Below are 72,089 nucleotides of genomic sequence, written 5' to 3'. Positions count from 1 at the left end.
TCACTAAAACTATTTTATTTATAACATATATTTTTTAATTTACAAAAACTTAATTTATCGTAATGCGATTGGATGTACAATATTTTTGGTTAAGCCTTGAGGTGTATAAATAAACAAATTCGATGGTTTTCCAACTCTAGAACACGTAACATATAATTGGCCGTGAGAAAACACGGATTTTCTAAATCTAAGCCACAAATTGTCATTGTTTGGCCTTGTGACTTATTTATAGTCATAGCATATGCCAAGCAGATTGGAAATTGTAAACGTTTGAATGGTATAGGTGAATCTGAAGGAATCATTGGGATCCGTGGTAGAAGTACAACTTCATCTTGGAATTTTCCACTTAAAATAGTGGCTTCGAGAATGTTGCCCATGATTTTTTTTACAACTAATCGCGTGCCATTACACAATTTTGGGGCATTTAAATTTCGAAGCAAAATTATAGGTGAGCCAATTTTCAGCCGCAAATTATGCGGTGGCATTCCGGATAAATCTAGTGAATTTAGAAACTCTACAGGATAGTTGACAACTTCGTCAGGATCAACAACCGTGTCAATCGATTTAAATATAATTTCATCACCAGGCAATGACTGTTGTATTTTAAAGTTGATGGCGTCAACATCTAAATTTTTTGCGGCTAAAATAGCTCGCTCTCGCAGCCATACATGATTAGTATAATTATGTTTCAAATCTGGAAAGATACTTTCTATTAACTCATCTTTGGTAGCCACCATGTTGCAAAAATTCTCTGGTAGTCGAATATATTGTGTATCTTCATACAATGGAATTTTACCGTTGCCAATGTTTAACAATTGTTCAGCGAATCCTGATGCTAATGGATCATTCTGAAGTTGAACGCGCATATTAAGAGTAAGGCATAATTTAGTGACACTTCGCCATAAATAAGATTCTTTCAAACATGCGTTTATTTGGTCTGCATATGTCGCACGTGGAATGACTGGTAGTGTTTGTCTGAAATCACCAGACAGCAGAAGTAGAGCACCACCGAAAAGCCGAGCATTATTTCTGATATCTTTCAGAGACCTGTCGAGAGCTTCGAGCGAATGCTTGTGGGCCATTGTACATTCATCCCAGATAATAATTTTGCATTTTCTCAAAACTTCAGCCATGCCTGAATGCTTCTTTATGTTACATATTGCTTCAGGATTTGTATGAACATTCAAAGGTAATTTTAGTGCTGAATGGGCAGTCCGTCCACCATGAAGTAACGTTGCTGCAATACCTGATGAAGCAACGGCCAACGCAATATGATTTTGTGATCGAATGCGCGCAAGTATCAGTGAGATGAGAAATGTTTTACCAGTGCCACCTGGTGCGTCCAAAAAAAAGAAACCACCTTGTTGTGCTGTAATTGATACGTCAATTTCATCATATACATTTCGTTGTTCAGCAGTAAGCAATTGTTCATTATTAGCAACAAAAGTAGCCAAAGAAGTTTTATCGAACTGGTGTTCACGTTGAACATCGCTATTGATGATATCTACCGCTGGGCGGTTCGGCGCTGGCATTCCGAAATGGATGAGCGGCATGTTCGAAATAAGAATACAAATATCCTCAATCATTATTAATGATTCGTTGTATATTTCAGCGGAGAATTCAATATTAAGATTTTGATTAGCAATTCTAGTCCGATGCAAAATATCTTCACTCATTGAATCTTTATATTTGTTCCACAGAGCAGATGCGTCAGACGGAAAACACGTTGTTAATATTATTGAAAATAATTGCCGGATTTGTTGTGGAGATGAGCTCAGTGCTGCATCTGCAAGTGTGAGGTCCCAATGGTTATCATCCTCCAATAAATGTAACTCTCTACACGCATCGAAGAAAGTGTCGTACAAAATACCATTGACTTTTCGCAAATATTGGAAGGACGTTGGTCCAGGAATGTTAACCAGTAATAAACGCAAAAAAAAACATTCGCGTTGCTTCGGATGAACTGTATATAATCGACCTAACGTATTTGTCATAAATAAGTCAGCGAATCCTGAGACTGGAGTGCCTCGTTTCCGCGGTTCCCAATTTTTTGATTGTTTATTCCATATAAAAAATTTAGGAACATCAGCGTATATTAATGTCCTTGCGAATTGACCAACAACATCTTGTCGACTACAAAGTTTAAAAAATTCAGTAAGAGTTGTTTTTGGAGCCGTTAAAGCCTGTTGTAGTGCAGTCTCTTCTGTGAAGTAAACACGTTGTCCGTTTTCAAGATGCACAGACAAATGTATCACAGCAGGATCCCTTTCATGGATAGGAAACGTAAAAATGCGCCAAATAGCTTCGTTGCTACTTATGTATCGACCCATTTGATAACGTGTTATTTCGTCATTGTCGTTTATATTTTGAACAGCAAATATAGTTTTATCACTACCTTTGTGAACATACTTACAAATGTATTTGATCGACTTCACTGAACTGCATAGTTCGACGTTAATGTGCGCTTTGTAGGTTTTGCACAGCAATGGTGAATATGGGACTACCCAGCGATTATCAATATCTACTATTACACCATTTGACAGACGTAATTCATATGATTGACCACCATTGTCTACGTCTCTACGTCGGTAAGATGGATAGCCATCAATATTAGTGATAGTATCAGTTTCACATGGTTTTGGAAAACGCTTTGTACATTTTTCATTATCCATACATGGTGACATTATGTTTAGAGTACCACATGGACCATGGATCATATTAGTAGTAACAATGTCAAACAATTCTTGATCAATGTTCGGATCTGGAATTTCCGCTGAAATAATTTTGTCAATTTCTTCTGGGCGTATTTTATCCACCAACCAAATTAAAATATGCGCATGAGGTAAGCCTCGTTTTTGCCATTCAACCGAGTAAAGCCAACAACGTGTTTTACCAAATACCGAGTGATGAGTAATTAAATTCATCAAAGATTTTAATTTTTGTTTAAAAACACGTGCAGTGACATCATGACGGTGCATCGATGTTTGACCTGGCAACAGCAAATTTTTAATTTCATCCCAGTTTGGATTACACGTAAATGTAATAAAAAGATCTGGTCGGCCGTATGCACGTACGTAGGTCATGGCACCTTGAATGTATTCCTGCATATGGCGCGGACTACCAATGTATGATGACGGGAGAATATATGCGGTCCCGATATTGTTGATGTTATTCGTTGCATCTACGTTACCGATTACGGCGTCACGCAAATGAATGTACTCCTCAGCACGAAGTTTTGCTTGATTAAATTTTATGTATCGTAATCTCTCACTTTCGATTTTTACATACATATCGACAATGTATTGATGAAATAGCTGTCTGCATCGGAGAATGTTATTGTCTTCATTAGCACGAATCATTAGTCGATATGCGTAAAAGTTCATAGCACTAACTTTCTTGTTCAGTTCTTCACCTGCAAATAAATATATTTATGAGATAAACAGAAATTATGGATTTAGAAAAAAAAAAAATTGTTAGATAATCTATGAATTGTACCTGTAGTTGGATTCCTTTGTTTAATATTGATATAATATCCATCTTCTCCTTCCCAAAATATCAATGGATACTGCAAAGCATCGTAAGAACGATGATTGTCTTGAATTATTTGCACCGTATCATCTCTGCGTTGTATGCGAATGTCTCGCCGTTCACATGGGTCACCAGCCATAACAACTGCAACTTCATTAATAGTTGGAACATTATATGTACCTGCGTGTTCGCCATAGGGCACTTTGTCTGCTTTAATGACAATGACGTACTTGTCGTTTTGCAGTCTGTTAGAAAGAGTCTTGAACAATCGTATCAATTGGTTATGATTTTGCAAAAACGTTTGTAAAATATCCACAATTTCTCGTTCTTCCATCTGCTCTATATGGTTGTAAACACAGCGTGTATGTGATTGTTGCTCCTCATCGTCCATAAAGTAAATTTGTAGAAATTTTGGATCGGCATCAGGCATTGGAAGCAATGAACTAATTTGGTGGTATACCTGACCTTGAATCTTGAATGTAGATTCAAAATTACAACCATCTTCATTATGGACGATTTTTGTTGCTCCAAATGATGTCATTTGAAAGCATGAATTAAATTTACGAATTTTCCGCAAAAACAATTTCGATTGAGATGTGGTTCCGGCTAAAAGTATTTTTAAAGGTTCTGGTGGTGGATTTAGCGATGGCAGTGAAATTTTTCCAGACGCACAACATAAACCAACCGATTCACCTTTGTACTTAAAAGCATGACAATATTTACACTCTTTGTCCATACTACCTATCGTGATTAGTGCATGTGACGAATAGTCTATTTTAGGATCATATTCAAACGCGAGACGACTAAGTGATGCTCGTGTCAATGTTCGATTTTCGAGCACTTGCCGATTTTGATGTTCTCTCTGTGCGTCGGTCAGTCGTTGACGTGCCTCTCGTTGTCTTAATGTATTAGCATGAAGACGTCGAACGCGTTGCTCTGAATTTTCATTTGCTCGTGAACATGCAACTTGATCTCTGGAATTTACATTATCCGTCAAGAGTTCTTCAACTGATCTATTTAATCGACGATCATGGACCAATTGCGCATTCCGAGTACGTCGACCAATATTTTTCGCTCTTCCACGAAGACGTGGCATTTTTCTGTAAAAGAAAAATACTACAAAATAATGCACAACGAATATAAAAATAATGTAAAAAATTCATTATGAAATTAATGAGCTACTATCTGCGTCATTAATTTCTGACTGTTTCGAAATTAAGTGAAAAATAAAAATCCATCTAAATACAATCTGTATCATTAAATGTAGATGATTAAAAAATACTTCTTTAAAGAAATGAATATATAAGTAAAAAAGCATATAATAAAATATTCATTATTATAAAATCTATAGCGATGAAAAATCTGTCCACATAAAAATCCGTGTGAATCAAGAGGCAAATATTGAAAGTAAATTAATAAAAATCCGTTTAATCAAACAATTAAATAAAAATATAATTTTATGGATAACACAAAGAAGCTCCATATGTTGTCTATGAAATTTAACTTTTATTGAATTTATTAATTTTATGGATTTTTATTTATTCACTTGTAAGGTTTGTCTCTTTATTTGCACGGATTTTTATTTGGACGAATTTTTAATCGACACAGATTCTAAATTTCTAATATTTCATTTTATGCTTTTTTACTCATATTCATAAATTTTTTCTATTTTTTTATTCATTTCTATCATTTTATTTTTCACTAAGTCTTCTAACAGTTAGAAATTAATGACGCGTATAAAACACAAATAAATTTATAGGTTAGAGTGGTAATTAATCAACGCACGTGTAAATTTCATAAACAAATTCATAAGAAATATACTCACTTCGATTCTGCACTAAAGTCGCAAAATGTATTGTTTCTTATGCACACTTCAAAACTTTTTTAACAATTAGTAACTGTTGATTTAATATTTGATTCAGCACGCTGTTTAAATAACGCAATTATAACAAAATATTTCTCTCAATTCGATCGCAGCGCCAACTGTCGGGACAGACTGAAATTGAAATAAAGTATTATTTAATATTTGACGCTGCGATGATAGCGCAGTCTATCGGATCCAATGTGAAACATTCCAAAATTAACAACTACTTATTATTAAAAAATTAATTAAAAAAACATTTTCCAGGAGACCAAATTGTGAATCTAAACCATTCTCGAATCCCATTGAACACACACAAAAAATTTCATCAAAATCGGTTCAGTCGTTTAGGAGGAGTTCAGTGACAAACACACGAACATAAGAAATATATATATAAAGATATATATATATATTAGGGTGGTCCTTATTTTTCGAAATCAAAATTTTCAATGCAGGAATCTCTCATTATGTTGTTTTTGATAAAAAAAAATATTTCCTAAAGTTTCATACCGATAAATTACCGTTATCACGTGCCGCAATGGCATTGAAATCATACTTAGAAAAGATATATGAAAAATTGACAATATGTTTTGTTTTGCTTTTTTATTTTATGCAAATTCTCATTAAAAAAAAAAAAAACATAATAAAAAGAAATTCAAATAATTTTTGAATAAAAACGTAGTTCACTTGTTATTTTTGTTACTGAAGTCGACACTCATAGCCTCTGTGGTGTGTTTAGGGTAAGTTTTTCTATATTCCTCCACAACCTATAATTATAATATAAATGAAAATCGTTAATTTTTAATAAATAACAAAATTTTGTATGACGTGTTTTACTTACTAGAAGAACGAACTGCTTTTGGTTTTCATTTTTAGTGAAAGAATTGTTGAATTCTTCCATCAACTTCACCCCCTTTCAGCTGTGTCGTTGACTACATTAATGTTGTCCAAGATTTTTTTTCCTTCAATATATTTCGGGTTAAGATGCCATTCAGCAGCATTTTCATTCAAAAATGCGGGATTTATATTGAAGCGTTCAAATAAATTCATTGAATTTTCAGTTATTAAACAACTTGGAAGGTCTTTTTGTAAAAAAAATTTCAGGTCCTTGTATTGAACAGAATGTTTTTTCGAGGCATCGGTTTCATTTTTTGATTCACTTTGTTTATCCTGCATTATATTTTTAAGCTTTTGCGCCATCTTCTCTCTTTTTTTAATTGGCACATTGTGATCAAATAATGAAAACACGACCGCCTCATCTGCCAAGTACCAGAGATGATTTATAAACTTCATTATACATGCTTTTGCCACTGTTTCGTCTTTTTGTAGGTAATTATTCAAGTTTCTCAAAAGACAAATATCTTGCCATGGAGCCTCGATTGCTCTGTTTGCTCTAAACCATGGTTTTATGTAGTTAACAACAATAAAACCACATATTCTGCATAATGCTTGTTTTTCATCTTCCGTTGTTTCGACTTCATTCCGTAATAGAAATATTTTTATACTATAAATGGCCTTTGCCATCCACCGAGCTTGATGATAAGCACCTGGCTTTCGTATGACATTGCCCTTAGGAAGTGTTCCACCCAAGAGTCTTATCGATAATTCAAGGAATTCCTTATAATCATTACGTGGTTGGTGCTCTTTTTCAAGTGTTGTCAAGCAAAATTGTAATATTTCATCGCGTTTTCCTTCTAATAATGTCATTAACATACTGCTTGTGCTAAAGTCACAGATATTTTGTGTATTGATTTTTGAAAAGTTAGCTTTGAATTTTTTAAATAATGGAGTAGATTTAAATAGTTTTACACTTGAAATAGCCGATTGCAGCACCAACTCATAAACATGATGCCGACAAGCTAGATATAAAATGCTGCGACCAATACAAAGGCTTGAACTTTATGTTGCAATGACCACTTTTCTAATGTGTCATAAACTGCGCTGGAGATTTCTTTTCCACATCCTGAAGGAATATGTGGAACTCCTAAAAGCTGCTCGATTACAGGCGTTTTGACTATAACGGGTAGGCGGTCAACTTTACTCGTATTGGTCAAATCTGGCAGTAATTTGGTATCCCAGTGCACTATTGCAAAGTCAACATTTAAGCCTGAAAAATTTCTTTCGATATCTTTTGCTATATCTTTGCGATATTTATGTCTTGCTCGTCTAATAGATGACCGATTTATTAACATAATTTAACTAAATTTCAATACAAAAATTAAAATAAAACAGTTTTGCACTTACTTTTCATCAGACATCGTAGTTAAATGCAGTAAACAATTTTTTGATAGAAATTATGAGTGACAACTGATAGAATTGTTGTCTTTTTGAACGCTTGATTATTGCATTGCTGCCATATTGGCATTTCTGAACGTTCTGTTTGTTATGCAATTGTAGTTTGCGCGTCATGTTGCATTTACGAACACAGCCTAGGGTGGTGGAGTGATGGTACGTAACTTGCGTGGTGAGTAGGGCGGTGAATAATGATAAATTTAATCGACGTTTAGATTGATTAAATTAAATTGCTATTCATGCCTTCAAGAGTGATGAAGATATAAAAAATTGATTTCGAGCATTTTTTATATGTAGGAAAACACCCAACATTGTCAGCAGAAAAAATTGTCATAAATCAACGCAATGTTTTAGCTTCTTGAAAATTGAAAAAATTGCAAAATTAACAAAATTTAATGAGCTACAAAATTGCATACTCGAAATCTTTCTAGAAATTCTGTTTAAAAACTTTTAAATTTTGATGAAAATTCGACGAAATTTTATAAATTTTGTACAAAGTTTGAAATTTGGCTTTATATGTCTTTTGTTGTAGTATAAACTATAGTTTTATAAAAAAATAATTGAAACTAGAAAATGAAAAAATAAATAGTCAAAATTTTTCAATATATGCTGTACGCTTTCTCTCGACGCTGACATTATGTACACACCACATGGGCTGAAAAGTCCCGGGCTTAACAAAGAAAACATTTTTTGTTTTTTTCCAAAACTAGCTTTATTCATCAACGTAATTGCCATTTTTAAGGTTAGCACTAAATGAAAAAACCTTAAAACTAGTGTCATCTATGTGTTAGACCCAGGACTTTTCAGCCCATGTGTTACAATAATTATTACGGACGAAGCAGTCATTGCCGTGTCCAGCATTGCTTTCGTATACGACGTACTGTGAGGCATTAGAAGTGAAAATATATGGGCTTTAGGCTTACTACAAGCAAAAAAGAAATCAACTTAGGGAACAGCAAATGAAAATTGATAAGGTGAGGCCGTATAAATGGGTCTATGTATATTTTTTACAGAATTAAAAAAAAACGTAATTTTTAATAATTCTATGCATAAGAAAAAATCGCAATAACAGTAAATAATATTGTATTTTTTTTAATGTACTCAATCTGTTTATAAGATTTTTGTACAATGCAGTATTTATTAAAATTTTGAAATTTAAGCTCTATTCGAAAATTTAACTTACAATGACAAAATATGTGCAAATATGCTGGCAACGCATTTCAACACTTAGGGACCAGCTATGCGCTACTCATTTAAGCGTGGCAATTTATAATAGGATTTTACAACAAGCTTTGCGCTATGCGCCTTATACGAGTAGTCATAGCAACACATACAGCTCTAACCGCACCTCTCGTGTGCACGGCTTAAAAGATCGAGCTTTCAGTGAAGCTTTTAGTATGGGTAAAAGCTAAGTGGTGAAATGTTGCACCAGATTGCCATATACATATTTTAGAGGCTAACTTATAGCTACGGCAGATTTTATGCTATATTATTAATATTATTATTATTATTACTAAAAATAAGAAACAAAACCATTTGATATTCAGCTTCGCATATTTGGCGCTAATGTTTGTTCAGTTTTTAATCGAAATATATCAAAAAAACATAATAAAAGAATGTAACTGATTCAGAGCTTAAGATAAAAATTATTTAAAATATGTCTCATGAAACGCTCGCTAGGAACAATACAATTTTTTTTATTTAATATTTATTAATTTTATTATTTTTAATTTAACTTATTTATAAGTAATAATAATACAGACGCCCTACGCTCCAATAAGAGTTAAAGAAAAAATAATAAAAAAAAAATGATAATATGCAGAACCAAGGGATACTAGCAGCAAAAGGTATCAGCCCATTTTATGAAAAATCTCTAGTAATCTTAAACACACACACACACACACACACACACACACACACATGCAATAAATGTAATATAATAGAGGGTGGTTAAGTTTCAAGGGCCGGTGTTGATTTTGAATAAAATACAATTTTTTTAGGAAATTATTGTCATTTCTCTTTATTATGATAATATTGCTATGGCTCAATTATGCATGGAACAAAATATTTGCCAAATGGCCGCCGCAGCCTCGGCGGCACCAGCCATTGTTTCGAATCCACTGAGGTGAAAATGTGCCTCATCACTGAAGATGATTTTCTTCAAAAATTGATTTTGTTTGAACGCCCGTTTTCATAATAAGCCTGAATAACTTAAACGCGTTGCTCGATTGTGTATCTTTCCATGATTCAAATTTAGGTGTGGTTCACATTCAACAACGGCCCTTGAAATTTAAACACCCTTTAGTACAAGTCAGCGTGTAATGATTCTTATGTATTTTCTTATGTGCAAAAAAAAAACACCAAAATCCTGCTTCACATTTTATTGTACTCAAAGTGAATGAGCTGCTATATGAGACTCCAGCAGTAAAATTTCACAAAAAATTTGTATTAAATATTTAAAAATTTTGTGTAAAAATTTTGTTTAAAAAATGCATTAGAGCTTAGAGCTTTCACAAAAATTTGCATAAAAAATTTAAAATTTTTGTTAAAAAATTTGTTTAAAAAATTTAAAAATTTGTTTAAAGTTACACAAAAAATGTAGATTAAAAATTTGTTTGAAAAATGTAAAAATTTGTTCAAAAATATATAAAGTTTTGTTTAAAAAATTTAATATTATGGTCAACACATTTTTAATTCTTTAATTCTTTTTGAACATTTTTAAAAGTTGCATGCAGTGAAATTTCACAAAAAATTTGTATTAAATATTTAAAAATTTTGTGTAAAAATTTAAAAATTATGTTTAAGAAATGCATTAGAGCTTTAACAAAAATTTGTATAAAAAATTTGTTTGAAAAATTTAAAATTTGTTTAAAGTTGCACAAAAAATTTATATTAAAAATTTTGTGTAAAAAACTAAAATTTTGTTTAAAAAATGCATTAGAGCTTCGAGCTTTCACAAAAATTATTATAAAAAAAAAAAATTTTTTTTGTTGAAAAACCTGTTTAAAAAATGTAAAAATTTGTTTAAAGGTGCACAAAAATTTATATTAAAAAATTTGTGTAAAAAAATAAAATTTTGTTTAAAAAATGCATTAGAGCTTCGAGCTTTCACAAAAATTTGTGTAAAAAGTTAAAAATTTTTGTTAAAAAATTTGTTTAAAAAATGTAAAAGTTTGTTCAAAAATTTATAAACTTTGTTTAAAAAATTAAATTAAAAAAAAATTAAAAGTTTTAAACTCTTAATTAATATGGTTTGTTATGTTATCAAATTATCAAATATTATATTATTAAATTGTTATAAAATGTAACAATTGGTGTAGAGTTAACGAAAAAAAAAACAATAAATGCAATCCAAGAGGAACAAAAAAAACCAAACATGAATTTTATTTACTACGATGCAGGAGACTACTACAGGTAAGATATCTTATTTATGTAAGTAAAGATCTTCTTCTTCTTCTTAGCGTCCTCTTCTGCGGCCTCCAACAGGGCGTAATTCAACTGCCTCTCGAGTTGTGGCATTCTAAGCGCGTGTCCGAGCCATCAACGATAATTTTATGATAAGAATTTTATGATAGAAACAGATTTTTTAGGATCTCACCGACCTGCCATCGGAACGAAACACACACACCCAGCGCAGCTTAAGAAATTGTTTCGGCCAATTGTGGAGGTACAGATAGAGCAAAACATTCAAAACTCGCTGGATCGAGGGTATCGCAATTTATTTATACGTTAGAGATGCACCCATGAAAGTTTCTTGGAACTCTGCAAAGTTAAAAGTTTGGGTAGGAAAACCTTGCCTGTCTGATACAACTGGGTACATCTCTATAAATTTAGAAAAAATGCGAGTAGTAAAATTATGTTTGAAGAATTAGTTTATTCCGGTGCTTCCCCACCCTCCCTACAGCCCAGACCTGTCCCCTCCGGACTTCTTCTTGTTCCCGCGCCTGAAGAGAAAGCCGACTCCATCGAGGCGATCCAAAAAACTGTGACAGCCGAATTGAATGCGATTCTGGCGGATGAGTTTAAGGAGGACCGTTGCAGGAGCAGTGTATTGACGCTCAAGAGTCCTATTTTGAAGAATAGTTGTATAAGCCAAAAGGTTTAATAAAACTGCTTAAAAAAATTAGGCTCATTACTTTTCAATCAAACCCTGTATAAAACGCAAAACCAAAGCAGATCCTTTTAGTCGGCACGGCAAATAATGCTTGAAATAAACCAAGAACCTGGGCTACAGGTGACCAGAAAGCTTGTAGGAAGATGACTTAACGAATCCCAGCTGTTTGGCCGCATAAGCAGAAAAAAACCACTACTCTCAAAAAGACATAGACAAACACCGACTTGCCTTTGCAAAAGCCCACAAAGACAGATCTATTCAATTTTGGAAAAACGTACCTTGGTCCGACGAAACCAAAATAAATAGCATGGGACCAGATGGGAAAACTATTGTACGTCGTCCAAAAAATCAAGCGCTAAATCCTAAGTTCACAAAAAAGACGATTAAACACGACGGCGGAAGCATCATGGTTTGGGGAACTTTTTCCTGACATGGTGTTGGGCCGATTGTTCGCGTGATTGGTAAAATGGAGTATCTGGATATATTCTAGAATAAAATGAAGCCATTAAAAATGGACATTTATGTAGGACAATGATCCAAAGCATACTGCAAAGACAGTGAAGCAATGGCGCCGAAAAGAAGAAATTAATGTACTGGATTGGCCGGCGCAGAGCCCTGATCTCAATCCAATAGAAAATTTGTGGAATGACGTTAAGGTCAAAATCGCTAACAAAAATTTTAATGATTTGTGGGCCGCAGTTGAGGAGGCTGGTACTCGATTCCAAAGGAGAGATGTCACAAGCTTGTAGAAAGTATGGAGCGACGGCTTGAAGAAGCAATCAAAAACGGTGGAAATAGTACAAAATACTAATCTGGTAAAACAATATTATTACTTAACCATCTGATTTGTTTACTATTTTTGCTTTTATTTGGAATTTTTTAGGATGTGCTATTTATGTGTCCAGGAGGTTTCGTGAGTTATCAACGTTTTCCCTGACAACAAAGCCCATGGTGGCACAGCGCTAATAATTAGGCAAGACATTAAATGCATTGAATTAGAAAAATACGAAAAAGAAAACATACAAGCCACATCGATCCAAATTGAAGATGAAGGCGGCAAACTAACAATCTCTGCTGTATATTGTCCCTCAAAGTACATAAATTCCATACCACAATACTACGACTTTTTGAAAACACTTGGCAAACGATACATAGCTGGCGGGGATTATAATGCTAAAAATGCAATTTGGGGTTCAAGATTTACGAACTCCAAAGGACGTAATTTACTGGACGCCATAAAAAGGAACAACAGCAAGTTCATAAGTAGTGGCGACCCAACATACTGGCCAACTGATCCAAAAAAAAGTCCAGATCTGATCGACTTTTTTATAACCAAAAACGTTAACCACGAAGATATGTCAATTAAATCGTTAATTGAATTGTCGTCTGACCATTCCCCAATAATAATGATATATCAGAGCTCATATACGAAGGAATCCTCGAATAGAAACATATAGGTATAACAAAAAAACCTACTGGGATACATTTAGAGAAATAGTCATCCGTAATCTTAACAATAAAATAAGCTTAAGCTATTTTAATCACACAATAATGAACGCCACTATGAAATCAACTCCACAAGAAGCTCAGTTCCTCGAGCTACAAGATACCTGCACACATCCAAGAAAAAATGAAAAAAAAACCGCTTACGTAAACGCTAGCAAATAACAAGGCTGCCACTTGACAAAAGCAAGCTAAACGCAGCTACAAAGGGAATCAAGCAAATGCTATTCGACCATAAAAATATAAAACTTAAGAGACGCATCGAAAAACTTGGACCCGGTATAACGACAAACTATTCACTATGGAAAGCTACAAAGAAAATCGAAAATAAAATTTTTTTGTAACCACCTATCAGAAAGTTTGATGGCAGTTGGACTAGAACAAATCTTGACAAGGCTGAAGTTCTCGCAAAACACTTCAAAAGTACTTTTACGAACAATACGCCTAATGTAAACCTTTTCCCGACCCACGCAAAAAAAGATCCATGCAAACCAAAAAATGTTACATTAGAAGAAATAAAACAATGCATATGTAAGAGAACTGATCCTAAGAAGTCGCCAGGATACGACCTAATAACTGGAAAAATTTTAAGAGAACTCACAGAGAAGGGGCTTATCTATACAAGGAACTTGCTCAATCAAATCTTGAACTTGAAATATTTCCCAAAAGTATGGAAAATTGCTTAAATTATCGCAATACCAAAACCATGCAAAGATCCTACGCAAGTAACTTCGTACAGACCTATAAGTCTACTACTTGAAAAGTTACTTTTTGACAGAATCGATCCCATTATACAAAAGGACAAAATAATACCTTGCCACTATTCAGGCAAAAACATTCCACCATCCAACAAGTTCACAGAGTTACAAACAAAATTTTTGAAGACATCGATAAAAAACAAACTTGTGAAGCAGTATATCTTGACGTAGCCAAAGCTTTTGGCACAGTATATTTACCAACAGACAACTACGAATTAATGAAAAGTTATATAACTGGAAGACAATTTTATGTAAAATTCGAAGATAAGTATTCTGATATACTAACAATGGAAGCAGGTGTACCGCAAGGTAGTGTCCTTGGGCCACTTCTTTACCTTCTTCACACAGCTGATATCCCTACACCGGCAACTAAGAATTCTCTAATAGCAACATTTGCAGACGACACTGTCTTGCTGGCATCAGACAAAGATCCAAGAACGGCTGCTTATGAACTTCAGGAATTATTTGACAACACCACTCAATGGTTCGAGAAATGGGGAATCAAAATAAACGAAGATAAAACCGCTCACGTCACATACTTTAACAAGAGAAAAAACATTACAATCCAATATTCATAAAGAATAAACAAATCCACCACGACACAAGGGCAAAATACATGGGTATGATTATAGACAATAAACTTAACTGGAAGTTACACATTAGACAAAAACGACGCGAAATCAAGACTAGGTTTAAACAACTTCATTGGCTTTTGGGAAAAAATTCAACGCTCTCACTAGAAAATAAGATACTAATATACAAAGTAATTATAACACCAATATGGAAATATGGCTCAGAGCTTTGGGGAGCAGTACAAATATAAAAATTATACAACAAACGCAAAATAAGATACTCCATATAATATCAAAAGCAGAGTGGTATATACTAAATGATAATATCCATCGAGAACTTAAAGTAAAAACAGTCCATGAAGAAATACGCAACAACAGCTTAAGACACACAAACCGTCTACTAGAACATTCTAACAGGGAAATTCGACAACATCCATTGAAAGAGGAAATCGAGACGAGGAGGCTTAGCGCAAACGACCAACTGACCTGCAGATTAAATGGTGTCACAATTTTATGAATAAATATTATATATAATTAAATAACGAGAGCTAATTTTTTTTTAAATAAATGTATATGGTGGTATTGGCTTCTAAATACTGTTGAAACTCAAAAAGAAAGAAAAATTGAAATAGAAAAAAAAAAGAAACGTTTTCGTAAAATAAATCAGAACTGAAATTCTTCTTGACCATTTTTTTGTTTTAATGTGGAAGTAAAAAAGTTTTTTATTTTTTATTTTGCTTTTTTCCCAATAAAAAATAGTTATCTAAAAACATATTCAAATCTTTGTTTCCAAAGTCTAAATGTGCTATTTATATGACCATGGCTGTATATCACGGAAGTTCTTGATATAAATATTGGGTAGTCGAAAAAGTCTTTTCGTATTTTGTCAATAGATGTCGTTGGAGTCATCTATCTCCAGTGATACCAATCACATTTTGTCATATCATATAGTGTTCGAAAGGTGCAATTTAAAAAAAATTTAATTCGGAGAAGTTGAAGAAAAGTTATAGCTGTTCAAAAATGAGTGAAAATAATGAAGAAATTCGCTATATTTTGAAATTTTTGTATAAAAAGGGAAGAATGCAAGCTTCCAATGAAATTTGTGAAGTTTACGGAGACGATGCTGTATCAGTTCGTGTAACACAACAATAGTTCGCCCGCTTCCGTTCTGGAAATTTCGATGTGAAAGATGCACCCCGCTCCGGTCGACCAATCGTTGAAAAAGTCGATGAAATTATGAAAAAGATTGACCAGGACCGTCACGTAACCTGCCATGACATCGCCAAGGCACTAAACATTCATCATCAAACGAGTTTGAACAATTTAAAAAAGGCTGGTTATAAAAAGAAGCTCGATGTTTGGGTACCACATGAATTGTCTGTGAAAACTTTAATGGACCGCATTAACATTGCGATTCTTTGCTGAAACGAAATGAAATCGAACCAATTCTGAAGCGAATGATAACAGGAGATGAAAAGTGGATCAAATACGACAATAATGAGCGAAAAAGATCATGATGCAAGGGTGTTGAAGCTCAACAAATGGTCGCAAAGCCAGGATTGACGTCTCGAAAGGTTATACTGTGTTTTTGGTGGGATTGGAAAGGAATCATCCACTATGAGCTGCTCCAGCCTGCTCGAACGATTGATTCTACACTTTACTGTCAACAACTGATGAGATTGAAGCAAGCAATCGAAAAAAAACGGCCAGAACTGATCAGCAGGAAGGGCGTCGTCTTCCATCAGGACAACGCTAGGCCACACACATCTTTGATGACTCGGCAAAAACTGGGAGAGCTTGGCTGGGAAGTTTTGATGCATCCACCATATAGCCCTGACCTTGCACCATCGGACTACCATTTGTTTCGGTCAATGCAGAACTCCCGCAATTGAGTAAAGTTGGCTTCAAGAGAAGCCTGTGAAAATTACTTGTCGCAGTTTTTCGCCGAGAAACCACAAACGTTTTACACTGATGGAATAATGTCTCTAGAAGAAAAATGGCAGAAGGTGGTGAACCAAAATGATACATATTTGGTTTAATAAAGTTCGTTATAAATATAAAAAAAATGAGTTGAATTTGAATAGAAATACGAAAAGACTTTTTCGACTACCAATATAATAAGTTAGAGCCAGTTCTTTTGTATGGGGAGATTGACTGAGGGTGCGCTAAGCATATACGAATGGGTGTGAAATTATACTGGCTCCTTTAAACTTAGAAACAGAAGCTCATATAAGATTTAAATATAAGCCAATGTTCTATATATAAATATAAATACATGCAGGATGCATGCGCGAGTACGTAGTCCTTTGCCACACCTCTCATTTTGCCGATTTTCAATTTAAATGCATATTCGTGCCTTTCCAATTTCCTCTTCGATGTATAAATGAATATTTAAATACAAAAATTATCTCCATTTTACATCGCGAATCGACGACTGCAAAAGTGCATGCATACATAGGCACCTCCGTTCTCAAATGCAATCACTTGTATATTCCTATATGAAATGAATAACGTTCGAAATTCCACAACACTCATATTATTTTTCTGAAAAAAAGAATGCCACAGGAAGACAATTTCAAAAGCCCTCTGATCGCCTGTGAAGCCCTGTGAAATCATTCCCGTGCTCGTTTTGCCGCCCTGCAGTTTTGGTATTTCATAAAATGAATGCTGAAAAATTTATTACTCTCACAAAGTAAAGTGTAAAATTAATGGCGTAAAATATTCGCTGCAAACTCAAAAGAGGCAGAAGAAGAGACACGACGAGACATCTCCACTACGTATGCACCACAGCTCAACGGGTTTCCGCATATAATCCAATCGAAATCGAGCGAACCTTACACAGAAAGGCCAAACCATAGCCAACCATTTTCGCTTGTAACATCGCTTCGGCAGCTATTAAAAAAGCATAAATTTTTAAAACATATGCGACTATTGAACTGTACAAAATGCTGTCACATGTGTGTACATACATCATACACATACATCACTACATACAAAATACTTATTAAATAGCATCTCACATCTCGGCATCTCGCAACTCCATAGACGAGGATATGAAGGTGGTGAGCATGAAGGTAGCTGTGTGTGTCTGTGTGTAGAGCGAGCGGTTTGCTGAAATTGCCCACGAATTACTAACGACTATCACTTCTTACTCGCACTCTATTACAACAAAACAATACCTTTGCTCTCCGCGTTTTAATCTCCGTCATAATCTCTCCCTTTGTTATACCTTTTAAGCTCGCCTTTGTTTTAACGCTCTGACATTTCAATAAATAAAATAAAAAATATTGAACTTGCGCACGCACGCACACATTCAGCTGTCCAAAGTCAAGTGTGAAAAGAGTTGCGAAAAGGCGCTTGAGTAAAAAGAAGAAGAAGAAGACTGAGAAGAGGTTCAAATTTTCCGCATTCGATTTAAAAAGTATTTGCTGTCCTTCAGCTGCAGCCTGCATATGGATTTCATTGTTACATTCCTTTTTTCGTCAAAGGGCAATAATAAAAATTGCAATTGTTTTTTTTTCAACACATATGCACACACACATACACATGCACATATGTATGCATGTGTGTTTGATTACACAAAGGTGGCCAGCGACCGCACAATTCCAATTTTGCGGCACCATAAAAGTGAATTTCCATTTGAGATATGAATTTATTAAAACCAGCCCCTGGTGCGAGGGTGCGGGTAAGCTTTCACCCCAAAGGTGAGTGCTGGCAAGAAGAAAAAAACAAAAGCAAAAAAAACAGTTATTTTTCAGTAATATTTCACAGTTCCTACTATGGCGTCCTTCCAGCTGCACCTGGTTAATCCGGCATTTATACTTTTTTATTTCTTATTTTTTATTTTTCATTTTTCATTTCAATATACCTTCCCGCTTTTCATTGGAACCAACATTGAAAAGGAAATATGTATAATTGCCATATTTTATTTCGCTTTTTTATTTATTTTTAGCGCTTTTCAAATTTTACGCTTCGCTATTTATTTGCTTATTTCCCACTTCCTTTCAATTATATGCAAAATGCACTAAATTGAAATTTCCTTTGAATCGCCGCTTTATTTGACTAAAATGTGGTAATTAACTTCTGGTTCGTTTTGCAGAGAAACAATTTTGCTCAAGCGCATAAATGTATACAAATAAATAAAATGCGAATTTGTTGTTGTAAGTGAAAGCATTTTCCCAAAAAAATCGCCAACATCAATACAATATTAAGGGCATTTAAAAAATATTGTTTTTTTCTTCACTGTAAACCATGTTTTAGAATTTTTATATTCATCTATTTTTGTTTAAAAAACACGCATCAACTTGCCAATGGCTAGACGGCGCCACTCAGGTTGCAACTATTTTTGTGGAATCGACGTGCGGCAGCTGTACGCAATGAGGTGATGCATAAATTTGGTGAGATTATGCGTACACAGGAGTTTTGTTGTACCAACTCTCAGATAAACAGAAATTTGATTTTATTCATAAAGAGACTAGGATGAGTTTTGTTTTTATTTGTTTACTCAGTTCAGGAGCATAGAGCTCCGACAAGACTCTGTTTTGGGCCGTTGATATTGCGCCGTCCTATGTGACGTAGGGGCATTTGCTAGCTCGCGCAATATAGACTTTCTCCAAGTATTCCTTGGCCTAGGCTTTTTTCTTTTTGTTGAGGTGGCACAAAACATTGAAAGCCGAAAAGTGTGAGACTTACCTTTCGGCTCTCCCACTAAAAACCCACCCCAGCTCCATTTTCCTCACACCGCGGAACAACCGTGAAGTATACCTTCACTAGGCGGGCAGCGACTTATTGCCAGTTCATGAAGATTTGCGCGACTTCAACCGTCAAGTACCCTATGATCAGAAAGTACCGGGAACGTTTAAATAAAACAAAACAGAATTAAATTTCAGGCAAATTTATTTTAGCTCCTTCAAAATACGACCCGTCTGAAGCAACACACTTGTGCCAACGTTTAACCCAGTCCTCCATGCCTTCGACCTGGTACGCCGACGACGGGATAGCCTTTAGCTCTTTAGTCACATTCTCTTTGATCTCCTCTATCGACTAAAATCTCCTTCCACGAAGTGGTAACTTCAACTTGGGAAACAAAACAAAAAGAACGGGGCCATATCAGGTGAATACAGTGCTTGCACGATGGTATTTACTTGGTGTTTGGTCAAATAATCCAGCAAAAAGCAGGCTAAAAGCACCTTCCCGGTACTTTTTGATCACAGGGTATCACTTCACAGGAGGGGGAGCGGCCTATTGCCAATTCATGAAGGTCTTTGCTGTTGTTCAGTGCGACACAGCTTTGTGGTAATACTTCTTGCCATATTACAGACACTCTACCAGTTATCTTCCGATTCAAGCATCATATCCACTAGGCTAAGAACTGTAATTGGTTTGCCCACCCTAATGCTCATCTCCCCCCTTTTGAAATCAAATCGAGGACAGACAAACAAAACATGTTCTGCGTCTTCTACAGTCAGCACACGAGAGGTGCAGTACGGATCGTCTTCGTGTTTAAACCTATGTAGATACGACTTACCATGTCCAGTCCGCATTTGTGTCAGATAAAAGTCTACCTATCCATGTGTTCGGTTAACCAACTTGGAGATTATCGAAATCAAGCGGTACGTCGTAACTCCCGTAGAGGTATGAACTCCATTTTACCTACCATGTACGCATACTAAATTCACTTGCTTCATTACGTATAGTCCGCCGTGCTGGACCCGATTTGTTCTTGTAAACTTGAGCGCACTCATTTTCCATTAACCTGATTGGGAGTAGCTCTGCAATAACCATAATGGCGTCTTCTGATACGGTGCGAAACGCGCAGCACACTCTGAGGGCACTCAATCGATACACACGATTCCATACACCTTACATATGAGCTGTAGTTTGTGGCTTCCGCCCATGTTGGAGCTGCATACAGCAAAACCCATAAAAGAACAATATGGAGTAACCTCCTTAGGTTTCTTTGGCTTACGTGTCCTGGTACTGGTGTATCCGAGGCTTTGTCTTGCGTTGGCTACGTTAATGCGATAGATTACTGCCAGGGTAGGTGATTAGCCTGCTTTACGTGGGATACGAACCCACAACATCTGGAATGGTAGGCTACTGCACTTACGCTAGACTCCTAGGTAAAGCAAGGTCTTCGCACTTTTCCAAACTTACCTACTTTCCCTGTTTTAAAAAAAAAAAATCTCACTCCTCAACCCCTAAAACTTATCCTTTCCATCCTTACTCCTGCACAATGGTCAGCGCATTATTTGCATTGCGGCTATTAAAACAAGCAGAAACAAAGAAAAATACTCAGTTACACATTGCACCAGTGGCGCCCCGCAAAGCGGGCAACCGCGGTAATAACGCAAACGCACGAAATTTAGCGAAGTCCTCAACCATCTGTGCGATCCTTCTGCCAGAAAAATATGAGACACAGATGGCGCTTCAAGCAGGAAGAAGGCGTTGTTCCTAAGCAGCGACAGGTGGGCATTTCCACTACTTAGGAATGTTAGCGGCAGGCTAATCAGCTACCCTGCCAGAAAGCAAATAGATTAACGAAACCAACGCAAGACTTAGTCTTATCGAGGGCCTATGCTCCCGATAGGAGTGAACAAGGAAAAACAAAAGAAAGATGATCAGCTTGCCAGTCCTAAGTAGTGGGATCAGATAGTTGGGTTGAATTGCCGTCCGCAACGGTTACATGTCGACAGGTGAGCAAAGGAATGATTCAAGGAATCATCACACTTTCAAAACACAAGATAGAAATAAATGATAGGTGACTAACTATTGAGCCTTCTCTGCAATACCATGTCCATGTTCTCTTATTACGGTTAAGTTCATTCAGCTCATTGTTCCATTTATTAAATATTTAACTTCAACGTGAAGTCCGCTCTTATGTTTGGTTGCGAAACCTAGAAATTTGCAGCTTCTGACTTCTAAACGCTGCAGGATTTCAAATCATTGTATCCACAAAATGTTGTGGAGGGGAGTATAAAAATGCCAGAAACATTCAATTGGTGCCGTCGCGCTAATGATATGTGGGGTAAGCTCACTAAAAGAGAGCTCCCCTCTTCGGCTGACTTCCACCCCGGGACCGCATTTGTACTACATCGAGGGTGGAGCCGTGATTGTGGATATCAATCGCAAGAGAAAGCTGCGTCCAGGCTCCCTATCTATGACGTATGGAGGTGATATGCCACTGATAGTCTCCATTACTCCATTGAGAAGTAAATGAAACTTCGAAAGTGTGCGGTAATGTCATATGCATTACCGTCATGTCTGCGTATGATATGGTCGTGAGTCGTTAACTCAAGTGTTCGTAATTGTCTGAGTCGACCTCCTCTGGAATATAGTTTCAAGTTAGCTTTAGCACTTCTCGGGAAGTTCGGTGTGATCAGATGCGGCACAGGGTGTTAATATTACTTTTCTCTAGCTGCCGGTACTGAAACAGCTCTATTGTTCGCCTTTCTTTGTCCTGTTTGTGTAGCGTACGCAATACTTGCTTGGAAAACTTGCATGCAGCATCCCAGCAATGTTTTGAAATGCATATACTGCCAGTTAAAGTAGTCTCACTTGGCTGTCTTCCAAGGATAGAGGCTAACTCCTCAGTGGCGAATCTTGGGCAGTAGAAGAGTACGTGCGCACGTCTTCAACCTTCTCTGGGCTGGTAGGGCAGCGTGGTGAAGCGGATAGACCAAACCTATGCAGATAATATTGAAAGCACCCGTGTCCGCTCAGCATCTGGGAGTGGAAGTAATCCACTTTTCCGTGTCTTGGCCGTAACCACGTGTCAAGGGTAGGGGTAAGTTCGTGCCAACGACCTTTAGAAGAATGATCCCATCTTTGCTGCCATTCATCAAGTGACGCCATTCGTTGTGTCAACTTTTGGCCCCTTGTAGGTTTTGCATCTTGCCTTGGATAGAGACGTTTTAATTTACGTGCTCGGATATCCAGTGGAATTTTTCCTGCAAACACGCAATTCTTGACAGAAGTAGCGGATAAAAAAAAAAAACACATAGTGTAAGGATAAGCTCCAGTGGTATCACAATGGATCTACAACTGGTCTAAGTGTGTAACTACGACACCCACCCCGCCTGCCAGCCTATGAAAATTTGTAGCACAGATGTTTATTGGGCTGCTTTTCTATTCTCTATAGAGGTACGCCGATACGGAAGCGCGCAGCTTCGAATCTCCGTGCATGGAACACCAAATGGCACAAAAAGTTTTTCCAATAGCGCTCGCCCATAATTTTCGTGTGTTTTAGCCAAATGTAGTTTTTCCGTAGATTTTCATGCACTCAAACTTTTCTCCTGCAGTCTCCTACGTACAAGTATAAGAGGAACTCAGCAAATTTTCAAATATATTTTCATGGCACTTCAGCGATTTCGTTAAAGTCTTCTATTATATTCAAAGTCGTAATATTTTCGGTGCATTTATCTTCCCATTTCTGCAGCTCCACCTGCTTGCGCCGTTAGATGTCAAAAGTGAAAGTAATAATTCAATCCCATAATCTGCATTCACTTTTCGTGGATATGTAAAATATTTACTACCCGAGCATATGCCAAGATAACAGGTTGTCTAGACAAGCACGCAGCGGAAAGTTGAGAGCTGTGCAAGTGGGTGTGTTTTGTATGGTAAAAAGTTAAGTTGCCGCTAAGGAAAATGCAAATAAAAAATAAAGAGAAAACCAAAGAACCAAAGCCCTCCGCTTAAAACTTTTAAAATGTACGCGCAATGCATTCTCATAGTTGGTGTAGAAATGAGATGAAAAGAATAAACCTCAAGTTAATACACAGGGTGTCTCAAATCGAGCATATCTCTGAGAATTTAAACAGATAAACAAAAGCCAATTTTTTTTACATGGATTTCAATCAAATTTTCAGAGACTTCAAGTAAGAGTTTTTGCATTTATCTCAAGAAAATCCAGACTAAGTACATTGCATTTGTTCGTTCAACCATGTAATATAAATTCTGTTGCGGTCACTTTGGAGCGACCCATTGGTATCATCAAAATGAATGATTAAGCTGATTAGCTGATGATAGTGCCAAAATTATTGATTGTTTGATGGACCCACAAGAATATAGCGTTCATGACCGATAAAAGGCGCGAAATGGTGTTTCCAGCAGCATTTTCGATTTAAATGCTGTTAAATTGTTTTGTTGCCTTAGCTGCCGAGTTCTACCACTACAACTACAACCGATAGTCGGTCTCTGGCGCGATCAAAATGTTGCGCCAATTTCCTCTGCATTGCACAGATTGGCGCTAGTTAGAAACACCAAGGGCGGCCAGGTCGTCGTCGACTTGGTCTTTCCAATGGAAATGAGGACGCCCTTTTTTGCGAGTGCATTTCGAAAAGAGCACCTTCTTTCCTAGTACGTTAATGTCCATTCGCTCAACGTGACCTAGCCAACTAGACGCAGCCGCTGAATTTCAATGCCCTTTACTACGTCGATGTGGACGTACTGCTCGTAATTCCATTGTATTCGATATGAATCATTCACGCAAATTGGACCATACATCTTGCGAAGAATTTTTGCTCTCGAATACTCCTAAAACCGTCCATCGGTGCTCGTCAATATCCAGGACTCAGCGAAATATAGTAAGACCGGGAGGATCAAAAAGAATTTCGTGTTTTAATTTTGCACTGCTGAGGGGAAAATACCGTTCCACCGAATCAATGGTTTGAAAAGTGTTATGGGGACTCCGTTCCATCAGAAACAACAATAAAACGCTGGTCTGCTGTCATCAAACGTGGTCATACAGACACCGAACACCGGTAATGCACAACGCAGTGGGCGTCCAAATGAGGTGGTAACACCAGAAAACATCAAATAAATCCACGAAATCGTTTTGAATGGTCGAAAAATGTAAGTTGCGTGAGTTAGCTCACGTCGTAAAGTTATCAAAAGAACGAGTTGCCTTTATATTGCATGAGCATTTGATTACGAGGAAGCTCTGTTCAAAGTGGGTGCCACGTTTGCGCATTGTTGATCAGCAACAAGAATATGTTGATGATACTGAGCCATTCAAAACAGTGGCAAAACTACATGAATTAAACTTCGAATTGCTTCCACATCCATCATATTCGGTTCCTAGTGATTACTGTCTGCTCGCCGGTAAGAAATTTTCTCTTAAATGAAGAGTTTATCGCTGAAACTTAGGCTTATTTTGTGGCAAAGGAGGTTCTACAAAAGTGGTGTTGAAATGTTAGAGTGGAGCTGGAATTATTGCGTTGTTCGTTGTTCTTTTCAGCCCATGTGCTATATTGGCACCTCCCATTTATACCAATGCCAATCTCTTTGCAAACTTTTTTGCTTCGCATTTTATTTCAGGCACTACGGATTTTGAGTTCGCTCAAGATATCCTGTCTAATTTAGATTTTTTTTTTTGTCGGGACAACTAGCAAGTACAGCATTCAGACATTAATTAAGTCCATTGTACTAAACTTGGATTCCCTTTTAATTTTCTTTAAATCTACACGATCTGCGAAGAAATCTGAGTAGATCTTATGGTGCCAAGGAGCCAAGATGGTCGCTTCTTAACACATCAGTGCCAAAGACCTCAAAGCTGATTCGGGCGAAGGCGGGGCAGACGCGCAGGAAGTGGTCCATCGTCTCATCCTCCTCTTCACAAGCTGGGTACACTGTCTGAGATACCGAACCTTTCCATGTGCTTCACCCACAGAAAGTGGCCCGTCATCAGTCCAACCAGCCGTCTGCACTCCCCTCTGCTTAATGATAGAAGGGTTTGCGACAGTCGATCGGACATGACAGATAACATCATCTCTCAGTCTGCCAAGCTCGCTTGTGGGTGGTAGTTGCCCATTTGCTAACCGTGGCTGTGATGGCCGCAGAAGGGAGTGGCAGTAGATACTTCTATCAACTTTGGGAAATAAAATTTGACCGACGAGGATGTCATTGTTGGCATAAATCAGCTTAAGCCGTCCACTAGTACCGATATTGATGGTCTATCGGTTGTTTTAATTAAAAGTTGCCCAGCTTTTAACGCCTCAAATTACGCCTTTTTGCCGGATTTTTCATTGAAGACTATAATCTTACTTACATTACGCCTGTCCTTAAAAGCGGCAATAAAAATAATATTGAAAATTATAGGCCGATTTCCAAACTATCTACAGTTTCGAAATTATTTGAGTATATAGTCAAAGACAAAATATACTTTGCTGTTAAGCATTTGTTATGTCCCAATCAACATGGGTTTATTCCAGGCAGATCTACATTAACGAATTTAGCTGTCTTTACGGAGGGCTGTTTTTAAATATTTCGAAGAGGTTTCCAAATGAATGCAGTCTAAACAGATTTCTCTAGGGCTTGATGATAGGGTAACTCACCTAATATTAATTGCTAAACTTCAGGGTTTCGATTCCTTAAGTGGTTAATTTCCTACCTCAATAATAGGCACTGTGTCGTTCGACTTGATAAACATAAGTTATTGGCTCCACAACATAAACTTTATTATTTCTAAATCGTTCGCAATGTTAGCCTTTATTCGTCGAAATAGTTCTTCGTTTTCTGATCCCAATACTCTCAAACTGTTGTACGCGTCCTTAGTTCGGTCCAGGTTAGAATACGCGGCATGTTTGGATACCGTTTCATGCAGTCTATATTAATAGATTAGACTCTGTTCAGAGAGCCTTTGTGCGTTTTTCTTTGCGCTCGATGAAATTCGTTGAACCCATTCCATCTTATTGGTCCATCTTATCGGTTAATAAATCTAATGCCTTTTGAGTCTAGGCGTGTTCTGTTGTCGATGTCTTTTGTCTTCGATATTTGACGGGCTCAATAGATTGTCCGTATCTGCTCAATAAAATTAATTTTAAAGTTCTCTCACGCATTTTCCGTTTTAAAGAACTATTTTTTGCAGGTATTGCTAAAACTGTTTATGGAATGAATGCTCCTTTTAGAAGGATGTTAGCTCTATTTAATGCTTTTTCCTCTTCCTTAGTCTTTGATTTCTCTTACTGTAAGTTTACTTTTAAGAAGTTACTTATAAGATTCTTGTCATAAGGTCTTAATTTGTACCTACTTATGTAATAGTCTGTAAGTCTGTTGTTTGTTGATTAAATAAATAAATAAATAAATAAATAAACAAAGACGTCAAAAAAATGGATTTCAAAATCTCAAAACAACTTTTATGGATCGCTACAAGGATTTGAACAAAAAATTTGCATATCTCAACACCTTATAGTTCAACAAATTGAATAAGGTTTCTACTTACAAGTAAGAATGCCCCCAAGGGGTGTTCTTTCTCCGCTGCTGTGGTGCTTCGTCGTAGACACTCTTCTAACGGAGATGCAGGAACTCGGTTATCATGTCCAACCATATGCGGAGGATGTCTGTGCGCTAACATCGGATAAATCCCTAAGGATTCTGGATAAAATCGACGACTGGTGCATGAGACAAGCTCCTTCTGTCAATCCATACAAAACTAACTTAGTCTTGTTCACGAGAAAATGGAAACTGAATAGACTAAGGCTTCCAGCACTAAAAGGTGGGATACTCAGTCTCTCTGAGAAAGTTAAATATATAGGAGTAATCTTGGGAAATAAACTGACTTGGCAAACACATATTTCGCTGAAGGTTGATCGCGCATTGGGGATCTTTCAACAATGCCGTTGAGCCTTTGGCAAAACTTGGGTCTGAAACCTGCTGTGGTACCTATAGATATACACAGCACTTATCAGACCAATCATCACTTATGCTTCTGTGGTTTGGTGAAGACGGACTATGGTTAAGTCTACACTTCGGAAACTAAACAGGCTACAATGTTTATGCATTACGGCTGAGTACAACCTCCGGTGATGCCCTAAACGCTATGCTTGATTTGCTCCCCTTGGATCTTAAGATACAAAAGGAAGCAATAAAAGCAATGTGTAGGCTCTATAAGAAGACGGAGATTCGGTACACAGATAAATCTTTAAGATGCTATCTGAGCAGTATCCACTGTTTTTGGCTCCTAAGGAAGATCTTATGGTGAGTCTAAGAATGAAATAGGTTCTGAAGCCGGATGGTACTTAAACGAGAGTAATAAGTATCACTATGCTATGGGAGGAATGGCAACTGTTTTTAAACGGCAACTTCTGAATGTAAGAGATTGAGATTGATAATTGAGAGGAATTGGAGCGGAAAACAGATTGGAGACGTCAGTAACAGTCAGGCTGCGCTAAAGGCTCTGGAAAATGCAAAGCAAACCTCATAGATTGTTCAAGAATGTAAGAAGAACCTTAATTCTGTTGCAAGAGAGAATAAGCCGGTGCTTATATGGGTTCCAGGACACTCCGGTGTTCAAGGAAACAAAATTGCCGACGATTCGGTAGGAATCAAGAAGTGGATCAGCGATTATGTATGCAATTTACATAAAGAGCGATAGTCCGGTCTAGAACGTTGCAGAACTCCAAAGTGTTTTGTGACAAGCGCGAACAGAAAACTGTCAAACTTTCTACTAAAACTTAGAAGGAAAGACGTTCGGTTGATGGTGGTGTGCCGCATTAGCTAGAGCAAGGCTACGAATTTTAGGTTCCGATGTCAAGAAAACAAGTAAAATTCGTTCTCTCAAGTAAGTATATAAGTGTATGAGCATGTAAGTATATAAGTACAGTTGTAAGTAAAGAATTATGTAGGTAAAGTAAATTAACCTACCGCTATTTTTTGCATTTTATACCTGGTTTTTTGGCGTCCAGGAAAATTTGTTTTCCCCGCATAAAATGGTGACAATGTGGAAGATAATATTAAAGGCCATCGTTGGCAATAATGTTCTCTTTTTTCTGGCAATCATCAGATGCTTTGTTAATTTGTTGTTTTCGTCGCGAGTTGACGCTTGTCCTAATTTGTTTTCCTCCATTATACAGCAGGTGCTTAAGGCATTTAACGATAATTGTGAAAGAACAAAAGTAAAGCAATAAGTCGGGTAAGTTTGTTGGTGGAGCAAAGCGCCAAAACCACTTGAAGTGCGGCTGAATGGAGGCCTGACAAATGATGTAAAAGAGAAATACAAAGAAATAAGTGAAGTGAAGTGGCAACAGCGCATTGAATAGCGCTATCGTTGACGATGGCACAATGATACAGAGGAGCAAAATAAAGCAAGAGAACGAAAATACAGCAAAAATGTGACTCAAAAATAGAGGAAAAAGGGAGAATTTGAAGCAAAAAGTTGTGCAGTGGCGTTGAGCGTAGCGGAATCGGGTAAATTTGTTTTCAATTTTAATTACAGCGTTTATACATATGAATTTACCGGCGCAATCGCGTTCACAAGCAAGATGGTTATACGTGGCGTATGAGTAACATAATATTCAAAGTCCAATAAAACACATTCAAAGTACTTCATCAATAAACCAAATAAGTCAAATTGATTGCAGAAGTTTAATTGCGCGCAAACCCTTTATCGATAAACAGTTTCTGCATAAAGGTTGCACTCTTTCGATAGAATACACAGCCCACCTTGGGAACTATGCTGCTGTTATTTGTGAAATTTGCACTAAAATTAATTCGCTCGCACCTTTTGCTTTTGGTTTCGAGTGCGCGAGAAAGGCGTACCCGCACAGAAATGATGTCAACAAATGGTGCTTTCCATTCTAAATCCTTTCTCGTTTGTATCACTTAATTTAGCTGGTAATTACGCGAAAGTAATGCGGCGGGTACACATTTTATGTATGTACGTAAGTTTATAGGCATGTATGTAAGTATGCATCTGTGTTCATCGATAAGTACGTAGCATATTTAGTTAGTAGCGGTCTTTATTGCTGTTGTTGGAGTGAGGAGGTTAATTATACATTTGTATTGATTTAAAAAGGCTAATTTGTTACGAAAAATGGCCCTGATTCTGTTTTTAGTGTAAACGAAGCGGTGATAAGAAACTTCATATACCATATACTTATATACTTACATACTTATGTACTTATACCTATACTTATATACTTATATACTTATATACTTATATACTTATATACTTACATACTTATGTTCTTATACCTATACTTATATACTTATATACTTACATACTTATGTTCTTATGTACTTATATACTTATATACTTGTATAGTTATATACTTATGTACTTATATACTTACATACTTATAATCTTATATACATATATACTTATAAACATATATACATATACATATACTTATATACTTATATACATATATACTTATATACTTACATACTTATATACTTATGTACTTATACATATACTTCTATATTTATATAATATACTTACATAATTATATACTTATATACTCATAAACTTATATACTTATATAATTATATACTTATGTACTTATATACTTAATATATGTACTTATATATATACTTATATACTTATGTACTTAAATACTTATCTACTTATAAGTTTGTGTTCTTATATAATTCTAATCTTCTACTATACTTGGATACTTATCTACGTATATACTTATATACTTATATGTATACTTATATACTTACTCACTACCTACTTTTATACTTATATTCTGATGTACTTACATACATACTAACGTACTTATATACTTATATACTGGTATACTTATAAACTTACATACTTATGCATTTTCAAACATAAATATTTACTTACCTACTTTTATGCCCACACTTACTACTCGAAATACAGTGCACAGCATAAATCTTGATACCCTGCCATTTCTAAGTATAATTTTAAGAAATTTCACACCTTATTATAGATTCTGAAAAACTTTATTAATATATGAATAATACACATTGTACTCCTTCGTAATTAAAAAAAAAAAAAAAGAATCAACTTTGCCTGCTGCATCAACAACGGCAAGCCAAAATGTAACTGTAAGTAAGAAAATCGTACATGAAAAGTTTTAATAAAGCATCGCAAATCAAAACTATCGTTGTTATTAAATTTTTTCATACATAAATCCTTTATTGCAAGAGTATCAACACTTATGCTATGTGAATTTTCAGATTTTCTATGGGTTTTTCTTTCTTATTTGAGAATGAGATAGTTTATATTTTATATTTTCTTATATTTCACACAGGAACAATTGGATGAGAAGATGTACAATAGATGTGAGGTCTCGACCGCAGAAGTTGACATTCATTTGAAGCGTAAAGATCCTTTTTATCTGACGTCAAAAATGTCTACGCTCGGCCCGAAAAACAGCATTTGCGGGACCTTTTTCCTTTTAAAGAAAAGTGCAGCTGAAACGTGTCGTATATTGCTCAGTATTTACAGTAATAACGTTCCATCAAATCCAACTTTTAAATAGTGGTTTCGACACTTGAGTGACACGTGAATGATAAATATCGCGATGGGGCATCGAAAAAACTCCAAGATACTCAACTACAACAATTATAGGATGAAGTCGCATGTCGAACCCTTGATGATATGTCTAAAGTGTTGCATGTTGGTAAACGTTTGCACACGATGGGAATGGTCCAGAAAGCAGGTAACTGGGTGCCACATCAAGTGAAGGATATCGGAGAGGGATATCAAGAGACGTTTGGTGACGTGTGAGATGCTTCTTGAACGACAGTAAAGAAAATGTTTTCTGAATCGCATCGTCACAGACGATGAGGCGATGAAAAATGGATCTAATATGATAACTCTAAGCATCGAAAATGTTGAAGCCTGCCAGATGAAGCAGGTCCATCGACAGCGAAAGAAAATATTCCTGCTTCAAAGGTTATGTTGTGCATCTGGAGGTTGTGTGGGATCAGAAGAGTGCCATTTATTATGAATTCCTTAAACCAACTGAAACAATCACTGGCGATCGTTACCGACTACAGCTAAGGCGTTTGAATCGAGCGCTCAAAGAAAAGCGGTCGGAATGGGACGGTAGATGGTAGACATGACAAACTGATTTTGCTGCATGACAACGCCAGGCCACATGTTGCTAAATCGGTCCAGAAATATTTAGAGGGACAGAATTGGGAAACCTTGCCCCATCCACTGTATTCTCACTATATTCTCGAGTCAAAAGAACTAGAATTTTTTATCAGAGGAGTCCGTATGCTGCCTGAAAGATGGAGTTAAGTTGTAGCTTCCAATGGCACATATTTCACATAATATCATCTATTATTTCATTGCTTAAATATTGGGTAGTCGAAAAAGTCTTTTCGTATTTTGTCAATAGATGTCGTTGGAGTGTCATCTGTCTTCAGTGCTACCAATCACATTGTGTCATCGAAAGGTCATTAGAAAGGTGACATTTTAAGCTTCATTTAAAAAAAAAAATTAAATTCGGAGAAGTTGAAAAAAAGTTATACGAGGGGTGCCTTTTATATGTCGGGATTAGAGAACAAAAACAAATTTTAATTATCGAAAATCACTTTATTGTTTTTCAAAATATTCTCCATGAAGATCTATAAGAGTACACTTTTGCATGCCTTTGAACCAATTGTTAAAGCACTTTTGTCACTCTGAATGAGGTACCTCTAAAACATGCATTCTGAATGCCGCAACCGCTTCTTCAGGTGTCGAAAAATGTTGACCTCTCAGTTTGGTTTTTACGTACGGGAATAAAAAGAAGTCATTCGGTGCCAAGTCACAACTATACGGCGGATGACCCATTAATTCAATGTTTTGGGTGCTCAAAAATGCAATTGTTTGAGCCGATGTGTGAGAGCTCGCATTGTCCTGGTGAAGAGTGATCCGTCTTTGGCGATTGGTTTTCCTAATTTCTTGGAAGACAACTGGCAAACAAATGGTTGTGTACCACTCAGAATTTACTGTTCTGCGTTGTTCTAGTGGTACGGTTGCGACATGTCCAGTTTTTCCGAAAAAACAGGCGACCATTTGCTTGGAAGTTCTTCGTGCGCGAACAACTTTTGTTGGATTTGGCTCATCTTGAAACACCCATACAGTCGACTGCTGTTTATTTTCGGGCTGATACGCGTAAATCCATGATTCATCACCTGTCACGATGTCATAGACGTGTTTCGAAGCCCCACGATCGAATTTTTTGACCATTTCCTTCGACCAATCAACACGAGCCCTTTTTTGAGCGATTGACAAATTGTGTGGGATCCAACGCGAACAAATTTTTTTGACAGTCAAATGTTTATGCAATATTGAATGTATGCTGGTCCCACTAATGCCTAAGAGTGTCTCAATCTCACAATAGGTCACATGACGATCTTGCAATATCAGTTCGCGCACAGCATCAATGGTTTTCGGAACAACAACTGATTTTGGACGACCTTCACGAAATTCGTCTTGGAGTGAACTACGACCACGATTGAATTCACCATACCATCGATAAACACTGGTCCTTGATGGAGCTTCATCGCCAAAAAATGAATTAAGTTCATCCATGCAATGTTGCTGAGTTAATCCACGTCGAAAGTTGTAAAAAATAATCGCACGAAAATGTTTACGATTTAATTCCATTCTTGGACCGAGATGAATCTTTTAAGTTACTGTAAACAACACAAATAGCGCTGGTATTTCAAAACGTTCTGAGTACGTAAAAGCCAAAAAATGTCAAACTTTGCGAAACAGCTGTGAGTTGCCAGATTGAAATACCAGGGTTGCCAAATCCCGACATATAAAAGGCACCCCTCGTAGCTGTTCAAAAATTAGTGAAAATAATGAAGAAATTCGCTATATTTTGAAATTTTTGTATAAAAAGGGGAAGAATGCCACGCAAGCCACCAATGCAATTTGTGAAGTTTACGGAGACGATGCTGTATTAGTTCGTGTAGCACAACGATGGTTCGCTCTCTTCCGTTCTGGAAATTGCGATGTGAAAGATGCACCTCGCTCCGGGCGACCTATCGTTGAAATTATGGAAAAAACTGACCAGCACCGTCACATAAGCTGCCGTGACATCGCCAGAGAGCTTGGCTGGGAAGTTTTGATGCATCCACCATATAGCCCTGACCTTGCACCATCGGACTAGCATTTGTTTCGGTGAATGCAGAACTCCCGCAATTGAGTAAAGTTGGCTTCAAGAGAAGCCTGTGAAAATTACTTGTCGCAGTTTTTCGCCGAGAAACCACAAAAGTTTTACACTGATGGAATAATGTCTCTAGAAGAAAAATGGCAAAAGGTGATCGACCAAAATGGTACATATTTAGTTTAATAAAGTTCATAAATATAGAAAAAATGAGTTGAAGTTTGATTAGAAATACGAAAAGACTTTTTCGACTACCAATGACTCGCAACTTTGGCTAAGATCGGAAAGGACGGAAACTTATGGGAATAATTCTAATAAAATATTAAAATACACAAAACCTTTCGTGATACATAGGTATATTTATAAAACTTCTTCGAAGTGGTAGAGTATCAAGACTTCTGCTGTACACTGTAAGTATGTATGCACTTGTGCATATGTAAACGCACATATATTCTTAAGTAAATACTTACTCACGTGCATTAGTTGGAAACATAATTTCATTGTCATCGTCTTCTTTGCTGGCTAACAGAGTTTTTTAATTGCTTTCAGAGCAAAAGCTAGCATTTGTCCTCGCCCCTTTCGCATTGGACGCCACATTGCGGAGTGTGTGCTTTATATGCTACATTCACCGTTATATGCATTGAGAGTGCCTTAAGGTAAATGTAAACTTGAACAATGTCACAAAGTTCGTTGTCTACTGGCGTATGGCGAACATTCATGCATGCGCATAGAGCGAAATGTTTAGGTACATACCATTCAAGAACTTCCGCATTTCTTGACGCAAAAAGTTTACTAAATTGCATTTTTTTATTTTCACATCCTATTATTATCTTGGTACAGCTTCGCTCCATATATGGCAGTAGAGGGAGATAGGTATGCATGGGATTGTGTGGAAATTTATCTAAGGTTTCCATGGATGTAGGAAAAGTATGGGAAAAGAATCAAGCGCTACAGCGATGTGTCGTAGTGATGCATCATGATGGGATGAAAATATTGAGGATAAGTATTTTATAAAAAACAAGGCTTTCATTCAACATTTAATTCTACATGCATTGTCCATTTAGTTATTTTAAAATTTTTGGCTAACGAAATGCAGTCAAACCAAATTTCCCTGCAACATTTTGAATAAGTCGTCAACAGAAAAAAAAACACATTTTAAATTGAGTATTACCAAATCGCTTGCCCCCTGCTGAAAGTGCATCATCGCTATGCCACGTTGCGGATGCTTCCGTTATTTGACTAGATGGTTTCGATTACGAAAATAGGAAATTGCTTTCCAAATTTGTTTGCACACGAACTACCTGCCACTGTTGGCCGTGAGGTCACTTCACCTTCCAGCACTCAACAGTCAGTTGCTCAACACAGCACTCTTCGCCGAGCCACCACTCCAATCCTTAGGCCACTCCAATCAGCATCGCATAATGGCGTTTGGCTCACTAACACTTCGACGAAATTCATTCAAATTTGATGTTTGACAATTCGGACGTGATAGTGATGACGATAATCAGTATTTGACAACAAAAATGATCAATATAACTGTGCCATATGCAGATATGTATAAAAAAGTCACATGCACTGAAAACTTCTGCTATACTCGTACACATTTTATTATCTACTGAAACAGCTTTAGCGGCAACAAACTTTACTGAGTGCACACATTTCATTAGGCTTCATTAAATTTGATTTGGAGATGAATGATGTTGGACAGCAACCAATGCAGGCTACTTTTTCAACTGGATTTAATAGGACAATAGCTTTTCATATAAAAAAAGGTTTCGAAAATTCAAAAAAAAAAAAAAAATTTATATTTTAGTAAGAAGAAGAAGAGGAAGCTTACATTTTACATTATTATCATGTGGAAGTACATATGTGAACATGTAAATGTTAATATTTTCAGAGAGGTTAGCTTGATTGTTGTCCGATTTCTCTAATCGCAAAGAGCCAATAGGAGTATAAATGAGCGAATCCAACTCAACCTATCCAAATATTTTTCGAGTATAACAAAAAGCACACTGAGAAAATGTTGAAAAACAAACAAAAAATTATTTTGTGATTTATTCAATGCTGGTGTAGAGTTTTTTTACACAGCAATACTTTCCTTGTTTTTAAAAAACAAAATTATATTGGTAAAAAAATACGCACAAAATGTTTTTGGATAAAATATATTATATTAAAAAAAATTCTTTGTAAAATACCAATTTTTTCTAAAGTTTCTAAAAATTTTTTTTTGTTAAAAACTTCTGTGGAAATACATTTTTTTAGTATTTTTCCAATTTTTTAGCTCTTTTTTAAGCTTCACGAGAAGGTAAGAACTGAACAAAGCAAGCAACTGAATATTAAAAAAAAATTATTTTGGTAAAAAATTTATTGGTAAAAAAAAGTGTTAAACAATGTGTAAAACATTTTTTTGGATAAAATATATTAATCAAAAATTTTTCTTCGTAAAAATTTTTTTCTTTGTAAAAATTTTTTCTTTGTAAAAAAAAGTGAACCATTTTTTTTCCTTGTAAAAATATATTTTTTTCTTTGTAAAAAAAGAGAAACATTTTTTTTCCTTGTAAAAAAATATTTTTTTTTTTTTGTAAATGTTTCTTTGTAAAATTTCTTTGTAAGTAAATAAATCTTAAAAAAAAATTAGTTTGTTAAAAAAATATTTGTACAAAATGCTTTTGGACAAAATATTAGGAGCGCAACTATGTTCCCGCTGTTTGTCAATAGATGCCGCCACCAGTGTGTGCTAGTCGATTCTGACATAACCTAAACGTCATAAACCAAGCTTAGACATATGGTAAATGAAATGTGTCGAACATTAGTAATTTGGTTTTGTGAAAATGCCTGATTTTGTGCCGAACAGTCGTCATTTGCGGGAAGTGTTGATTTTCCTCTTTCGTTCGAAAAAAAAAAACGGCGGCTGAAGCCCATCGAGACATCGAGATCTACAAAAAGTTTATGAAGATGGTGCTTTAAATGAAACAACGTGCCGAGATTGGTTCCGTCGCTTTAAAGACGGTGGTTGAACCGTGAGACCGTCCGCGTACAGGAAGACCAAGAACCTTCGAAGACGCCATCTAGTCTATCTATACCAAGTACGTTCAGATACTTCAAAATGCAATGCTGCCTTATGCAGAAAAGAATTTGTCGGTCAACAAGACAATCATGCGAAGCACACATCTCGTATGGCCAAAAAGTTTTTCTGAAAACAGTTTGATCATTGTTTTGCGTTGGTTATCTTTGAGTGTCGCCTTAAATTCAGTGGAACATCTTTGGAGTGACGTGAAAAATGCACTCAGTAAGCAGAAGCAAAGACACTGTACAGCAGTAATAAAGCAAAAAGGCTTTTCAACAAAATATTAATGAATGTTGCCTTATTGTTGCCTCATAAAAAAGTCGTTCATAGAAAAACATCTGTCGTTTTGAATGTACGCTCCTCCATTTGTGGAAATACATCAAGACGTAAACCACAAATATCCAAAATACGAGGTACACAAAACTTTTAACTTTCAAAAGTTTTGTCTTGCTTGCTTTTTTTGTTTATTTTTCGTTTTGCTGTATAATATTCAAATTATTTATAACCTCTTTATCTTTTAAATCAAATTTCAGGGCCCTTTTCCTTCAACTGTTGTGTTCTTATTCGTTCTCTTCACTTCCCTCCTCTGACTCTGCCCTTGCTGCGATTCCACGAATGATTTCCATATCAACTTCCCTCTCTTCGGCTACCATATTCATGCTAAATATAAAGCAGAGGATAATTAAAAAATAGTTTTCAAATATTTGTCCAACTACTCACACTGAAAATTTCCTCTTCAACAAATCTCCTTGTACATCCGATTGGCTCACACATTCCTCCTCACTTTTCAAATACGATTCTTCTGCAGCAACAAATTTCCTTCTTAATATCGTAATTCTTATATGCACAACTGGTGTCCGAATACACAAACCCTGGAAATAGCAATAAGTTAATTAATAAGTCCATATTCACATATACATATACACTCCTCGAAATTCAATTAAAGGCACCTTGTTTTTCCTGAAGTACTTTGAATAAAAACACTAAAAAACATATTTTTTTTACAATCTGTAGCGAGTTTCATTAGGAGCTCAAAAAATAAAAAATTAAATTTACACACAATGAGAACTTGAAATACTATTTTTTCTTAAACACAACCAAATTTAATAGGAAATTCGATTAAAGGCACTGCTTCCACAACAAAGAAATTATTCAGAAAAACATGCCAAATATTGGTTACATAAAATGAATAGAAAGTCCAGTCCTTAGTTTTATTTATCCCTTCAAAGGTCCGTTTTGGTATCGAAGCACGGACATTTTGATAGTACGAAAGTGGAATTCGCGACTATTCCCTCATAACCACTTTGCATACCTTATTAAAGAACTGAAGCTTAAACCTTCCAGTGTATTCTCGACGATGAATAATCCTCCACATGTCCTCGATCGGACCCTAGTTTGGGGACCGTGATGTTCACTCAAATACTTGAATCTGTTTCTCCGCAAGTCAACTTCGGCTGGCAAGTATGTCTGTGTTAGTCAACTAAAATGAGGCATTACATCCTCTTTAAAGTTAATCAAGACTTTGTGCTATAAATTTATGTAGCCATTTGAGTTCATTATCATCATCACCCATCAGCAGTACAGCTCGCGGTGAGCTGCAGCTTCTTCAACGATCCTCTCCCATTTAACTCGCCAATGGCTACCTTATTCCAGTTTTTTTATTTTAAGCTTCCTAAAGCCTTCAGTTATGTTTTGTAGCCATGTCAGCTTAGTTGTGCCTTTTCATTTTGTGATGACTGAATTGTAATGAATCATTTTTTCTGTGGTCGCGACCAAAGAGCCACTTCAAAAGTTTCGCTTGGTGAAAGAATACTCAAGGCTTTTCAAACGATATTTTTAATAATTTAAACAAGTCGGATCATCGACGTTGAACGTTTTTCGTCCGAAAATATTAAATTTTTCTCTTCATCGGACCACGACATGTCTTGTTTTGCAAATTCTAGTTCGCCACGTTTGTATGGCGTCGTCAGAGTTGGTTTTGACTGAAGTTTTTCTAAAATAATCGATTACCTGCAGCTGAAATTTATAGCACACTGGTAAGTGTAAGTCTTGAGAAATAAGTTTTGAAATTCCCTTTTAACAGCAGGCAACGGGATGCTAATAACCGAATGAAAGGTCTCTGAGACCAATTCAGTGGACCTCTTCCTGACAAGTTCATCACCAATTTCACTATGTTCTTAAGTCCTGGGATCCAGACCAGAGAAATGTTACCTGCACACCCAAGAGATTGGATCTCCGCCTCACTGGAGTTGACTAGTTTGGACCATGGCGTCGTCAGAGCCATTATCGCGGCTTGACTATCAGTATCTCTCACGCTCTTACGTTTCCTAAGCATTTTGCATGCCTGTAGGATCGCAAAACACTAGCAGTCTTTGGCAATTTTGGGAAAATAGATACATTGGCGGAGTTAGAGAAAACTTTTGTGCTTGAATCTTCGCCGTCATATGAAGATAGTCCAGATCTGCTAGGCGCCCTTGCAGTCCCCAGTCCCCTCCTGATAACCAGGCGTTTTTCATGACTACGTCCAAAATGATGTTAACGAGAAGTAGCGAGCAAACACATCCTTGTCGAAACGTCCTACTACTTTGATTTTGTCAGCCAGAAGTTTCTCATGCATTATCCGACAGCTTTCGTACGTGTAAAGTGCCTCGATGAGCTGAATCAGTTTCGATGGGACCGCTTTGCACTCGAGGTCATAACGAATAGCGCCGTGAAGTAAAGAATTGAACACCTTTTGGAAGAGCGCGATCTTCCACTCAAATTTCTTTTCAACAATAACTCGAAGACTGTTGATGTGGTCGAAGCATTAACGGTTCGCTGTGAAGCTCGCCTGTTCCAGAAAGTCTTCTGTTTATGATTTGTGCGATTATTTTGTTGATCACATTGGGCAAGGTAATGCCCCTCCAGTTCTTACATTCCGTCAGATTGCCTTTCTTCAGTTCTTCAGGCAAGTCACATGTTGCCCAGAATTTCAAAGTCAATAGGTGTATTAATCCCGCGCGGTCCTCGGGATTTGCTTTCAAGAATTCAGACGAGGTGTTCTCGTCTCCAGGAGCCATGCTATTTTGAAAAGAGTTAACCGCGGTGATAACTTCTCAAATGCGTGGGCTGTCCATTGGAATGCCAGCTCTTTCGTCATGTGCTGTGCACTGTCATATATATTTTTTTCTTTTCGATTGACGACTTTTATGAGAATTGGCCTTGTATTGAAGCCCTTGCGGGTTCCAGTTCAGAGCAATTCTCGTAATGCTATCTGGTGGTTTTCTCAATGTGTGACCTATCCATCGCCACTTTCTGCGTTTGATTTGCCCAAGGATGCGTTCCTCGTTCGTTAATCTTCACAGTGCGTCGTTACTGATGGTGTTTGGCCAGAATATTCTGCAGATGATGCGGAGGCTTTTGTTGATGAAGGAGTGCAGCCTCTGTGTGATGGTGTTAGAGAATGAGCGGAATATTCGTAGTTTAGTGGGCTTGGACATTTGGGAACTCCCCCATACTGTATGCTTTGTTTAACCTGCTGTTGACATCTTCAGCTATTCCACCGTTTGCCGTCATAGTGCAGCCGAGGTAGCAGGAGCTTTTGACAAATTTCACCGGACACCCGTCAACTATTATAGGTTTTGTTTTATTGTGGCTGACTCTCATAGCTTTGATCTTGGCGATGTCGACCTCCGACAGTGCGTTTGCTTGTCAGAGAGTTTGTGAGAGAGGAGTCAGATGTTATCGGCAAGGTCCAGGTTCTCATGATGCCTTTTTTGTGCAGGGTCAGTTGGCTCATGACGTCATCAAGAACGATGGCGACGAGGACAATTTTGCATTGGGCAGCTACTCTATGATGCATTTTGTCCAAGACGAAGACAGCTTTTCCTTGCTCAGGTGGCGGTGATGTGAGGATGAAGAATTTCCGCTGATATTTGCGGGTCGGCAGTTATTAGTTCAGGCTGTATACCATATTCGCCCGCAGCTTTGTTGAGCTTCAGGTTCTTAATTGCATCCTTATCCTCCGCTGGGCTGGGTCAGAATGTTGTTACTAGTTACATATATTAAATCTAAATTTTAAACTTACGTATAAACTCAAATGGTTTCATGCCCAACTTACCCAATTGAAGACATAGAAAGTGAAAATTTAAAAATGACACAGAAAGTAATGAAATTAAGAAATACCATTACCTTTAAGTGAATTTCACGTAGCGTATAACTTTTTCAGTACTCACCCTTATCATCGTTTTCGTGATAAAGCTGAATCCCAGCGTTAAAGGTTTGACCGTAGACGACTTCCTTTTACTTACGATATCATTTGCGTTCGAAATAAAGTTCGCATTTATGCCAGCTGCGTACCAAAAATGTATGACTCTTAATTTTTGACAATTTTTTATAAATTCGAGTGATTCTTCTGCAATTATTTTTCGGCCGCCATCGATATGCAGTTCTTCCAAATTGATCAATTCTTTAAATATATCTAGCGAGACTTCGTGTGGCATAGCCGCGCGCGAAAATTTTAATACCCGCAAGCTTCTCAATTCAGAAATTCCGTTTAGGTGAAAATCAGTTAGAGCACCATCACAGAAAATGAGCTCCTCTAATTGATTTCTTTTGCGCAGTTCATCAAATATGATTTTGTCGTGGTTGGGAGCGCACGTTTCATATAAATCGGGTTTCTCTGCGCATGAATCACATACGTGAATAACGAAATCCCAAATCTCAAGCTTCTTAAGTAGGGGTAAAGTGCCAATCAATTGCCAAGATTTGCAGTGATTATACTCAACCACAAGCTCCTCGAGATACTTTAAGTTTTCGACCATTTCAAACGCGTACTTTTCGGAGAATACTCCCGGATCATTAGGAATTACTAGCACTCGCAATGGATTGTGGTAGGTGGTGTGAATCAAATTTTCCGAATCTATGAATTTGTTGGTGTGAATGTGTAGCTCAGTGAGTCGGCAGAGGTCTATCAAACTTCTACCTAAGGAAAAGAAACATAGAAAGGGCAATTGAAAGTGAATACTGAAAGTGACTTTGGGTGGGGCAGGTGAGGTTAGGTTATAATGGTTGCCCAGAAAGTGGGCCACTTGGACGAAGAATTTCAGTTCATCTTTTGTGAAAGGAGAGAGAGGAGAGAATGAAGGGGATGCAGGAGGAGGTTGAGTATTTGTGGCTTACGAACGGTGACTAATTTGCGGTACTGTTAGCCGCTTTATGCTGGTATCAAATTTTTGACATCAAGGCCTGCTACATCAGCAGGCGTAGAAAAGAAGTGAGAGCCGAGATGCTTAAATCTTAATCCTGCTAGAGCGGGGCATTTAAGGAGAAGATGCAGAGTCTCCCATACAGCTGATGCAAAAAGGACTTGAAATAATTCCAAGTCTCACGGCGTGCGTAGCTCGCGGATAGTGCCCCGTGAGGACACCCACGAAGTTTGAGAGTTGAGGTTTTGTTATCCGCAGCATATCCCTCGAACATCCCACACGTGGTCTCAGAAAGATCTTGCGACCTTACAAGTTTGTCTACTTGTCCAGCGCTCGTTGAGTTGACGCGAGGCCCATAGTTCCAGGAAAAGAGTGCAAGTTAATCCCGATCCTCTCGTTTCGCGGGGAAACTACCTCAGAGGTCCCTTGATTTGTCCGCTCGTCCGCTTCGCAGTTACCTGCAATGTCGCTATGATGAAACCAGATTAGTCTTATGTCAAAGAATTCGGATGTAATCGAAAGTGAAACCAGACATTCCCTGACTAATTTCGAATGCACCGTAACGGCTATCGGAGTAAATATGATGGAGGGGATGAAATAAATGGATGGGGCAACTAACGTTTGAAACTTTAAAGAAGAAATTTGAAATAGCTTCATGTAAGAAACGAATTTACGGCAACATAGACATAGTGCAGCGAATAATGATCCAGCGGCTTTGTTGACTGGGTCATGTTGTCTTAATGGATACAAACGCTCCAAATCTGAAAGTATTCGATGGCGGCCGCCGTAGTGGAATGGTTTAGTGCGTAACTATCATTCGGAATTCACAGGAGAACGTAGGTTCGAATCTCTGTGAAACACCAAAATTAAAAAAAATCAAAATCAGTAAAAGTTCTCTCAGTAATACGTGAATTTCTGCGACAAACTATGCCTCCTAAAAAAGGCACCCAGCAACAGCACACATGTGGTGTTTGCCACGCAGCTGAGCATCTAGTATGTTGTGTGTAGCCTGCCTTACGTGGACTCATGCCAATTGTACGGGGCTTACCAAATCCGAATTCACTGATTGTGCTAACAAAGTTAAATTACAGGGGTTCCTGTGGAAATGTGATTCCTGCAAATTGGAGGTTAATGTCGCCACCACGGACGATCTTGAATACGATGATGATGATGAAGATAACGATAATATTACCATGAATAAGCTAAGACGACTGCTCGACGACCAATGCTTGAAGCTGAAGAACACATCTACGTAAAATTGAAGTTCAATAGTTCTGATATCATCGTCGGGTGCGTCTACTTTCCTCCGAGAGCTTCACTCGCAGCTGTCCAGACATTCATTGATACGCTTCACTATCTGAAGGAAAAACTTAGTGCCGCAAATCTCCTTATCACTGGCGACTTCAACCTTCCCAGCAGCTCACCCTGCACTTATTGTGAAAATTCTGTACACGAAGGTTTCTCTTCGCTGGAATGCCAACAATTTAACAGTGTCCATATCGATAATAATAACTTGCTTGATCTCTGCTTTAGTAACATTTCTATTCAGGTAGAATATACTCAAGCAATCACCACGATGAATCTGTATCACCCTGCTCTTGATATCACTATCGAGCTTCAGCCCAGTCTAAAGCCTGCAACACCGACTTACTATGATTTCAAGAACGGTGACTATGATAATCTCAATAACTTCTTCGTAAACGCTGATTGGTCTAACTTTTATTCATCAAGCACTTTAGACTGCAAAATAAAAGTACTCTATGACATAATCCAGGAAGGCATCTCATCATATGTTCCTGTGCGTGTCCAAAAAACAAGTCACTTCCCTTACTGGTTCTCAAGTGAATTAAAATTCAAAACACTACTCAAGAAAGAAGCTCATTCCAACTGCAAGAAATACAAGAAAAACGATACTAATTTGTACTATAGAAAATTTAGTGAACTTAGACGGGAGTGCAAGGAGCTCAACACATTATGCTACAAAAATTATATAGATATGATTGAGCAGCAGGTTCGGACTGATACATGTGCATTTTGGAAATTCATTAAACATAAGACTTGGAATAATCTGTCGGCTGACTCCGGCATTGAGATTAGTAACATGTTCGCATCCTTTTTCAAGAGTGTATATAATCAGGATCCGCATCGAGGCTTAACGTGAACGGATCTAGGACACAGGCCGACTAATACTATCACCGATTTCAAGATTAATATAAATGATGTTTACAAAGCACTGCTGACATTGAATACAAAGAAAGGTGCTGGCCCGGATGGGCTACCAAACACCTTCCTCAAAAACTGTGCTACCAGCCACATCTCACACATATACAGGGTGGCTGATGAATTTTGCTACATTAAGAAACTCAAATAACTTTTTTTTTAGTATATGGAATTCATTCATTTTTTTTTTCAAGTTGAAGGTCATTAAATTTTATTAAATGTAGCTTAACTAGTTTTAAAAATAATTGAATTTAAATGCCCCCCAGCTCGTTGACACAAGTGCGGCATCTTAGTAAAAAGTTGTTCATTGCTGCCTTGAGAGTTGCGACAGGAATTGTTGCCCGAATGGATTGTTTTAGTTCATCCAAATTTGTTGGCTTTGTTTTATAAACTTCTTGTTTACATAAGCCCCATAAGAAAAAGTCAGGTGCAGTAAGGTCAGGCGATCTGGGAGGCCAACGAAATTCGGAGTTTCTTGAAATCAGTTTATTGGGAAATTTTCGTCACAACTCTGTCATAACAGTCTGGGCTATGTGAGACGTTGCCCCATCTTGTTGAAACCACACAGAGTTGAAAGGAATTCTCTTTCGGCGTAGTTCTGGATAGCATTCAGCATTTTCAAATAACGGTCTCCAGTAACCGTAACGGTGTGACCATTTTCTCAAAAAAAATAAGGCCCGACAATACAGCGTGAAGAAACCGCACACCACACTGTCTCGCGAAGAGGATGCAATTCCGTCTCGTGGAGTATCTGTGGGTTAGAAGTACTCCATATTCGACAATTTTGTTTGTTCACATTGCCGTTTAAATCGAAATGGGCCTCATCAGACATGAAAAGGCAGTTTAACATGTTTTGGTCTTCTTCCACCATTTGCAGGATCTTCTGGCAAAATTCCAAGCGAATCGGCAAGTCTCCTGCATTCAGTTTGTTAACCATTTGAATTTTGTAGGGAAATAAGTCTAAATCTTTGTGCATTATTGTTTGCAAAGACTGTCGGCTGACACCAAGTTGAGCAGATAAGCTTCTTGTTGAAACCCTTGGATTGCTTTGTATAGCTGCAGCTACAGCAGCGATCGTTTCCTCCGTCCGAACTGGTGGGTTTCGATGATAAGGCCTTCTTGCGACTGTTCCTTGCTCAGCAAAATTATTCACCAGTCTTATTATGGTCCCTCTGCTCGGGGGACCGCCGCCAAACATCCGCCTGTACTCTCTCTGTACCAAAACTACGGACTCCAGTGCGTGATAGCGGCGGACTATCCAAATTCTTGTTTGCGTGTCCCAGTTATCCATTTTAATAAATTTTAAAGATCAATCTGCAAATTAAAACAAAAATGGAACAGATAACTTAAAAAGAAAAAAAGTTATTCAATTTTGTTTTGGTAGCGGCTTTCATCAGCCACCCTGTATTTGATTTCTCTCTACAAACCGGTACCTTCCCAACAGTTTGGAAATCCTCCTACGTCTGCTCCATTTACAAGGACGGTCCTATAGAGCAATCTGCGTACAATCCTCTCTCGCTAAACTCTTTGAAAAAATAGTTCTCCCCCAACTCACAGCATTTTTCTCGAACGTTATCACCAACAAGCAGCACGGGTTTGTTGGCGGGAGATCTACTACTTCGAATTTGTTTATCTATGTCAACTACCTCCAAGAAGCGCTAAACGAAGGAACCGAAGTGCACACCATCTACATGGACTTTGGCAAAGCATTCGATAGGGTCGATCATTGTATCCTGATAAATAAACTCAACAGATACGGTATTCAAGGCAATACTCTGGGCTGGGTCCACTCATATCTATCTGAAAGGCAATTTCAAGTGCGGGTGGATGGTCATCTATCCACCAAGCATGATGTATCGTCGGGTGTGCCCCAAGGATCACACCTGGGTCCAACTCTGTTCAACATATTCGTTAACGACATTGGCGATCATTTACAGTCTGAGTACCTACTATATGCGGACGACTTAAAAATCTTCAGATCGATTACTAGTGTAAAAGACATCAAAATTCTCCAGAGTGATATTGACTTATTGTCGGCCTGGTGCAGCAGAAACAAACTAGGCCTGAATATCAAAAAGTGTGGAGCAGTATCTATCTCAAGATCGCACGTCTGTACTTTAACCAACTACAATTTAAACAACGAGGCAATAAGTGAAATCGACAGCATAAAGGATCTATGTAAATAGGTATCATCATAGACAACAGATTGACATTTAACAAACATATTAACAAGGTTACTCTCCAAGCGTTTAAAACTCTTGGTTTTATTACTAGAACCAGCAAGAACTTCACAAATCCCAACACCTTACTGAGACTTTTCTCCTTCTTAGTCCTTCCAATTCTGGAATATGGCACAGTAATCTGGTCTCCTTTTACTGACTCTGCAATCAAACGCGTTGAACGAATACAAGTGAAACTCTGCAGAAGCCTGGAATACTGATACAGTCGCCAAGGAGGATACAGATCAACACTTGAGATCTATGACCAGTTCCACATCAACAATTTGCAAGCACGTACCAGATATTATATCACGTCTATTACCATACCCCTAGGTCAAAAAACATTTCGGAAATTTTTTTTGAATGAATTAATTGTTACAAATACCCTATTAATTTGTTTAAACTTTTCCCCTCAAAATTCATTTTTTCTCTTTTTGATTGACGTTTGTGTATTAAATAAATAAATAAATAAATATTTCCTAACATTGTTCAAGCGTCGACTCGTTTAGATATTAACCTAATTTTCCGTTTTAAGAACAATGCATTTATTTTAGTTGATAGGATTGGGGTTCCCTTGAGATCCTGTGGTCTACTCTCGTAAAGATGGGTCTCGCGTCAACTCAGCGAGCGCTGGGATAGTGCGCAAACGTGCAAAATGGCGAGTGCCTTCTGCCCACGGGTAGATCGGGAGCGCTCGAGGGAGCTTCTAAGGCTAACAAAGCCTCAGCTCTCCAATTTGATGGATATCTTTACCGGACATTGTCCATTAAGTGTCTATGCGGTGAGACTCGAGATTGCCGCAAGACCGTTCTGCAGAAGCTCTCTGGAAGGTGAAGAGGAATCTTCTCAGCACCGTTTTCTCAGCTACCCTGCTCTTGTCGGCAACGATTTAGACATCTGGCCCACCGTCGGTGTTGTCTTAAGTGCATGATGATCAACCTTTTAATCCTAAGGCCCCTTCTTCCTCCCTTCTCCTTTCCCCTGTATGGTATTGCAGCAATCGAGTTTTGAATATTTGGCCAAGTGAGCCCTTCGTAAGCGCAGCCATTCATTTATCCTAACCTAACCTTAAGTTGACACATTCGGTGTCAAATGTTAGCTTTTCCACTCTTTATGTTAAATCGCATCGATGCGATCAAAGCGCATTTTGTGTGCTCATTATTCAGAGTGGACCATCCAGCGTTGGAACTAAATTTAATTCGTCTATAAATGAAGGGCTGCAGGTTTTTCTCCAGTGATTCTTTTACCGCAAACAGCAAACCTCTCCATTGGAATTAGATCAGTGATTACGTATGTAATTTACATAAAGAGCGATGGTCTAGTCTAAAAGTAGAACGCTGGGAAGCGGTTTGTGACAAGCCTGAACAGAAAACTGTCGAACTTTCTTCTAAAACTTGGAAGAAAAGACGTTCTGCTGATGGGTTTTGGGTTTCGATGTCATGAGAACGAGTAATATTCGCTCTCTCCAACTGAAGGAATCTGGAATTTGCCAAAGAATCTGGAAAATTCTCACAGGATTCACCATCTCTGTCTCTATCTTTTTTCTATCCTATCTCTTTCTTTCTGTTACTTCTCTTCTTTCCTCCTAGAGTATCTACCCTTTTACTTTCTAGAGCGTTGAGTACAATGGGCTTTTAGCTTGAGTATTTTATGAGTTACAAATCGCTCGGTACAAAGGCGAACCATTTAAATTTCAAACCTCTCCATTACCAAGTTGGTGGTGATCTTCGGGTTATTCTATAAGCTACTAAAAACATATCTATGTATATAAAAAAATTCGCAGAGGATTATTGATATTTTTACTAGAAAGTGAATGTACTTATTCCGTGAGGAGTTGCCTGATCTCCCATCGGGCTATCCAATTAAACTAAATATCACACAGGTCGATTGTGGGGAGGCAAAAAAATCGCCCATTGCTCTGTGAAAATCATATTCTAGGGATCAAAATAAGACACTTTGCCGAAGGAACCATACCTCTAAAACGAGTTCTGATGTCCCCCAATTTGGGTCGAACGAAAAATCCCACTTTGACCCATTTAGAGTACACCAATCGAGTCCAAATGTATGACCGACCCCCACTAACTTTGGACGGCCGATCCACCCATGCCAGTGGCACACTCATTTTTGGCCTTTACATGAGAAAAGAAACTAAAAAGTTCGACCAAAGTTGGGGGACATCAGAATTCGTTTTAGAGGTATGGTTCCTTCGGCAAAGTGTCTTATTTTGATCCCTAGAATATGCTTTTCACAGAGCAATGGGCGATTTTTTTGCCTCCCTACAAATCGACCCGGCCTAATGTATACTTATATACTTATGTTAACACTCAATAAACATTATACGTAAATAAATAAATAAAATATTGATGTATAAAAAAATTACCACGTAGATCGTAAGTGCCAATGCAGATTAAAACTTTCAGATTTGGCAAAGGCAAAAGCTCAGCCATATGCTCATCAGTGAACGAAAAGAGTTTTGCTTCCTCAATCTCTGGATGAGAGATGCGTAGTTTATTTAGAAATCTTTTAGAACACTTTGATTTCGATAAATTAATGCGTTTGATTATTTGCATCGGAAAATCGTCGGTGCCGATTAGGTGACCAAAGTTTTGAGCTAAATAATCATTAACTTCCGTCCAGTTATGGAAATACTCATAGTAGATGTACTGGAATCTTTTGCACACATTCACCCAGTGGTAACGCTGGATATCGTGATCCAATCGCTTACAAATGTTTATCAAGCATTCGTCAGGCAAGTCGAGTATTGTCACCATTGTTCTTTTTCGTTTTTTACCGTGTTACAAAATGTAAAAAAAAGCGCAAACGATATTTTGAATTCACAACTGCTACTATTTTGTATATATACATATATGTATATATGTTTATAAAGATTATCGCAGCGAATTATTTAGAAAACTAACAGGTTCCATTACAAAATTCGTCTTTATCCGCACGCTATATATGTATATGTAGAAGAATAAATCTGCAGTTTTAAAAACAAAATCTATGCAAAACACTCGCACTTCCTTTTTTTTCAAGTTACTTTTTAAAATCTTATTAGACAGGGAATTTCCGAAGAGGTAGCGTTTCACCCCACCACTGCGAGAAGTAAGGAAGTTTGATGCATCTACTTTACATTGGCTGATCGTACAGCGCACAACAATCAACTGATTGGAGGATATAATTTTGTTTTTTGAGCGCCTTGTGTCTAAAAGCAGTAAATCACATATTTAAAAATCAGATCTTTCGTATGATTTTTCACTTCCACTAATTGATTTATAATTCCTCTACGGGAATTTCATCTCCAATTCACTAAATAAATGTTTACACCCCCATTCGATTTTATGAACTGAAAGTAATCAAACTCTGTGTTTGCAATTTGTATATAGAGTGCTATAATTTTTGTGTAGCAGCCCATAATGCAGTTCTCATGGAGAACCAGCTCTCACAGGTAACACATTGTTTTTTTAAACTCAACTCGCACTGTTATTTATACTGTCTCGTACGCAAACATTGCTTTTGTTGCGTTGCATTCATGAACTGATAATAATCAAACTCAGTGCATGCAATTTGTATAAAGAGTTCTATAATTTTTGCATATCACCGAATGCAGCTCTCATAGAGAATCATCTCTCAGTGTTTACACATTGTTGTTTTGAACTCAACTCGTACTGTTACTGCCTCGCTCGCAAATATTGCTTTTGTTGCATTGCATTCGATCAAGAAGTATGCATCTCAAATTTACTCTCTGCTCTACTCACATCCAAATGCATTAATAAAGCATACTTACAAGCGTGTATGTATGGCACCTATGATCGTTCAATAGCGGCTATCACCTATCAAATTCGCATGGAATTTTGCCGAGGAAGAGTGAAAGCATTAATCAACTGTGGGCTTGCTTTGTATCGGGTCAATAATAGAGCGCGCATTCAGAGCCGGTGTTTTGGTTGACTCTGAGAAAATATTGCATGCTTACATGTGACACGTACACATGATTCAATTATAGAAGGTTAGGTAAGTAAGCAGCTTTCTCGCTCCCTCTTGACAAATCGGCTCCCTTATTTGAAAACGTGTTGCTTCTTTACAAAAAAAAGTACCTATTTCACAAAAAAATTTTTGAATTGTAGTAAATACTAAACTTTTGGTGCAAATTATTTGATCGGCAACACTGTTTCCATTTTTGACACGTTGCTTTATTCATATTCGTTAAAAACCGTTTATTTAATTGGAAACATTCAAGTAAGTAAATTCGTAAATCGCAAATAAATTGGTTTTAAAAGCTTTTATTTGCAGGTGTTCGTATTCGCGCAAGTGCAGTATTTCATAATAACCATTATAGAATTCCAAAATCGTTTTCCTGTAAATATACGTAAGTTATAACATTGTATTTGCAAGTTATCTATTTCTAATATTTTTGATTTCTGAGCAAATTCAGCATTCCTGCACCTGCAGCCCCGTGTCTAATATTCGTACGCGTTTTATATCGTTAAATACTCGTAAGTAATAATATTGTATTAGTAAATTATCTATTTCTAATATTTTTGATTTGCAGATTTTTGATTTCTGAGCAAATTCAGCATACCAACGAATAAAAAAACTTAACAAATCATTAAGAAAATAGGAGCCCAGGTAAATATCAGTGCATAATAAAACATATAAAAGATGCTAAAAGTCAGTATTTATTTCAGGAATAAAAGTGTGTGAAAACAGTTATGAAACGTACATTTACGTATAGATGACTTCTGTGCGTCGTTTTCTTTTTAATAAAGTTACACAAAAGCTTATTTTGTTTACTAGCATTGCCGTATGTATGTGGTTCTTCGGACAATTTCATGGATGACATCGTTATGTGTCTGCTGCTGGTGCCTCTGAAGTCGACTTGGTTTCCGAACTGGCTGGCTCCGCCGATACCGTACCGGGTCTAGAATAGTACGCTGTACGTAGATCTGCGATCAAATCTTCGCACTTTCCGTCTACAAGGGACGTAAGTCGTAGTTTTATATGTATTTGAAGTTAACAATTTTTAAGGCTTCTGGTTTACAGGTTTTCGGTTTCTGCGCAAGTTCAACGTCCCTATATCTGCTCGAATCAGAGCAGCGTTCCAACACCCATACGAGCCACTTTCCGCAATTTTTCTCATTGCATTTGATTTACGTAAATTTATGAATTATATTAGCAATATATGAAATATTTGTTTTAGACCATATGAATACATTTTCCCAACACTTACTAATATTAGGGTCAAGTGTATTAAGGTAAACGAACTTTAAACTATAAACTGCTAAACTTGTAATAAAAAATATACTAATGTTTATTTTAAAACTACGAACTAACTTAAAACACATACTTAAGGAACAAACCATAGTTCTGCGTGCTCTTGTGTTGGTAGATAAACATAGAAAATATTCTAAATAAATATTACATTTGTTTAAAGAAAAAACTATAATTTTTCTGTCGTTTTGTTTTAATGTAGATTAAATAACCAATATACTTGTTTTTCTCTTATTACAGGACCAATTAGTTACTTTACGTACTTTTTTACTACCTTTGGGCAAGAAGGGGAAAACATTTTTCCCTTTTTCCCATCCTTCGTAAATGCAGCCCTAAAATAAGGGAGTGTCAAAGCGCCCTTGTCACTACTTACCTAACCTTCTATAATTGAATCATGACACGTACATATTTTCATGGGAAATTATGGGAAATAATTAAAATAAGGAATGAATCACAGCTCGTTGCTTTAAGTTTTCTAGTGGAAATGATTCTGTTATATTTAGAATTCAAATGCAAAATAGTTAGGGATTCTTAGAAAACGTTTAGTATAGAAATAATTGTCATAAGAACGAAAATTACGCACGCTTATAAAAAATTAAGAAGTATGATATTTAAGCTTTCCATATTTTAAGTGAAATATCACAGTCTTACAAAGATTACATTTATGTATTGTCAAAACAGCAGCCTACCTAATATTAATACCAACAACTGCTCCAGCGGCAAAAAAGGAAGGTGTAAAATGGATTCATTACAGCAATCCAAAGAAAAGAAAGTCATGGGGTCTGCCCGGTCATGCTTCTACGTCATCGCCTCGGCCGAATATTCACGCTGCGAAGATTATGCTGCATATTTGGAGGGACCAAGATGGTGTTATTTATTATGAACTGTTAAAACCAAGCGAAACCATCACTGGGGATCGGTATCGACTTCAATTGATGCGATTGAGCTGAGCACTGTGCGAGAAGCGGCCGTAATACGCGGAGGGGCGTGAAAAAGTGATTCTACAGCGTGATAACGCTCGGCCTCACGTTGCCAAACCCGTTAAAACCTTCCTGGAAACACTGAAATGGGAAATCCTACCCGACCCGCCATATTCTCCAGATATTGCGCCCTCCGATTATCACCTGTTCCGATCGATGGCACATGGTCTAGCTGACCAGCAGTTCCATTCATATGAAGACATCAAAATATGGCTTGATCCGCGGATAGCCTCAAAAGATGAACAGTTTTACCGCAACGGTATACGAGATCTTCCAGAAAGATGGGAAAAATTAGTAGCCAGCGATCGGCAATACTTTCAATGATTCACATGTAACCATTTTTTCAGAATAATAAAATTTCCTTGTAAATACTATTTTTTTTCAAAAGTTCCTAAAAATTTTTTTTGTTAAACATCTCTGTGGAAATGTATTTTTTTGGTAGTTTTTTCAATATTTTGCGTTTTTTATGCTTCACGAGAAGGTAAGAACTGAGGAAAGTAAGTAAATACTAAAAAAAATTATTTTGGTAAAAAAATTTATTGGTAAAAAAAATGTGTTAAAAATGTTTCTGGATAAAATATATTAATCAAAAACTTTTCCTTATAAACATGTTTTTCTTTGTAAAAAATTTTTCTTTGTAAAAAAATTTTTCTTTGTAAAAAATTTTTCTTTGTAAAAAAATTTTTCTTTGTAAAAAATTTTTCTTTGTAAAAAATTTTTCTTTGTAAAAACAAGTAAACACATTTTTCTGTGTGTTTTTTCTTTGTAAAATTTTTTTCCTCGTAAAATTTGTTAAAAATATTTTGGATAAAATATATTAATCAAAAACTAAAAAAGTTTTTATTTGCAAAAAAATTTTTCTGGGTAAAAAATTTTTCTTTGTAAAACTTCTTAAATTTTTCTTTGTAAAATTTTTTTTTGATAATATTTAAAAGTTTTTTACTTAGTAAAATATCACTTTTCTTTGAAAATGTTCTTCGTAATAATTGTTTTTATATTTTGTTTGTTAAAAATTTTTTGGGATAAAATGTATTTAAAATTTTTTGCTTTGTAATATACCACTTTTCTTTGAAAATTTTCTTCGTAAATAATGTTTTTGTTAAAAATTTCTATGGAAACAATTTTGTTTGCTAATTTCTTAAAAACTGATTTGTTTTTTCTAAATCTCTCATTAACAATATTTTTCATTAATAGCTGGGCCTGTGCTCAGTAATTCCTGAAAGTTTCATAGTAGAATACCCATAACTTTTCGAGTTATGTTATGTGCATATTTTATCGACTACGGTGCCATAACGGTAGTTCTTACGCTCGCTGTGATCACATTTAATTATTTCTCTTGAAGGATTCGCGTTGATCTTTCGATTTTTAGTAAGAGCACTGATATTTTTGTGAGAAATAAACTTAACCTTCCGTTGGGCACCCGGATCTGGCCAGATGGGCCTATTCATTTTTAAGATATTTTTGAATTGAATTTAACATATTTCTATTATAGCTAACGTCTTGAGCTTCCTGGTAGCTTCTTCCGGATATAACCTTTTAAAAAGGATTCTCGAACAGGGCTAAAAAGGCCAGACAAGGGTGCCCAACTTAAGGGTGGGTTTAAAAAGGATGCCTAACGGAGGGTTAAAAAACGATTATCCTAAAGCGCTATTTGACTACAATTACACGTTTCGAAAACGTTGGTTTCTAATACATTGAAATATTTTTCTGAGTATAAAACAGGAGAAAAAGCTCCCAGGAGAGAAGCGCGAAAGCCTACTAGCCAGATCAATGGGATGATCATTAGATTATCGCAGAAACAGAGCTGCTGACTTCCTTCAAGAAATTTTTGTTAACCTGGAATAGCCAATAATGAAAAGAAGAGTTGCGCTTCGCCTGACAGAAGCCGGGCTTCACGGCCGACTGGCACGCAAGAAGTTATTGGTAACAGCATCGCAACGACAATGCCGAATCGAGAGCACATGCCCAGGACTCAAAATCAGTGGCGTTATATTTTTTTCCGCCAAGGAATCGAAAATAAATACAGTTAGTCCAGATGTTAGGACGTACGTGCGGTGGCCAAGATATGCAGCATTCGACACCGAATTCGCTTCCCCAATCATAAAGCACGGGTGAGGCTCAATAATGGCGCTGTTTTTTGTGGAACGGTGTGGAGCTACTTCATCGCATTGCAGGTCATGCGGATGTGGTCAAGTATGCTCTCTCTCTCTCTCTCTTATCTTCACACTCTGTGGTGGGCCAAAGCTTCATCAACAATTCTCCTCCAATTCGGTCGCTCTCTTGCTTCATTTCTCTAATTGCGAACGTTCATCGTTTTTAAGTCTACTTCGAGGTCATCAAGCCATCTCTTTCTTGGTCGGCCTCTCTTTCTTCCTCCAATTGGACGCAAAGTAAAGACCCTTTTTGGATTCTTTCATTGGGCATTCTTATGATGTGGCCAATCCATCTAATCTATCAACGTCAAGTACGTTCAGATACTTCAAAATGCAATGCTGCCTTATGCAGAAAAGAATTTGTCGGTGATTTGGAAATTTCAACAAGACAATCATGCGAAATACACTTCTCGTATGGCCAATAATTAATGAATATCTCCTTATGGTTGCCTCATAAAAAAGCCTTTCATAAAAAAACATCTGTCGTTTTGAGGCGGCTTGAGAATGTACGTTCCTCCATTTGTGGAAAAACAAAAAGACGAAAAGCACAAATATCCAAAAAAAGAGATACACAAAAGTTTTGTCTTGCTTGCTTTTTTTGTTTATTTTTCGTTTTGCTGTATAATATTCAAATTATTTATAACCTCTTTATCTTTTAAATCAAATTTCAGGGCCCTTTTCTTTCAACTCTTGTGTTCTTATTCGTCCTCTTCACTTCACTTCCCTCCTCTGACTCTTCACTTCCCTCCTCTGACTCTGCCCTTGCCGCGATTTCACGAAGGATTTCCATGTCAACTTCCTTCTCTGCGGCTACCTTACCCATGCTAATTATATAAGAAAAGGATAATACAAAATTATTACACTGTGCGACAGTGATATTATACTTTTATGGAGACCTAGCACAACTTGTAGGTATAGTAAAACTAAGAAAAATGGTATAGGAGAAGTTTCCAATACACCCCCCGAACTAAAAAAAATTAGAAATCGGATGGAAATTGGCGAAGTTAGGAGTGATTGTTCACATCAACCTACTGGAAGACGGTTTTTTGACCATAAGATAAGATTTTGGGGATGTATTAAAAATTTCGCCTATACCATTTTCTTAAGTTTTCCTATATCGACAAGTTGTGCTAGGTCTCCATAAAAGTATATTCCGTTTTTTTTTTTGTTACACAGTGTTATTTATCTAAATATGCAGGGCCCAGCACTGGAAGTGTAACCAATTAAAAGGGCCATAAATTTAGTTTGGAAAATTAATTTTATTCTATTCAAAGTAAAAAATGTGTGTTGCTCGACCACCTTTTGCCTTGACTATGGCCTTGAGACTCTCCAGAAACGAATCCCAAGCTGCCCGACCCACTCGCGGGCAATGGCTTTTTTCAGCGCCTTCAGACTGGTGAAATCTTTTAGATCGGACCTTGCTCTTCAAAATGCCCTAATGGGAATAATTCATCGGATTGGCGTCTGGTGAATTTGAGAGCCATTGTGTGTACGTTATGAAGTTCGGAACGTAGTTTGTTAGCCATTCTTGGTTCAATCGAGCTTTGTGAGACCGTGCCGACTCCTGAAGAAACGTCCATGATTTTCAAAGCAACCTCCAGAATACTTTCCCAATAATATTTCGCATTTACCTTGACGCCAGGGGCGATGAAAACGATTGGAGAGCCCTCATCTGCGATTACAGTGGCGAAACCATTACCTGTGGCGGATGCTGCCTGCTGGTGGCCAAGCGACCCATAAACCCTATTGTTTTGGGAGTTTAAGAATTGATCAATTTGAAAAATTTTCTTGTCGGAAAACACAAGCGAAGCAACTCCTTCGCTCTCTCAAGTCTGACTTGTTGCTACTTTGGTGTGAGAGCATGCGCCTTTTGGATCTTGTAAGGCTTGACTTTGAGATAATTTTTCAGTATGCGGCGGGTGCTACGGTCGGATATTTTCAGTTCTTTCGCCATTTGATTGGCACTACGTCGGGGATTTCGCTCAAGTCGCTTCTGCACTTTTTGAACCATTTCACGTAACGCTACAGTCTTTTGATGACCACCTCCATGACGTTTCACGGTGCTACCAGTGCCATTGTAACGTGTAATGGTGCGATAAATAAAAACTTTATTTAATTTAAGGAGCTAGAGCTCATGAATAATCGCTTCCGTTTGAAATCCATTACTGAATTTCTTGTTTCGCGTTTACTCTCGGCAAAATGCTTCCACACGCTTGTAAACAATACTCTGGACTGTCATTTAGCCAACTAACAGACAGTTGATGCCCATCAGCTACGCGAGCGGTCTGAAGTTGGTTACACTTCGAGTGCCGGACCCTATACAAGCACATATTTTGCAACTACTCACTTTATAAATTTCCACGCGAACTTTGGACATATACTTATTCCTTCCTCTATATTTGACAAATGCGATTCTTTTACAACAAAATTTTTGCATCTTATGATCTTAATTCTTATATGCAAAACTGGTGTCCGAATACACAAACCCTGGAAATAGCAATAAGTTAATTAATAAGTCCATATTCACATATACATATACACTCCGCGAAATTCAATTAAAAGCACCTTGTTTTTCCTGAAGTAGTTTAAATAAAAACCCTAAAAAACATAGTTTGTTTACAATCTGTAGCGAGTTTCATTAGGAGTTCAAAAAATAAAAAATAAAATTTACACACAATGAGAACTTGAAATACTATTTCTTTTGTAAACACAACCAAATTTAATAGGAAATTCGATTAAAGGCACTGCTTCCACAACAAAGAAATTATTCAGAAAAACATGCCAAATATTGGTTACATAAAATGAATAGAAAGTCCAGTCCTTAGTTTTATTTATCCCTTCAAAGGTCCGTTTTGGCATCGAAGCAAGGACATTTTGATAGTACGAAAGTGGAATTCGCGACTATTCCCTCATAACCACTTTGCATACCTTATTAAAGAACTGAAGCTTAAACCTTCCAGTGTATTCTCGACGATGAATAATCCTCCACATGTCCTCGATCGGATTTAAGTTCGGGGACCGTGATTTTCACTCAAATACTTGAATCTGTTTCTCCTCAAGCCAACTTCGGCTGCCACGTGAGACAAATATGTCTGTGTTAGTCAGCTAAAATGAGGCATTACATCCTCTTTAAATTTAATCAAGACTTTGTTCTATAAAATTATGTAGCCATCTGAGTTCATTATCATCATCACCCATTAGCAATACAGCTCGCGGTGAGCTATAGCTTCCTCAACGATCCTCTCCCATTTAACTCGTCAAAGACTACCTTATTCCAGTTTTTTGTTTTATTTTAAGCTTCCTAAAGCCTTCAGTTAGGTTTTATAGTCATGTCAGCTTAGTTCTCCCTTCTCATTTTGTGAGGATTGAATTGTAATGAATCATTTTTTCTGTGGTCGCGACCAAAGAGCCACTTCAAAAGTTTCGCTTGGTGAAAGAATACTCAAGGCTTTTCAAACGATATTTCTAATAATTTAAACAAGTCGGATCATCGACATTGAATGGTTTTCGTCCGAAAATAACACATTTTTCTCCTCATCGGTCCACGACATGTCCTGTTTTGCAAATTCTAGCTCGCCACGTTTGTATGGCTCCGTCAGAGTTGGTTTTGACTCAAGTTTTTCCAAAATAATCGATTACCTGCAGCTGAAATTGTTTGCACACTGGTAAGTTTAAGTCACTTACAAGTATTGATACTGCTCTAGGCTGTCGAAGAAAGTAGAACCCAGTGACCTTAATCGTCGAGTCTTAATGGCAGAAAGATTGTCTGCGAGATCGATACCATCAATTGAGAAGTTTTACGTATTTCCTGCGTTTATACACATGACTTTGGTTTTCTGGATACTGATCTTCAGACCGGATTTCTCAGTTGCTTCTCGCACTGTTTGAATCTTCGCCGTCATATCAAGATAGTTGTGGGACAGAAGACAGATGTCATTTGCATAGTTAAGATCTGCTAGGCACCCTTGCCCCTGGTAATACCGCCTCCAGATGAAGAGGCGTTTTTCATGGCAACGTCCAAAACGATGTACGATGTCCGTGCCGTACACCTGCTAATATTTTGTACCAGAAGTTTTTCATATCCGACAGCTTTCGTCCGTGTAAAGTGTGTCGATTAGCTGAATCAGTTGCGATGGGACCCCTCTGCACTCGAGGCCGCACAGTGCGGCCGATTCCCAAAAAGCTGGCCGAAAAGTCGAAAAAAAAAGTTTCTAGATAGAGTTTTTTTGTCTTTGGGTTGGCTACAGTAATGCCTTGAGTAGTGAAAACCGTTCATAGCAACGTCCTATACCCTAAGTATCCTCTGTATTTTCAGTCGCAACGTGGCCTTCGTTTGAGCATCGTATTACTGTCGATGAATAGTGAAAGTTGTACACATTTGAAAGATTTTGTAATGGAGTAAATTGAACAAAACCAAATGGAATCATCTTCGGAAGGTTAGTAAAATACGAGAAATCTTTAGTACATATCAATACCTCGACACAAAATTTTTAGCTGCAGCAATACGTAGATACATTTTTTGCAATTTTTTTATAAAATTTGAGTTTTCAAACTGTATAGTAATACAACGCCGTCATATGCTGCTTTGAAACCTATTAAAGGTTACTCAAAAAAGTAATGGTTACTGAATAAAACAAGATTCAGCTGCTACCACTTGCTACCTTGCGACCCCGAAAACATATAAATTTACATGCATCTTGTGAGGGGGTGGCCAATAGGGGTGGAAGGGGGTGGATTTTCAAAATTTTAAGATCAAATTCGTAATCAGCGACTCCGACAACCCCCGAGTAAGAAATTTTGAATCAATTACTTATTTTTTTGAGTTTTGGCCAGCTGTGGGGCGTTACGAATAGCGCTGTGAAGTAAATTATCGAACGCTTTTTGGAAGAAAGATGAGATAGAGTGGGGTCCTCCACTCCACTTACTTTTAACCGATAACTCGAAGACTGTTGATGTGGTCGAAGCATTAACGGTTCGCTCTGAAGCTCGCCTGTTCCTGTCTGAGTTCTGGTTGCAGCATCGCGGAAAGTCTTCTGTTTATGATTTGTGCGATTATTTTGTTGATCACATTGGGCAAGGTAATGCCCCTCCAGTTCTTACATTTCGTCAGTTGCCTTCCTTAGAGATTTTCACGATCACGCCTTTCAGCAGTCCATGAGGCAAGCGGCATGTTTCCCAGAATTTCGAAATCAATAGGTGGAATAAGCTCGCGCTGACCACGAGATAATTTTTCAACAATTCAGGCGAGATCTTCTCGTGCCTTGTTACTTTTAAGAGACTTTACCGCTCTAACAACTTTGCAAATGCTTGGGCTATCCATTGGAATGTCAGCTCTTTCCTCATTTGCTGTTTTTCTCTTCGATTGATGACTTTTTATGAGAATTTAAGGCGTATTCAATCAGATACTATGTAGTTATATAAAATCTAAATTTTAAACTTACGTATAAACTCAAATGATTTCATGCCCAACTTAAAAATGATGCAGAAAGTAAAGAAATGAAGAAATACCATTACCTTTAAGTGAATTTCACGTAGCGTATAACTTTTTCAGTACTCACTCTGATCATGTCTTCCGTGATTGAGCTGAATCCAAGCGTTAAATGTTTAACCGTTGACGACTTCCTTTTACTTACGATATCATTTGCGTTCGAAATAAAGTTCGCATTTATGCCAGCTGCGCCACCAAAATTTATGACTCTTAATTTTTGACAATTTTCTATAAATTCGAGTGATTCTTCTGGAATTATTGCCTGACGGTCAAAATGTAACTCCTCCAAATTAATCAATTCTTTAAATATATCGAGTGAGACTTTGTGTGGCATAGCCCCGTTCAATTTCAATACCCGCAAGCTTCTCAATTCAGAAATTCCGTTTAGATGAAATTCAGATATATGACTATTATAGAAAGTGAGCTCCTCCAATTGATTTCGTTTGCGCAGTTCATCAAATAGGATTTTGTCGTGGTTGGGAGCGCACGTAATATATAAATCGGGTTTCTCTGCGGATGAGTCACATTCCTGATTAGCAAAATCCCAAATCACAAGCTTCTTTAGTAGGGGTAAAGTGCCAATCAATTGCCAAGATTTGCAGTGATTATATTCAACCACAAGCTCCTCGAGATACTTTAAGTTTTCGACCATTTCAAACGCGTACTTTTCGGAAAATACTCCCGGATCATTGGGAATTACTAGCACTCGTAGTGGATTGTGGTAGGTGATGTGAATCAAATTTTCCGAATCTATGAATTTGTTGGTGTGAATGTGTAGCTCAGTGAGTCGGCAGAGGTCAATCAAATTTCTACCTAAGGAAAAGAAACATAGAAAGGGAATTAAAAGTGAATACTGAAAGTGACTTTGGGTGAGGCAGCTGAGGTTAGGTTAGGCTATAAAGGTTGCCCAGAAAGTGGGCCCACTTGGACGAAGAGTTTCAGTTCATCCTTTGTGATATCATTGCAAAGGAAAAGAGGTGAAAGAAACCCATAGGATGAAAGGAGAGAGAGGAGAGGGGGAAGGGGATGAAGGAGGGGTTTGAGTATTTGTGGCTTACGAACGGTGACTAATTTGCGGTAATGTTAGCCGCTTTATGCTCATATCAAATTTTTGGTATCAAGGCCTGCTACATCAGTAAGCGTAGGAAAGAAGTTAGAACCAAGATGCTTAAATCTTAATCCTGCGAGAGCGGAGCATCTAAAGAGATGATGCTGAGATGATTTGATCTCATTTCCCATACAGCTGATGCGAAATGGACTTGAAATAATTACAAGTCTCACGGCGTACCTCGCGGATAGTGCCCCATGAGGACACACACGAAGTTTGAGAGCTGAGGTTTTGTCATCCTCGGAACATCCCTCGAATGCCTCCGATCCACACGTGACCTCCACAAGGATTTCGTGACCTTACAAGTTTATGGACTTTTCCAGAGTTGACGCGAGGCCAGGAAATAGAGTGCAAGTTAATCTCGATCCTCTCCTTTCACGGGGAAACTACTTCTAAGGTCCCTTGCCTTGCCAGCTCGTCCGCTTCGCAGTTTCCTGTAATGTCGCTATGACCAGGTACCCCTGATTAGCCTTATGTCAAAGAAATCGGATGTAATCGAAAGTGAAACCATTCCCTGACTAATTTCGATTGCACCATAACGGCTACGGAATAAATATGGTGGAGGGGATGAAATAAATGGATGGGGCAGCTAACGTTTGAAACTTTAAGGAAGAAATTTGAAATAACTTCATGTAAGAAACGAATTTATTTTTTGGCTGGGTCATGTTGTGTGAATGGATACAAACACTCCGGCTCTGAAAGTATTCGATGCGATAGCAGCAGAGAAGAGAGGAAAGTCTCCTCTGCGTTGGAAGGATCAGGTGGAGAAGGACTTGGCTTAACTTGATGTGGCCAACTGGCGCCGGTTAAGAAAAGGAATAAGAAGAAATGAATGCATTTTTCACTTCTTTTTCCTTACATTTAATTATGGAACACTACTTCATTCAAATGGTTTCCAACGCTGGCCTTGCATTAGCCGACATCATGCACCCAATTTTCCAGCACAGCAAAGGTGTGTCTTCCATGCTCAACTGCTGAGAAGTGTTGGTTGATGCTTGGCTGTGCGCACTATAAGAGCCCGAGAACGTGTTGCTGTAGAGGTCCACGGCACACGTCTCATAAATTGATGTACAAATTGCACTTCAGTTCTACTGACTTTAGAACGTACTTTTATGGTAAGCATCGACCCGTTTCGTATTACATTTATTTTAGTTGATAGAATTGGGGTTCCCTTGAGAACCTGTGATCTACTCCTGGAAAGATGGGTCTCGCGTCAACTCAGCACTGGGCTAGTGCGCAAACGTGCAAAGTCGGGAGACCCTTCGGGCTACGGTTAGATCGAGGGCGCCCGAGGGAACTGTTAAGGCTAACAAAGCCGCAGCTCTCAAATTTGGTGGGTATCCTTACCGGACGTTATCCGTTAAGAGTCTATGCGGTGGGACTTGGGGTTGCCTCATGTCCGTTCCAAAGATTTGTACATCTGGGCTCTCGCGAACGTAAATTAGCCATTGTCGATGTCGTTGTAAGTGCGTGGTGATCATCCTCTAATTTCAAGTCCCGTTCTTCGTCCCTTCTCCTTTCCCCTGTATGGTATTGCAATGAACGAATTTTGAATATTTGTCCAAGTGAGCCCCTGGCAAGGGCAGCCATTTATCTCAACGTAAACTTTAGTTGGCACATTCGGCAATTCTAGTTTCAAATGCTAGCTTTTCCATTCTTTATGTTTAATCGCATCGATGCGATCAAAGCGCATTTTGTGTGCTCATTATTCAGAGTGGACCATCCAGCGTTGGAACTAAATTTAATTCGTCTATAAATGAAGGGCTGCAGGTATTTCTCCAGTGATTCTTTTACCGCAAACAGCAAACCTCTCCATTGGAATTAGATCACTGATTATGTATGTAATTTACATAAAGAGCGATGGTCCGGTCTGCAAGACTGCAGAACTGCAAAGAGATTTGTGACAAGCCCGAACAGAAAACTGTCGAAATTTCTTCTAAAACGTGGAAGAAAATACGTTCGGTTGATGGTCGGTATTATTACGGGGCACAAACCATGGGGTCAGGATATGACCACCAGTGGAATTACTGAGGACCCGACCTTAATACGATTCGCCTGTCTAGCCTCCACCCGATTACCCTGTCTTGCTTAGAGGAAGCGGATAACATTCAGCATTTTCTCTGTGAGTGTCCTGCATTTGCGAGCACATGAGAAAAGAAACTAAAAAGTTCGACCCAAATTGGGGGACATCAGAATTCGTTTTAGAGGTATGGTTCCTTCGGCAAAGTTTCTTATTTTGATCCCTAGAATATGATTTTCACAGAGCAATGAGCGATTTTTAAATCGAACCGCCCTAATATATATATATATATGTATATATGTTTATAAAGATTATAGCAGCGAATTATTTAAAAAACTAACAGGTTCCATTAAAAAAATCGTCTTTATCCGCACGCTATATATTGAAGAATAAATCTGTAGTTTTAAAAACAAAATCTATGCAAAACACTCGCACTTCCTTTTTTTTTCAAGTTACTTTTTAAAATCTTATTAGACCGGGAATTTCCCAAGAGGTAGCGTTTTACCGCACCACTGCAAGAAGTAAGGAAGCTTGATGCATCTACTTTATATTGGCTGCTCGTACAAGGCGCAACAATCAACTGATTGTCAACTGATTGGACGCTATAATTTTATTTTTTGAGCACCTTGCGTCTGAAAACAGTAAATCACATATTTAATAATTATATCTTTCATATGATTTTTCACTTCCACTAATTTATTTATAATCTACGGCAATTTCATCTCCAATTCACTAAATAAATGTTTACACTCTCATTCGAGTTTATGAACTGAAAATAATCAAACTCAGTGCATGCAATTTGTATAAAGAGTTCTATAATTTTTGCGTAGCAGCCCATAATGTAGCTCTCATATAGAATCATCTCTCAGTGGTTACACATTGTTGTTTTGAACCCAACTCATACTGTTACTACCTCGCTCGCAAATATTCTTCTTTCAAGTTGTGAGAGTGTATTGACTTCTCTATTTTTGTGCCGGTTTATTTCTTAAAATACCTTGTTGATATCGCTTTTATTTCTTCGTCGATTAATGGTATATTGAACGTAGTATGGATGTCATCATTTTTTGTGTACCTGTCGGACATTGTTATTATACGTAAGACTTTTGATTGTTGTCGCTGTACTTTGTTTATGTGAGTTCTTTTTGCAGTTCCCCACACTTGAAGTCCGTAGGTCCAGATTGGTTTAATGACCGCCTTGTATACTAAAAGTTTGTTGGAAATATTGAGCATAGAATTTCTGCCTATTAGCCAATGCAATTGTCGAAATTTTTCCTTTATTTGTTTTATTTTCTTTTTGATATGATCTTTCCAAGTAAGTTTTGAGTCCAGATGGATTCCAAGATATTTTGCAGATGTTTCAATTTGAATATTTTTATTGTTGAGCTTAATCGGCATAGCAGCAATCTGTGTTCTTGTCGTAAATATTACTTGTACAGATTTGTCCTCGTTTACTTTTAAACTCCATTTGTCAAACCACTTCTTTACATTGTTGGTGTACATCTGTAATTTTGTTGTTGCGGTTGAGAGGTTTTTGTCAGATGACAATAAAATTGTAAAAGTTTTCTGCAATTTTACATATAGTCGGAAGTAGGCTTATAGGTCGATATGAAGTTAAAGCTGTTGGGTTTTTACCCGGTTTTCCTAGCGCAATGATTTCTGCGACTTTCCATACTTTTGGGAAGTATTGTAAGCGAAACATTGTATTGGATACGTTTCTAAGAAATAGGTTAGCCTCAATTGGTAAGTGCTTCGCCTGTCAGGATATTATATCCGGGTGCTTTTTTATGTTTAATTCGAGTTTTTATGCATAATATCACTTCTTGTGTGCTTGTTTTTCTTATTTTTGTGATGGTATCAGTATTAACATTACTAATCGGGTCAATTTGTTTATGTTCATCGTTCGATAGGACATTTTCAAAATAATTTCCCAATGTCGCTGCTTTTTCATCATTTGTAAAATCCCATGTGTTGTCATCTTTTCTTAGTGGGGATTGATGCTTTATCTGGTTTTTAAGTTTTTTTGTACATTTCCACAAGGAATAATTTGTGTCATGTGCAGGAGTTAAAGTTTTTAGATATTTTTCCTTATTTTTTATATCACATAAACAAGCCTTCAATTTTTTGTAGGTAAGTTTAACCTCTGTTTGTCTGCAGGAGATCTGGTTGTTTGCCATCTTTTTCTCAATTTTCTTTTTTCTTTGATTTGCTTCTTAATAGAAATGTCATTTGAAGTGTTTTGTGCGCTATATTTTTGCTGCGGTGTGAATCTGAATCCTGCGTCAATAACTATGTCATTAAAATGTATGATGCTACACTCAATGTCAAGTTGTGTTTTCAAAGGTGTATTTAGAATGAGTTGTTGGGAGATGTGTTTTCGATACTCATCCCAGTCAGTCCTCTTTGTAAATATTTGGGGTGTTATCTCTATAGGGTCAATTTTTGATGTATAGTTAAGTATTATCGGCGAGTGGTCAGAAGATAGTTCATAACTTGGTTTAAGCTTCAGTTGATTATGGTTAATATTTTTTGTTATACAGAAGTCGATTAAATCTGGAATTTTTTTAACATCTGTAGGCCAGTAAGTTGGTACACCCGTACTTATAAACCTGCAATTTTTTTATGGATTGCGTTAATTAAATATATACCTTTTTTATTAGTCAACCTTGAACCCCAGTCAGTATGCTTTGCGTTTAACTCTTCTCCAGCAATGAATCTGTTGTCTAATGTCTTAAAGTAATCATCATATTGATCCGTCTTTATCAAGTGTCGTGGTGGACAGTAGATAGAAGATATTGATATGGGTCCATTGTTGTCAACAATTTGTATAGACGTTGCTTGGATGTGAGGTGACACATAGGGCAGTCGTTCAGTATGCTTTATGTTTGTTTTGATGATAATGGCTGTTCCTCCATGAGCTTTTTCGTCGGGATGATTAATTGCATATAATTTATATCCGGGAAAAGTTAAATAACTTTGTCTGTTAAATGTGTTTCTGCAATTAACGCAATATCAATTTTTCTGTCAATTAAAAACCGCTTCAGCTCTAAATATTGCCGATTTAGACAATTTGCATTCCAGATAAGAATTTTTGTGTTATTACTTTCGTCCCTTCGAGTTATTTATTAGCATTGTAATTATGTTCATAATATTAGTCATTTGAGTGATTAAAGTTTTTATCATGTCTTTGAGTTCATCAATATCTTTGTTGTTTTGAGGTTTGATAGTTAGTTCTGGTTCTATTACCTGTGGATTTGATGAGGCTATTGCATCAGCATAACTTATACCTGGTATTAGTGTTGATTTTTATATAATGCAGAAATGCAATCAATACCATTTTTAAGAGTTGGGGCAATTAAGCTACAGAAAATTAGTAATAACACAGGAACAAAAACAAAAAATGCTTTGAGGAAAAAGAAAGGATACTCCTTAAGTTCCAGTTAGAGTTTGCCGTTGATAGCCCGTCAAAACTTAATATGGGGATTCTCTGTGTGAAGCGCGATTGGATAATATCATGAAATACAAAAAAACCTATACTGTTATATGCTGGTGCTGCTTTTGCAAAGATGAAAGATTTACCAGATTTAGCTATGGTGGAAAACGAAATTGTGCGAGCAACTTTGGCTCCTTCACTTACAGAGCCCTCGGCAGCCGATTTCTGCCTGCTCGTTTCACACATATTTACACACTCGGCCAATCGGTCGCTGTATGGATCTATACGGCTATGATAAGACCTATTATCACCTAAGTATCAGTGGCCTGGGTGATTGGACTCCATCTCGTGGGAGTCATGAGGACCTTATAGGGACTACAAGGCTCTGTGGCCATCTGTTGCGTCGGAGCTTTTCCGACTACTTCAGACCCGGCATTAGATATTCTGATTAGTCTACCACCACTTGATGTTTTCATCCAAGGAAAGGCCTTGAAGGCCATCTGCAGGCTGAAACACAATGGGAATTGGTACGGCCCCTGTCCGGCGTTGGACAACAGCGAACAGAGTAGGCATGGACTTCGATCCAACGACCCTCGCCATGCGCCTTGACTCCATGCTATCCAGAGTCGTCCTTGACACGAAGTACAGCGTGGTGCTGCCAAAGGCTCAAGCGGGGTCAAACTCAGAAAATGAACCCGGAAAACAATGTTTTCGCATTTTCACGGATGGCTGCAGGCCGAGCACGGCTCCGGCGGAACCAAGTTGCACTTTGCACTTGAAATGCATGTATCTGTGTTTCAAGCGGAGGTGTAAACATAATAGTAAACATAATATCCTGATGCAGCCATAAAAGCCACCCACAAGCGAGCTTGGCAGGCTGAGAGAGACTGCAGATGGACAAAACTGATGTTTTCAGTGATGTCCGACCGACTGTCGCAGTTCCTCCCGTCACTAAGCAGAAGGGACTGTAGGAGACTGGTTGGACTGAAGACGGGCCACTTTCTATGGGAAAAGCACATGGAAAAGGTGGGCATTTCAAATAGTACACTTTGCCCAGCATGTGGAGAGGAGGATGAGACGGCGGACCACTTTCTGTGCGTCTGCCCTGCCTTTGCACGGATCAGGCTTAACACTGATGTGTTAAGAAGCGACCATCTTGGCTTCTTTGCACCACAAGATCTACTCAGATTTCTTCGGAGGTCGAGAAGATTTAAAGAAACTTAAAAAGGGAACCCGAGTGCAGTACAATGGACTTAATTGTGTCTGAGTGCCGTACTTGCTAGTTTGTCCCGATAAAAATAAATATACATATATGTATACTTATATACTTATGTTAACACTCAATAAACATTATACGTAATATAAATAAATAAATAAAATATTGCTGTATAAAAAAATTACCACGTAGATCGGAATCGCCAATGCACTTTAAAACTTTCAGATTTGGCAAAGGCAAAAGCTCAGCCATATGATCATCAGTGAACCAAAAGAGTCTTGCTTCTTCAATCTCTGGATGAGAGATGCGTAGTTTATTTAAAAATCGTTTAGAACACTTTGATTTCGTTAAAAAAATGCGTTTGACTATTTGCATCGGAAAATCGTCAGTGCCGATTAGGTGACCAAATTTTTCAATTAAATGATCATCAACTTCCCTTGAGTCACAAAGCTTATAGTAGATGTACTCGAATCTTTTACACACATTCACCCAGTGGTAACGATGGAGATTGTAATCCAATCGCTTACAAATGTTCATCAATAATTCGTCAGGCAAGTCGAGTATTGTCACCATTGTTCTTTTTCGTTTTTTATTGTGTTACAAAATGTAAAGCGCAAACAATTTTTTGAATTCACAACTGCTACTATTTTTGTATATATACATATATGTACATATGTATTTATGTTTATAAAGATTATATGTAGCAGCGAATTATTTAAAAAAAACTAACAGGTTCCATTAAAAAAATTCGTCTTTATCCGCACGCTATATATTGAAGAATAAATCTGTAATTTTAAAAACAAAATCTATGCAAAACACTCGCACTTGCACTTTTTTTTTGAAGTTACGTTTTAAAATCTTATTAGGCCGGGAATTTCACAAGAGCTAGCGTTTCACCCCACCACTGCGAGAAGTAAGGAAGTTTGATGCATCTACTTTACATTGGCTGATCGTACAACGCACAACAGGCAACTGATTGGACGCTATAATTTTGTTTTTTGAGCGCCTTGCGTCTGAAAACAGTAAATCACATATTTAATAGTTATATCTTTCATATGATTTTTCACTTCCACTAATTGATTTATAATCTACGGGAATTTCATCTCCAATTCACTAAATAAATGTTAACACTCTCATTCGAGTTTATGAACTGAAAGTAATCAAACCAGTGATGGTAAACGGTTTTTTGAAAAATCCCTACACAGCCCAAAAAAATTCACTACTTTTCCCTACGCTTCAAAAAATTTTCCCTACAAAATTCCCACATATTTTTCTCCTGTGTTTACACTATAATGAGGCACTTGCAACGTCAAAATTGAATTATTTGCTTAAGTTTTGGGCTTGGTGCTATTTTGACACTTTATAAGACACTTTAATAAGAAATTTTATTTCAAAAATATATATAAATACACATATTTATTATATTATAAACTCATATATGAAGAAAACTTCAGCAAAAACACTAAAAATTACACTTTTTCATTAGATTCAGTTCCGTTTAAAACAAGACAAAGTTTCTATTTATTCAGAATCCGGCACGATTACTTTTAAGATTGGGATAAAATGGTCCACCACTTGCAGCGCGACATTATGCTCAGCGAAGAACATGCTAAATCTTATTTCGAAATTTTTGGAACCATTTGGTTTACTTGGCTTTTTCTTAAAAAAAACTGTTTATTTTAGGCGTCCTTTTTATTGTTTTCATATTTTTTTGGTACGTTTTTGCTTCGGCGTGCTTCTGCAAATCAGAATTGCCCCAGTTCAAAACTTTGTCGCACTCAGCGCATTTGCATTTGAATGGATCGTCAGCCACAGCTTTCAACCAGCCACTAAAATTGTCGTCGTCAAGCCACTTGTTATTCAACTTTTGTTTTCGATACTTGAATTTTTCTCCTGGTGTTCCTCCGAAGAGTCAGTCGAAGAGGAGGAGCTCATTTCTGTAAAATATATAAATTTTAAATATAAAAGAAGCTAAAACTAAAAAAAAAAACGCGGGACCCATAATAATTTTCGCGCCAAGAAAAAATCGTGTTAGCGTTAACGAAGAAAAATGGCAATATTGCCGTATTAACGCGGCTTTTTATTTTAAATGAACTTTTTTAATATTTCCCGCTATTGTAAAATTTTTTCTGTCCTATTTGAAAATTCACTACATTTACAGAATTCAAAAAAATCTGTCCTTCTTTTTCGACAAATATCCCTACATGTAGGGAGTTTTCACTACATTTACCATCACTGAATCAAACTCTGTGCTTGCAGTTTGAATAAAGAGTTCTATAATTTTTGCATATCACCGTATGTGAGTGTATAAGTGAGAATGAGAGAATGGGAGCAGCCCAGTGGGAAATTTAAACCAAAATAACTAAATATTGGATTGGAGTAGAAAATTTTTGTGGGAGGAATCGAAATGCATTTTGATATTACATCTATAGCTTCCTTTGAACGACTTGTAACATAAAAGGCATTGCAAGTCGCCAAAGGCATTTTCTAGCATAAAAAAGTTCTCACAGGGCATTGTATTGCATACACTAAGCGTCGCAGACAAATTCGGTGTTTATTCGTTGCTGATTTGCTAACGACTGAACGATGGAGAGTAAGAATACGTGTGATCAATTGATGTATGCCATTGTATGGGATGGACAGAAGGCGAATTTATCAAGGCATATCATTTTGACGTAAGCCAGCTGGGTGAATGCTGTCACCTTAATAAATCCACTTTGGATGGGCAGCACTGTTTTGAACCCAACTCTTACTGTTACTACCCAGTGCTGTATTTTCGAAATTTTCGAAGCGTTTAAAACTTTTTATGGACAATGAAGCCTCATAAATAAATTTATTTTAGTTATAGTTAGATATAATGAATTTTATTGACATTTAATTAAACTAAAGGCTTACAAATTCAGTTTATAAAAAATTGCATTTACATATACAATATTTATTAAAATAGTTAATTTTAAGACCAATAAATTCACATGAATAAAACCCTCGACTTCATATTACTACTGAAATAAAATGGGCGTACAAATAATTTTTATATTAGATTTTATCTAATGACTATTCAAGTAAAAAAAATAAACATTTAAATGGTGATTATTTTATACTGAAAAAGGATATAGCATTCTTAAGATTTTTTGTATTCCCTTAGAATATTATGGGATGGAACCCAATTATTGATTTCGTTTGCAGTCCCCATATCTCTTACTAAAAGTAAGGAGCCCACTGTACCCACATCCAAACAATTTCTTCTAAACGATTTAATACTATTCATTCTTGTAAACACACGCTCAGGGGATGCGCTACTATGTGGAAGGCCTAGGATAGCACCAACAAAATCTTTTAAATTAGGGTACATTAAATCCCCTAAGCTGTTTTTCATGCAAAACATTTATTTCCAGAAACTCTCAAGACCTTCTTCGGACCGATTTTGTAGAATAAGTAACTTCCATTCACTTTCCAAAAGTTCTAGATGTTCATCATTTTCTACAAGATTTGGGAATAAAGTGGTTAACAGCATTAAACTAGAGCCTAAAGAAAGAGGGTTTAGAATTTTCACAGCATTCAGAATTGGGTTTTTAAAATCGATTCTACCTAAAATTTGCTTGCAGAGAATTATATAAAACTGTTTACAATTTTGCTGAATTTCAATAGTTTGTGAATTTGTTAAATTCTGACTTTGTAAAAGACTCTGAGCTTTTTGTCCAAGATAAATACCTTTTAAAGGTTTAAATACACTTAGCTGATCAAAATTATCCACTGTTAACCTTTCAAAATTTAACAGGTTTAAGTCAAAAAAATTACTTAAAATATTTTTGAAATAGAGGGTCAACATTTCCAGAGCTACGTGAAAACGTGGAGTCTCTGACTGAAATTCTAAGTTAATTTTATTGATTTCTTTCAAAATGTGTGCTAAAAAAACAAATAGCATTTATTTGCATCATTCATATTTGTCAGTATGTTATTTGTCATATCATGGTTTTGTTCAAAATTTGTTAAGTGAAAAAAATGAACTAAGGCTTTCCATTGTTCCAATACTCTGGACACGGCATTTTCCATAGACAACCAACGGGTATTAGATACTTTCAAAATTTTATGGTTTTCTAAATTGAAATAATTTTGAAATTTAACGAACTCTTTTTGCCTTTTACTGCTATAATTAAAAAATAGGTATACATCCCTCACAAGATTCTCGATTTTACTTGGAATGGCCTTAGCAGCTTTCGATGAACACAAATGCATAGAGTGGCAG

The 72,089-nt window shown here is 37.1% G+C and overlaps 3 protein-coding genes across 4 annotated transcripts; all 3 read right to left on the bottom strand.

Annotated features, from left to right (window-relative positions):
• Nucleotides 1–89: 89 nt before the first annotated feature.
• LOC129237020 (uncharacterized) lies at nucleotides 90–3,958 on the bottom strand. The gene is made up of 2 exons (XM_054871387.1): nucleotides 3,496–3,958; nucleotides 90–3,412 (listed from the first exon to the last, which is right to left on the bottom strand). The coding sequence occupies exons 1-2, from the start codon at nucleotides 3,956–3,958 to the stop codon at nucleotides 90–92; spliced, it is 3,786 nt and encodes a 1,261-aa protein (XP_054727362.1).
• A 33,037-nt stretch (nucleotides 3,959–36,995) lies between these two features.
• Nucleotides 36,996–49,531, bottom strand: LOC129236754 (uncharacterized). Of its 2 annotated transcripts, XM_054870950.1 has the most exons (5): nucleotides 49,314–49,531; nucleotides 48,561–49,132; nucleotides 40,770–41,518; nucleotides 37,276–37,427; nucleotides 36,996–37,215 (listed from the first exon to the last, which is right to left on the bottom strand). In XM_054870950.1, exons 2-5 carry the CDS (start codon nucleotides 48,949–48,951, stop codon nucleotides 37,116–37,118), a joined length of 1,392 nt encoding a protein of 463 aa, XP_054726925.1. In that variant the 5' UTR covers nucleotides 48,952–49,132; nucleotides 49,314–49,531; the 3' UTR covers nucleotides 36,996–37,115. The 2 variants fall into 2 exon arrangements, with proteins under 2 accessions (XP_054726925.1, XP_054726924.1); XM_054870949.1 differs by having other exon boundaries at nucleotides 48,561–49,531.
• A 5,650-nt stretch (nucleotides 49,532–55,181) lies between these two features.
• LOC129236746 (uncharacterized) lies at nucleotides 55,182–68,967 on the bottom strand. Its single transcript, XM_054870937.1, has 5 exons — nucleotides 68,692–68,967; nucleotides 68,029–68,628; nucleotides 60,140–60,882; nucleotides 56,929–57,068; nucleotides 55,182–55,405 (listed from the first exon to the last, which is right to left on the bottom strand). Exons 2-5 carry the CDS (start codon nucleotides 68,414–68,416, stop codon nucleotides 55,249–55,251), a joined length of 1,428 nt encoding a protein of 475 aa, XP_054726912.1. The 5' UTR covers nucleotides 68,417–68,628; nucleotides 68,692–68,967; the 3' UTR covers nucleotides 55,182–55,248.
• Between the last annotated feature and the right edge of the window lie 3,122 nt (nucleotides 68,968–72,089).

Source organism: Anastrepha obliqua, chromosome 2 (genome assembly GCF_027943255.1).
Source record: "Anastrepha obliqua isolate idAnaObli1 chromosome 2, idAnaObli1_1.0, whole genome shotgun sequence".
Lineage (NCBI taxonomy): Eukaryota > Metazoa > Arthropoda > Insecta > Diptera > Tephritidae > Anastrepha > Anastrepha obliqua.
This window is presented reverse-complemented; position numbering and strand designations above follow the sequence as displayed.

Coding starts and splice junctions, on each gene's coding strand:
- LOC129237020 (XM_054871387.1), bottom strand. CDS start 3,958: ATGCCTGATGCCGATCCAAAATTTCTACAAATTTACTTTATGGACGAT. Junction 3,413..3,495: donor ACAAAGGAATCCAACTACAG/GTACAATTCATA, acceptor ATTTATTTGCAG/GTGAAGAACTGAACAAGAAA.
- LOC129236754 (XM_054870949.1), bottom strand. CDS start 48,951: ATGGTGACAATACTCGACTTGCCTGACGAATGCTTGATAAACATTTGT. Junction 41,519..48,560: donor TGGCACTTACGATCTACGTG/GTAATTTTTTTA, acceptor TCTTTTCCTTAG/GTAGAAGTTTGATAGACCTC. Junction 37,428..40,769: donor TCACGAAAACGATGATAAGG/GTGAGTACTGAA, acceptor TGCTATTTCCAG/GGTTTGTGTATTCGGACACC.
- LOC129236746 (XM_054870937.1), bottom strand. CDS start 68,416: ATGGTGACAATACTCGACTTGCCTGACGAATTATTGATGAACATTTGT. Junction 57,069..60,139: donor TCACGGAAGACATGATCAGA/GTGAGTACTGAA, acceptor TGCTATTTCCAG/GGTTTGTGTATTCGGACACC. Junction 55,406..56,928: donor TTCGCGTGGAAATTTATAAA/GTGAGTAGTTGC, acceptor TTATATAATTAG/CATGGGTAAGGTAGCCGCAG.